Raw genomic sequence first — 60948 nt, 5'->3', positions numbered from 1 at the left:
ATAACTGTAATAATGCTAGCAATTCTTTTAACCTTTACTTTAAAATCTCTGGAACCGTCAAAATGGACAGATTGGAAGGCTAACTTTGAGACTAGGAAAGTCCTCCCCTGAACAAAGGGCAACGAGAGATACCGTAATGTGTTTGAACAGAGATAATGGCTTCTTGATTAGGGGATAAGGGTAATTCTCAAAGCTCAGCATAAATGAAAACACTAATCAAGTGACTACTTGAATATAAATGCCTGGTTTTTCTTTTCCAGTTTGATTTCTGAAACCCATGAATGCATTTGCTCCTCATTTAAGTAACTCAAATTCCAGCAAACATGGTATTGCATGTGATCATCCCTGGGAAAAAAAAAAGCCGCCATTTTTAAGTAATCATAATTGTACTTCTTGTGAGTCACACACCAATTCTGGGTTATCAGAACACATAACAATTACACCTTCTGCGCACCTTCTACAAGAAGGAGCCAATACACAGTAATTGTATAAAAGCACAAACAAGGAAAAAGAGCAAACATCCACTCAATCCTAAACCTTGCTTTTCAAGGTGAGGCATGTACGTACCGCAAGATAATAAACTTGGGCTGTTACATGGTTGGCGATACCAAGGAGTGAAGGTTACTCGGGTAATTTTTCAACCTGAATTTACATGCTTTCAAAGGCTTCCTTTCAGAAAGTTATACGGTTACATTACAAGGTGTCGTCTTCATGCAATCCTAGCTCTAGCATAAAAAAACGCCCAAAGGAAAGTGGTTTTGAATCCAAAATGTCTACCTGCAGTACAGAAGTGTTGTAACATCTGCGATAAGCAGTACAGCCCACCCTAACCCCAGAGAGCTACTGAACCTTATCTCAGGGGGCACTGAGAAGACCCCTTGGCCACAAAGTCAATAGCCAGTGATCCCACCCCACAATAAGCCGTGAAATCAGTGAGTTATTAAGCTTTTTTTTCCCTCCTCCTTTTTCATAAGTGCTTTTCCTCACAGTTAAGAGCACATGAGTTACTCGACTCTGTTTCCAGAAGCAGGCTGCGCCCACCTTAGGTGCTGAAGCCTTCCCCGGCGGTGAAGCTCAGCCTGGGAGGCCGGCGAGGCCCCGGGGTCCCGGCCCCGGCAGGAGGGTGGCTGGGCCACGACGAGGTATTTTGTCGTTTTAAAGAGCGCAAAGGCCACGGGACCCCGCGAACGGCCGCCAGAGTCGCAGGCCGCGGCCGTGAGGGACGACCGACCGGCTCGGCCTTTGGCAAACGGGGAGAAGCGGCGGCAGATAATTAGCTCCGCTAAACCAATTAGCGGCCCTTGCCCAGGCTCGCCCCGCTAATCGCCTCCCGCCCGCCCGCTCCCCCTCACGCCAGCGGCCGTTGGGGCAGGGAGGGAGGGAGGGAGGGAGGCGGCGCGCGCCTTTCCCCGCGCGCCCCGGTTCCCGCGCCGCGAACCCGCCAAACCCCGGCCCGGCTCGAGACCCGACCGCCCCCCTCCGGCGGCGGCGGCGGCGGCGGCGGGAGGAGGGAGCGGCCCGGCAACGCTGCGCTCCCATTGGCTGCGCGGGGCGGAGGGCTGCGAGGTGATTGGTTGGGTCGAGTGCCCCCCCCTCCCTCGGCGGCTCAGCGGGTTGAATTCAAATCGGCACCGGGAGCGGCCGCGCGGCGGGACCGGACAGGACCGGGCGGCGGCGCCGGCACCACCACCACTCCTGGTGGGTGCCGGCTCTCAGGCGTGGTGGGGCGGGCAGCCGGCGGACGACGGAGCAGGAGCAGAGAGAAGCAGCTCTCTGGGCACAGTGGTGGCGCCAAATGTTTAAACCGGATCCCGGAAGGGCCCCGCCCGCCGGCGGCGGCCAATCGGCGGCGGCCAATCGGCGGCGCTGCACCGCCTGCGGCCGGGGGCGGGGCGGGGCGGGGCGGGGCCGGGCCGGGCCGTTGGGCGGCGGGCGCGGGCCGCCGGGCGCGCGCGGGCCGGTCCGAGAGGCGGGAGGCGAGGAGCCCTTCCCCGGCGGCGGCGAGGGCGGCGGGAACCGGGCGAGGTGGGCGCCGCCGCCGCCTGCCCGCCCGCTGGCCCCTCACGGGCGTCCCCGCCGGTTTCCCTCCTAACGCTTCCCTCCTCCCGCCCCGCAGAAGCGGCGGGACCCTGCGATGCGGAGCGCCGCGGCGGCACCGGTCAGCGTCGCCCCCTGAGGCTGCGCGGCGGCGGGAGAATGCAGCAGGCGGGCGGGGAGATGGGGACCGGCGACAAGGTAATTCCTCGGTTCCGCCCCGCTTTCCTCCGTGCCCGCTCCGGTGGGCAGGCGCCGAAGCGGGCGGCCCCGCCGGGGGCTGCTGTCCCCCGCGGGGGCGGTGGGGCCGGGGCGGCGGGGCCCGGCGCGGTGACAGCCCGGCCGGGGTGCCCGTCCTCCGCAGCACCTCTGGGCGCGAAACCCCTTCGGTCGGGACGAAGGCGTGCGAAAAACGTTGGGTGGCGGCAATCGAGCGCCTTTTACGTTCACTTTAATTTCTATCCGTAGCAGAAGAACCTGAGGCTTTACCTGACCCCCTTTATCCACCAGTTTTGTACCGAGCAGTACTGCTTCCTGCAGTACTCCCCCTTTTTTCCCTTAATAAAAGGGGTTTCAGTCGTTCTTCATAGCTTTCTGCTGCGGATTACCGTTCACTCTGACTGTATTTTCCCCCGAGGGAAAGAAAAGGAGAATTAGGCCAAGAATATCACGGGCCCTGTGTCTTAAGCTAAAGGCACAGTCACAGAAATGGTTTCAGGGAAGGGGTTTGTTGGTTCAGAGTCCAACTGCAACCTTTGACTCTGAGCTACCCAAAAAATGCAGCTGATCTCTATCCCACTTCGACTGTTACCAACAAACGGATTATAGTGCTTCTGCTTTTTAACATCAGTTTTTCTTTTCCTTGGTGCGTAGGAAAATCATTCTCCTGAGCCATACAGAAGCGTCTTGAAAACCCCCTTGAAACAAGCAGCTACCTCACAATCGGTATTGATAGAGCTACAGCCTGACTGTCAGCCTCTGACCACACCCCCAAAACCTAAAGAAATCCTTCCAGCAGATCCATGGACGCCTACTTCCAACCTTAAAATGCTGATTAGTGCAGCTAGTCCCGAGATTAGGAGCAGAGAACAGAGAAGGGAACTGTCGAACAACACAAGTGAGGTCCTACAGGCAAAACACTGTTTGCAGGTATGTTGTAAAGGTGTCTTCTTTATTTACTTTTTTTGTAAAGTTAGCTGAAGGCTGTTTATTCAGTATAAAAAGGTATACATTAACATACTACAATGTTTTTAAAAGTTTTGATTTTGGAGTATTTACCCAATGTAAGTAAGGATATTGCCTAGTTAGTTACATACAACTGGTAATGTTTTGCTGGTTTTACTTCACAACTGTTGAGGAGAAAGGGAGAACGCCGGGCCTTTGACAGCACTCACAATGAAGCTGCTAAATATCCCCCTTTACATATTTATTGTAAAAAATTTCAAATTCTCTTTTTCTTGTTTCCGTGTAGGAGCACTTATCGGGAGATGAATATGAAAAATCTCAACCAAGTCGCAAAGAGAAAAGTCTAGGATTACTGTGTCATAAATTCTTAGCTCGATATCCTGATTACCCCAGCACTGCAGAGAATAATTACATTTGCCTTGATGAAGTAGCTGAAGAGCTTAGTAAGTTGCTGTATACGCTATTATATATTTCTTCATACAAATATGCCAATAACCAATGCACTTGCGTTAGTGCATTTTTGCTCCGTAAAATTTTGAACGCTTACTGTGTACTCTCAAGCTTATTTAAACTCAGCTTTAAACTCTTCATTCTTAGAGCAATTCTTTTAAAAAGCTAAAGTTTCTTTGGTGACCTGAATTGAGAAACTGAGTTATGTTTAATATTAAACGCCTGAATTATTGCCAATCCCACAAATAGCCAGTTGCAGTTTTTTGGCTCTGGAGATGATGGCTAAGATTAGTGGTTGGATTTTTGCGGCAGGAACTAGCGTTTCTCAAGCTGAACCCACAACTTCCTGTCCAATCGTGACATCAAAGCAAGAAGCTACTTTCTGCTCTCTACGATAATTTAAATTTCTCATTTTATATCACTATTTTTATATCAAACCAATGATCTACCGAGAGTCTAAGTTGCTAACATTAAGCTGAAGCTCCTTTTTATCAAGGAGCTATGAAATTACAGTATTCTACAGATTATAACACTGATCATAGTTATAAATCATACTGCTAGAAATTTTTTGGTGTCATTGTATCTTCAGAATACGTTGGGGGACACAGAAGAGGGATGAATTGCAAATTAAACAAAATGTCTATTCTATTTATAGTTTGTACAAAATAACATCTCTTTTAAAAAACGCCTGGTCAACACCAAGAATTTGACAGACAAAAGAGAAAGGGACAGTGTGTTAATAGAATAACATGTAAAACCAAGTTACAAAACAGTTGTCTACCATGAGTTTCCAAGGATATTTAATGAGACGATCTAAAATCGATGCAATGAATAATTAAAAATGCTTTGTTTTTTTTTTAAAGCTGTATTGAAACCCATCTAATGGCTCTTCTGGCAACAGTAAGTTTTATTTCTTAAGGAATGCTGTAAACCAAGTATAACTGTCGAAAAGCAAGTCCTTCCATATCTAAAGCAAGAATTGTTTTCTTTTCCTTGCTGGCAAGATCTATGAAGGCTATTTTCAGAAACCTTTGTAATGAGGAATTGGCAAAAGTGCCTTAGAAGTATATTATAAGGAGGGGGAAGTATAGGAAACTGATCCCTTCTCCGTGCAAACCACGTTTCAGGTAAATGTATGACAAAACATATGTAGTAGAGATGTCATCTTCATCTTTCTTTTCTTTTTTTCAGATGTTGAACGTAGACGGATATACGACATTGTGAACGTGCTAGAGAGCCTACACATGGTGAGCCGCCTTGCCAAAAACAGATATGCTTGGCACGGGCGACATAATCTCTCCAAAACCCTGCAGGCTTTGAAAAAAGTTGGAGAAGAGAACAAATATACGCAACAAATTCAGATGATCAAGAAAAGAGAGTATGAGCATGAATTTGATTTTGATGGTGAAAGAAACGAAGAAATGGCAAGATCTTTCGGCTCAAATGAGCATTCAGAAATGTCTTTTGTTGAGCTCCCAGGAATGGAATTTCGTGCTGGTAATAATTCTCTATAATGCCAAGAATAATATGTGCTTGTAATGATCGATATCTATGAACTTGGAAAAAAACATCTGTTGGACTTTTTTTTTCTGAAATGCTACTGCCTGAAAGGTGCCACAACTGTTTGTGGTGAGAAAATGCTCTGCGCTCCTTCAGTTCTCTGGTTCATTCAATTCTTGCACATGTATTTTGTTTTTACAGTGCAAGAACAAGGGGGAATCAGGTGAAACTATCAGACGATCCCAACATATAATCCAATTTGCAGGATTTGTTACCGTTGAACATTATAGAAGCCGAAAGTATAAATTACTCAATTTATTTTTTAATTTAGGTTTGATTCGTGGAGGAAATGTTAATTCAGGATTGTTAAATACATTGTATAACCTGCAGTTAAGCATCTGTAAGAGTACAAGTTCTCAGACAATAGGAAATGCATACAGGGGCATTTCCCTCTTTGGGGAATTGCACTCTCTCTTTGTAGTTAGACTTGGTATCCACCTAATTACCTGATTCTTGTCATGTAGAGGCACGATTCTGGAGTCCACATCAGCCCTGCCTAGTTGCTGCGTTGTTTGTTCTGAAAATAATTGTTACTGACACATTTCCTCAGTTTTTTAAAAATGTTTGTAGCTGGCGTGTCACTTAATACTTCAATCCTTTCTCCTGTCTGCTGCAGCATCAGTAAATAGCAGGAAAGACAAGTCCTTACGAGTGATGAGTCAGAAATTTGTGATGCTGTTTCTTGTATCGACTCCTCAAATAGTAAGCCTTGAAGTTGCTGCTAAAATCTTGATTGGAGAAGACCAGTTAGAAGACTTAGATAAAAGCAAGTTTAAAAGTAAGTAAAATATCAAGTGTAAGCTAAATGAACTATTCTAGTACTAGTTCATACAGTGTAAAATACCATCCTCTTTTTCCTGCCATAAATACATTTGAGCCTCCAAAAACTCACTAAACACCAAGCGCAGTTTTTCACAGGGACCCGCTTGTGCATAGTCATTGATACGTAATGACGTAATGACCACAAAAGAGGAAAAGTCCATTAAATCCTCTCTCCTGAAGTAACGTCACAAGGCAGCTTATTGGTAACAATTTCTCTTTCCTCAAGCAGTCTGTCAAAGATTTCAGCGTCATTTCATGAAAGATGCCCCAGAATCATGCAAATCTGTGTTCTGGTCATGTAACTTACTTGTTGGAAATCTAAAGAAATTCTGTAAAAGTCCTGTTAATAACTTAAACGGGAGGGGAAGTGAAACCCAGTGCTGTAACTGCCAATTATTTCTTCATTCTTTTACCCTGCTCTCAGTTCCCCGCACGCTTCCTCCTCTTCCTCTCCATTCAAATGAAAAGGTACTTCTAGGTCTAGGCCTGTGTATCTGTAATAATCAAAAATGAGCCTGCTCTTGAGAGATCAAGAATTAATTGTGGGTTTCATTGAAAATTACACCCTTCCTTGATTCTCAGACAGACTCCATTGCTTTATTTGTGGAATTGTATCTATGCGAAAACTCATCCTCGCTGGTTTCAGTTCATAATTTCCTTTCCACTGCATCACGCCAACATCGAGAGGGTGGGTGGGTAGGCAATAGGAAGGTTTTGTTCGTTTTCATTCTTTCTTCTTCCTCCCTAAGGCCTGTCTCACAATAAAAGCATTTTCAGGGCATTCCATCCATGTGTCTGTATTTCAGGTATCACAAGTTTTACCATCTTCTTGGTTAAGAAGCATCGCCCCAAGTTCCATGACTTGCTAGACTTTGTTTTCGGTAGCAGAAGCTTTGGCCTAAGCACATTCACTTTGCAGTCCAGAAGTCACTTGTAATTTGCCTGCTGCCTAAAACTTTTCCCTCATAGCTCAACCTGCAGGATGGTTATCCTGTTGGATTTTAGCGTGTCTCTTCCCCCTAGTTCCCATATTCACCGTTGCAGGTGCGTACCTGCCTTTTAACCTACTTACTTTCACTCCAGAATTGGTACAGGTTTGGCCATTGCACAGAACCTAACTTGTTTTGAAAATGTTTTTTTTCTGTATTTAGCATGATATACTTAGCAGTATTTTCTTATCTAGATCTGTATCTATGTCCTTCTATTCAACATATAAACTTTATATTGTGATATGTTATTTCACAGTATAAATACCTGTTCCACAAAATTCTTCTTATAAAAAAAATTATAAAGATTTTTCCTTCTAGCTGCTAAAAGGACATTACAACATTTTAAATCAGATATATGTTAACTTGTGAATCGGAATTGCTATACTTTACATTTGTTTATTTTATTTCAGCCAAAATTAGGAGACTTTATGACATAGCAAACGTTCTCAGTAGCCTTGAGCTCATCAAGAAAGTTCATGTTACAGAGGAGAGAGGTAGAAAACCAGCATTCAAGTGGACAGGACCTGAGGTCTTGCCCAGTATTCAGGGTAGGTGTATGTGTCATTTCCTTTTGTTCTGCTGATGATTTTGACTGTTTCTCTGTTTTCTCTGCTAGAAATTTTTTGACCAAAAGACAGGTAAACTAAGCAGAAAGTCTTTGCTAGCTACGTCACTGTCCCCGGTCCCCGGCAGCAGGGCACACCAGTGGGCATTTCCACATAGTAGATGTACCCATACTGAGACTCTTCCATTTCCATTTTTGCTGCTGCTAGTACTTGAATAACTGTAAGCCAGGCTCAAATAACTGCTTTTAATTACTGAATCTGCATATGACATGTATTTACTCTTTGGATTTTTTTCTGCTTTTTAGATACAAAACTTGAAACAACTTCTACGACCTGTCCCCCACCTGTTTCAGACTCCATCTCTTCCAAAGAGCAGTGTTCAAAAAACCTTTTTCCTTCAAGAGCAAAGCAAAACTTCACTCGGCATCCATCTCTAATAAAGTTAGTTAAAAGCATAGAAAACGACAGAAGAAAGATCCAATCTGCTCCAACCAGTCCAGTTAAAATAAGTGCAAGTACGTATCTTCGTCGAAGTTTGTTTTTAACTCAGAGGTAGTCTTGCATTAAATATTCAGGCTTGCCATCTTCTCATGGGAGAAGCAGATGTGTGGGTACGCCTGCTTACAACAAACATGTCTTAAGAACTGTCAAAAGTAGACATGATGGGGAAAATACACGTTGCCTGTAAATCCGAGGCTTTACAAGATTGATAGTGCAAACAAAGCTAAAATGATCCGTCTTCAGGGCGTAAGCTCTGCAATTAGTAGAAGCTCTTTCCAGTTTGGGGGACCAAATCCACTCACAGCTTGCGCAGTTGCAACAAAGTAAATATGTTTATTGAGATCCGGAACAAATTCAGCAGGCTGTAGGGAACTCTAGCCTCCTCTTTCACACCAAATACACAAGGCGTGGCATATTACTATTTTGGGTTTAAGAATAATATTAAATCCCTTTTTACATATCACTATCTTGACTTCGCGTGACGTCCTACTGGCTACAAACTTCTGTTTGTGTAGTACAGCTGATTCTCTGGATATTGTACCTTTCTCTATGAACTGCTCTAACCCTGGTTTGGTATGGAAACTGGGCTGTAGATCTTACTATGTAAGCAGTTCTGTATTCCATACGATTGCCAGAAAATTACCTATCAGCGTTCATGTTCTTGTTAGGTATCCTCTTTGGAGGGGAAAAAAAATGGAGCTGAGGCTTTAAGATTCGTTTGACATAAGCTACTATCCAATTGATCAAGTCTGGGCTGCAGTTTGAGGATAACACGGAGTCTTAGCGTCTTCTCATTAAATGTGTACGCCACGTTAAATAACGCAGTCTCCTCAAGACAAAATTTAACTTCTAAGTTTGATGTACTAACAGTTTTCTTTTGTTTTCCCTCTTCCAACCAGTCACTGATCAAAATTTATCAGCTTTCCCAAGTAAAATGGCTCAGGTTCCAACAATCACTAAACATCAGCTGGAAGGACAATCAAAGTAAGTTTGCACAAGTATTAAGGTGAGAAGCTTTATTTTGTCACTGGCCATTAAGTTAACGCTATGCTCAGTCTGAGTTGGGCAATAGTCTGCAAAAACAGGTAACTCCTGATCCTGCAGGCTATTTTTTTCACTTATTATTTTCTGTTCAGTGGATTGAGAAGGACAAGTTCACGTTAAGTCTTTGTATTGCAGAAACTAATTTGTCAGGGTATTCACTTCTGTATGAAGGTATTAAAATACATTGGGCTTTTTTGTTTGTTTTGTTTTTGTTTTAAGGAAAGCAAAAGAGATGAAAATGAAATTGTCAAGATCTGCTTTGGAACGTAACCTGCTCTCACCTGAGGTAGTCCGCAAGCCCGAACCTCCTTGCACCGCAGCACCCTCTCAGCTGTCAGCTCTCACGCAGCCACGCGCCGTCTGTCCTCCAAGCCACAGTTCAGTCCCACCAGCAATACTACCTCATACTCATTCTGGTGTGTCATATGCAATATATCTGCACCCTTCCCAAGCCCACACTGTGACAACATACAGCCCAAGTTTCATGTTGCAGCCTCTACCGTGTGCTAATGTAACTGGAATTAAGAGTATTAATTCAAAAGCATTAAATAAAATAACCACTGAGGAAGGGGACAGTCAGATAGCTACAGATGATCCAACAAAGTCCTTGACAGCTAAAGAAAGACCGACTATCAAATCAAAAACTTCATCACAGCGGTGCCTTAAAAGATCACAAGCATTACAAGAGAATAACTTAATTAAAAGGTATAGAAGTGATGAGGAAAGCCTTGATACTTCTCTGGTAAGTTAAATTATTTTCAAAATGCCATTTTACAGCTTAACGATGTTGCCACCTACTCATTTTCAAAGTGATTTAGGAGCCTACTGGTGTGTGTAGGCGTTTTAAATAACATTACACTTGAAGGGATGACGTTCATTTGTTGTGCTTGCTGATGTTTGGGGGGCTGTTTTTTGTTTGTTTAAACATATATATCTCTATATCAATATCACATTATTTTGCTGGTATTTGCAAAGCATCAGGCAGAATATATAGTATGCAATGTAACACACGTCTTCGAAAGGCAAACGTAGGATCAGGCTGTATTTTTCTCCTTGTTCCCCTCTTCCCCCTCCAAATATTTATTTCCAAGAAGACCTGTCAAAGCGTACAGATGTTAGTCAAAATAAAACAACTCCAAAAACATTATGTCAAGACTTACCTATTTATAGATACAATGATTCTGGAGTAGTTTGGGTTGCTCATCTTGCTGGCATTCATTCTTAGCTTCAGAGGGTTTAGGAGGGAAAGTGGACACAAAAGTCGCTGGATGGGGTATGTCCCAAAATCCTGATACCTTCTAAATATTTCTATCCAGTGTCGTACACTATTAATGTTGGATTGCTGTAAGCATGATAATACAGCACATGAAAAGAATAAGAGGTTCGGGTACTGCTGCTGAATATTTTAGTGTCTCTGTAAATTATGAGGCTGCTTTAAGTTGTGCTTGCCAAAACAGTCGTGAAATGTTATCGGCGTGTTGTGACGATGTGTGGTGTCAGACATCCACTGGCTGAGAAGGAGCAAGAGGGGATAACATGGAACTGGTTGTCCTATTGACTAAGAAATTTTTAAAGCCCAAGCTTGGGAGTCAGGAGAAAAGAGAAAGTTTGCTGTCCTGATTGTTAAGAATTTTTATAAATAACATTGTAGACCTGTAATTGAGAATGTTAAGTCTTACAGTGTCTGCCTTTGGTTTTGTATGTACTTTTTTTAAAGGGAGAATCCATTAAAACTGAAAGACCGCCTTCCAGTAGCTCGCAAACAAATCCCGAAATAGACAATTTCCAGGAAGAGAGACAGAACAAAACCGAAACATTGGATCAAAACACAGCAAGTTGCTATGACCAATGTAAAAGAGAAGATATTCCAGAAGATGAGGACAAAATCAAAACTAAACAAGACATACCTGTAGCATTTGCTATTCCTGCTCATGAGGTAAGCTTTGTCAGACACCACAGCACATCTTGCCATTCCCTGGGAAAAGACCACTTGGAGTCTTCGCAAAAGAAACAAAACTATAGTAAACACCACACACATAGATTGTCTTTGGTTAAATTCTTCTTAGTGTGCTTTTAAAACCTTATTTTGTAGGAATGTAGGACTTCTATTTCAGTATTAAGTAAACAAATAGGAGGACATGAAGTGACTTTGAGGCTTCAGCGGGGATGAAGGTCACAACTAAGACTAAGTAGAGGAAGGCAACGTTGAGATCCCTTACATCCCCCATCCTTTGTTTGTGTATATTTAGCCTCAAATACCTTGATTTACAACAGAATCACACGAAACTCTCTTCATCAGTAAAGTTTGATATTCTGTAGTTAAGACTTACTACTGTAGAGACCCTGAATAAAGAACAGTTCTGTTGACAAAAACAGAACTTGTAAATGCAAAAGGATTGTCTGCCGATAGTCGTCTTATGAAAAACACGATCCAAGAGTGAGGTGACGTGATGATTGCTGGGTCCAGATGTTTCTTCTGGGGAAAAAAAAAGTATTCATTTTCAGGATTTCTCTTTTGTCTAGTCTAACTGTACAGTGTTAATCCCAAATGGATTTCCAGTTCCTCACCGAGGATATCGGCTGGAAATGGAGCCAGCTGACTTCTTGCACAGCAGGGCAGTCTTACTTTAAGGAGCGTGTCCTTGAGTCACTTCTGTCTCATTTCAGACAGAAAGTCATACAGGCATGGAACGCAGGACCCTGGGGATATGGAGGATAAAGAATAAACATGGCAAGGGGGATGCAACTTTGGAGAAAAACTTCATTTTTTTGTTCATGACGTGTTTGGGGTAAAGGTGCATTGTCTTTTTCTTTTTCAGACTTTTTTCCCATCTGGCTATCTTATTCCTCTTACTCAGTGCACCCATGGCAACAAGGCAGGCTTTTCTGATAAAGAGAAAGCTGGGATATGTTCATTACAGCACACTACCTACAGCTCACCCATTGCTGGCAAGTATTAAATAGGCACGCAGTTGTCTGGCTTAAAGGACTGTGGGCCAGATTCGTCCTACCGAGGTGACGAAATCACAACACAATGGCTTGAGTCTCAAGTTTTAATCCCCTTCAACACTTGATTTTTCTGTTTCAGGTGTCATTCCAGTGACAGCATCTGAACTGAAAGCAGTTAACATTCCTGCTTTTCATATAACACCCTTGAATATAATGCTGTCACCAACTTCTATAGCTGCTGCGCCTGTACTGAGCACCTCCTGCCTCAATTCGAGCAATACCAGTTCTGCCCAAAATCCAAGTTCTTCAGTTCTGAACTTTACACTGCAACACGTAGGACTAATACCGGCGGGTGTGCAAGTTCCTGCAAATCCTGTTCTTCAGCACGTGCCAGTCTCTTCACAACCGGAAAATGTTAGCCATAGCTCAGAAAACCTGAACTTGCAAGAGGAGAAGGTAAATAAAAATATATTGCAATTTCTTGACTGTGGTGGGTTGAGTGGGAAGTATAGCACAGCAATTCCTTTACAGCAAGTAAAATATTTAAATAAACTTTTTTTTTTTTTTTTATCTTTATAAATCAGCACTGCCCAAAAAGACCTGGCAGTGAAGGCCAGTATAAGTACAATATAACTGAGAGGTTAGAAAGGAAGAACAAGTATCTTATTTGTTGTGGAAGTGGAGCCAGCTGGAAGATGACAAGATGTGAAGAGACAACTTTTAGAAGGAGGATTTTGCATAGATCTGAGATGACACTTATTAACAAATTGTCCATTTGTTGCTTTCCTTCTCGTTACCCTCCTAATCTACTCTCAAGTTCTCGTGTTTAATGTTAGCTTTTTTTAATAGGATGGGATTGTACAGGATTTTAAAAAAATATTTTTTTCCATGGGAAATTTGTCTGTGTATTTTGTGTAACACTGTATTGCCTAAGATATGTTTGTATTAAAAAAAAGGAGATAGTAAGGAATTAGAGAAACCAGATTTTTATTTAATTTATTTTATATATGTATATTTATAGATATGTCAAGGAATACAGGTATATTACTCTCCGTAAAGAGTTGTGAAGTTTTTAATTTTCAGGGAAAAAAATTAGTTTTAGAAACCTAAAACTAGAATTTACTTTTTTTTTTTTTTTCCTTCCCCTTAAGTGAAAGTAATTTTCTCTCTTCTCTTTAGCCTTGTGTGCCAAAGGAACCCCAAGAGCCCCAGACAGTTACAGAACATTTTTTCCGCACACCAGGAGGGCCGAACACAGTACCTTCACTCTCTGCAAATTCAGATGGTACCAACAGAATCTCTCCAGGAACTCTGTATATTCCTCAACGAAAACTTGAAGTGTCAGAAGACTAATTTTGGGATATCAGATTGCTGAATGTGTTAGCAGGCACGATTCCTGGCAATACACTGCACGCATCTTGGATTGTATGATGGACAATGTGTGTTTTGGACATGTATTGGCAAGACCTCAGTACTGGAATAGCCTTAATTAATGCCTTAGAATTAAAACTGGCTCTTAATGAGAAAGTTAATGTCTAATAATTTTTCCAAAAGGCTTACCTGAAGTATTATAGCAACAAAGTTATGTATCTAGTGGTTTTTGTGTTGCTTTTCTGCTATGCAAAGTAAGCTGAAATTGTCTTTGTACAGAAAGGTACAGTCTATCAGTCAGTACATATTTTGCACAAAGAAAAGTACTGTGAGTGTGTACATATTTTATGTCTTAACAAAAAGTCCATAGTTAAAATGTCTTGCTCCTATGTTCAATAATGCTCTTTTGTAAAGTTAGTAATAAAAAAAAAAACAACAAAAAATGAATTCTTAATCAAGTTTTATATAAGTTAAGAATTATTTATACTGTATTTTTAAATCAATTTGTTCAGATTAAACTTGCATCAAACTCAAATTTTGACTTTTTTTTGTTTGATCAAATTAAATTGCCCGAGTTAAGTAATACACTGCATATTCCCTGGCATCTTTTCATTCTTTTTTTGTCAGACAGGGGCATCTGTCTTCTGAAGGAAGGGAAAATGGTATTTCATCAGAAAGGGACTGAAGTAACTCAATCTGACGTCTGACCTCTATCACTAGAGATTACATCTCCTAATAACCATTAGAGGAAAATATAGTTATGAAGTTTGGAATTCAGAGTATCCTTATCACCCTGGAATATTCTGGAAAGTGCTGTCCAAATGTCACAGAACGGAGAAGTCACACAGCTTGGGCTTCAAGCTAAGCAGACGATAGGATGTGAAGGTGTACACTCACGCCTCTGCCTCTTCTGTACCGAGGCTGTGCTGTTGGGTTCTGCTTTCCAGCCAAGATCAACGTCAGCTTCCAGCTGGTGTTTCTCCCCTCCTCCCATTTCGTACCAAACAGGTTAAGTTAAACCATCTGAATTTAAATACGTACAGCAGAGTCTCCTCTATGCTGAAGGAAGAAAGATGAAGCCTCCTCGCACAGCTCACACCCATCCTAGATGCCAAGGAATAACTCACAAATTAAAGGAAAATACAGCGTATCTATCTGCCTTCCCAGGTGAAACCTGCCTGGCTGTCCGCATGAGGACAGGAAAAACGCCAGCAATGCCCAACAGTCAGGCTTGGACTGGGTGAAAAAAAAAACAGTTAACACAGGTAACATAGTAAAACTAACTGGCTTGCTTCTTTTTAATAATGCAAAATCATTTTATAATACAAAATACACCGGACAGAATAGGATAACTATTGAAATACTCCTACCTGAGGGGGAGAGAAGAATAAAAGCTGGAAAATGGAGGAATTCTGACTGCAGCAGCCAGTAGATTGTTTTACTTCTCCAAAGTGGTAATGGGTTGATCTTCCTTAAACCTGCTAGCAATTTCATTCTAGAAGTATAAAGGCAAAGGTTTACAGAAACTTGCATTACTCAAAGCAAACAAACGCCAAACCTTTGGTTTTTGGACACCACCGTTGACAGAATAAGAAACTACAGTAATTAGGCTTGGAGAAACGGTTTCCTCACAAATGGTGCTCTATTCTGAAAAGCTGAATGTTATTCTGACTTGCTGCCTAGTGTCCCTTGGCTCCTGTCAAAATACAGTTGCTTGCTTCTTCACGCCAGCGTTGTAACACCTACCACTTGACTTTCATGTTCATTTTGCAGGCTGAAAAGCCACCGCTTCTCCGCTCCAAGCATGCTGCTCCCCAGAAGACCTGCATTTCGCTCCGACTAGCTGAGCTCGCTGCTCTCTCCACCTGCCTCACCTACCCTTGAACGCGACCCGAGTACCCGCTGTGCTCTCTTGCCACGCTCTAGGAAAGTCCCTCTGATCCTCGGGCTCGTTTCGCTTTTGATATGCTGCGTTCCAGTTCTCCGAGCAGTGGTTTTTAATCCCTACCTTTGATTTATAGAAAACACTACATTCTAGCTCCACCAGGAATAGAAAAATTCATGCATGTATACGTTCCAGTTGCATATTTCAAGCCTGTTCTTTCAGTCTCGGGTCCTGATAACCCGAGCGGACCAGGGCTTATATGAAATGCCAACTAGCCCATACGGGTCCGGCTGTGCCGCTGAGCTGCAAAGAGCCTCTCAACAAAACTCGTGCCCTCACAGGGACACAGAAGCACAGAAATGAAGCAACACCCAATACCAGAAAACTAAAGGTTGTTCCCTGCCTTTGCCCCTTAATTTCTCTGACAAACTCAAAGAGAAAACGCTGACATTTTGGGGCAAAATCTTTCTCCACAGATCTCCCTGCAGTTGGTTACGGTGCAAATCCATCCAAGTACACGATCTACACGATGTGAGTGAAGATTAACGAAGATTCAGTTCCCTCAAATGCCAAGGGTCCTCACTTACCAAACACCAAGGGTGCAAACACAAAGTGGCTACAAGCTTCTCGGCGCTTTCCCTGTGCTCCAACAGCAAGCTCGGTCCTGCCCCTACCCCTCCTTGCTCCCGTCTTACAAGAAACGTTCATACCGCGCACATGGCACCGTCACCTCTGCGTTCAGCCTTATTTGACGTAGGCAGAAGAGCTGCATTAACTATCCGGGGAGAATGACCAAGAAGGGATGGAGTCCAGTTCTCCGGCTCAGGAAAAAAATAGTTCTCCAACTTTACATCAAGGACCTGTCTCTGCATGATAAAATCTTTGCTGGACTCAACAGTCAATGGTTCTATAGGCTCCTAAGAGTTTTCAAAGTAGCCTCAGCAAACAGACCCCTAAAATCCTAAAGTCTGACATGGATTTGGCATCTAATTTCCTTATGCTCCCATGAAAGTCCCAGAGTGGAGACTCCCAGCTTCAGAGTCCCGGTGTTTAACCCCTGGGCTTGGGTTAAACAAGGGCTTGGCCCTCTCACACACAGCAAAGTCCATGATGCTGCACAAAGCTTCTAAATTCAGACACCCCTTTAGAAAATGAGAATTAGCTTCTAAATCTTCAAAGCACTTAAAATAAAACCCTGTAAAAAGTAAACTTTAAGTGCCTCATACGTTAGTCTCCGCATCTTCAGTACGTCTGCAGCATCATCCGTTTCCAACGAGCTCAGGGAGGCACGGCAAATATAACTGCAATGATTAGACGTGGTTAATATTATCCATATTAATTAGTCATCGTAATGCTTAAACACAATAAAAATTTGAAGATTAGAGTGAAAAGCATAATTCTCTGTATCCTAAAAGACAAACCAGTTGCATCTATCAAATCATGAACTGCTGAATGAAATTCTATTTGGTTTAAAATTGTTGAGTTCCAGAGGTTCCTACAAAAGGGTTTTTTTTAAAAAATAATTATTTTGGTAAATAGCTTTCGGCAATGTGACCATTTATAATTAAATCCTCATTTCAGGAACTGTTATTTTATGATTCACATTTAAGCAACGCGGTAGCAACTATCAAACCCGAATCTTTATTTCTGATCTATTAGACGGCCGTTAGGAATGCCCTCTAGGTGTAATCTGAGGGGCTGCATTGTTGTCCACCTACTCACAAGTGGACTTAAGGGAACAAAATGCCAAGCTTTTGTCAGAGGTTATTTTCAGCTTGGTGATAGCAATGGCATTGCTCAGATCCCTGAAACTGTCTCCCATTCCCCTCCCCTCCCAGCTTATAGGGCCAACAGCAGCGGCCACTGCATTTAAAGAGTGCAGGAATCCTTCGCCTTCAAACCCTTCGAGGCCTAAGAAACCAGGGAGAACCATCGAGAGACTCCGGTAAGCATAGCGTATCGCGTTCTGCCAAGCCTGTCGGATATACGCGTTTGGGGATTTTATTCTTTTCCTAACAGATAGCAGAAACAGCTTCTTGCTTGACAAAGAAAAACGTGTAGGTCTAGCGCAGAAATGCGAGTCCTACAGAGCTGACGGCAGTATTTTAGGTTTGGAGGAGCCAACGGATAAGAGAGATTCTTCTGGGCTCCTCAGCCTGTTCAGTAGCTGCTCGTGTTACGGGAGCGGGGCTGGGGGATCCTCCTTGGCGAGATACGCGTTTTCACTGCGTGCAGGACTGAGTAACAGACGTTTCAGAAGCTTTAAAAAGTTTTTTTACAGAGCAACAGAATTATCTTTTCCACAGATAGCCTGTCTTTGTACATACACTTTTTAAAGCATACAAATTGACGTGCTTTCATAATTTCTCAGATAAAAATATTCTAGAAGTAAAAAAAAAAAAGAAGATGAAAAATCCTCAAAATATTTAATGTTACTGACCAATTGGTTTTATATCAAATGAGAAGAAAACTTCTATGCAGACTTGACAGAAAATGGCCAGATAAGAACGTAGGATGAGAGAATTCACACGTCCATCCCTCAACCATTAAAAGAGAGCTCAGTTGGTCAAGTCTTCAGAAAAGCCCCAGTAGTTTAAAAGAACAAAAAAAGTTATTTACTTTGAAAAGTTTTCCGCCTAAAGGTAAAATTATTTTAAAGAATAAAGCCTTGTATGTAGATAAAATAATTCGGCGTCTGATCTCAGTCATCACGGCAATGTTTCACAGTCCGTAACAGGTTTGCTTGGCACTTAAATGACTTAGTGCACGGCTACAGATTTAGGGAAGGAGCTTCTGGAAAGAAAATTGAAAGTCGATAGCCCAGGATTAGGTCTGGGAAAAGGAACAGGTCATTTGTACGGCAGGGTGCAGCCTCCCACAGCCACATGAATCAAACTGAACTCCGGGCATCTACGTGCGAGTATATTTGAGGGGGTGGTTGTTTTTTTAAGTCAGAATTAAGTGTCTTGTTCTAGTGTCAGGGTATCTTATTTTTTGGAGGTGCAATCTCCAATTTCTGCAATGGTGTGCATCAAGGAAGCTTTAAAAGAAATGTGGCATTACTATGTCAGAAAATAACAGATAATTGGAGGGACACAGAGATGAAAGCAAAGGACTTGGACACAGGACTCTGTGTTTTTCTATCAATCAGCTTTGCACATCACGTGCTTCATATCAAGTCACTTAAAATCTTTTGTTTCAAAAGGGTTTGTGTAACTTAGAGTGACCAGTGTGAAGGAAAAAATACTAACTTTCCTGTGTCAGTGTGGAAATTCCCATGCCTTGATCTCCATGTGTTGGTTTACTGCAGAAATACAGGAAAAATGCTAGTCATCATGAAACCGTGGTGGAAGCTAAACGTATGACACTAACTAATACACTTAAAATTTACCTGTATCCATAGTCCATTGAATGCATCGGAGTGCAATATGATTATAAATACATAATGATATTGCACCTTTCATTAAATGAGCTCACTCTTCAAATACAAACATTTTCTCTGTTGTGAATCCATTCTGCTGAGAGAGAACGCTTTCTGCAACGGATTGGATTTTGACAAGAACACCTTCAGCCTTTTTGAGATGCAATGGCAGGAACTGTGCTTTACGCTGCAGACACACCAAGATCTAACACAGTGAGTGTTACTTGCAGAGAAGGAAAGTTATTGCTACTTGTATAAAGGAAGGTGTATGTTGTTCCCCCCATGGCGCTGGCGGGGCGAGTAACACTACGGGCAGTCGCATGAGTCACTGGTGGTCACAGGACCGGTCAGCAGCGGAGCTGTGATTAGATACCGGAACGAGGTCCTGGCTGCACTGGCATTTCCCACAGACTTCAGCTGGGAAGACTCTCAACTGTAGCCTTGATACTTGTATTTCACTGTAGACAGTGATTTAATTTGATGTTATTGCTGTTTATTTATTAGGTAAGGAATCAGTATTTTTACACGTTTAACTAAGTCTAGACTAAACAGCTAGCTGGGACTAAAATAAAGAGAGATGCAAGGCACATCCTCTCCATCGGTCCTGGTTCAGCATTTCTACCACCATTTCTACCAGTGGTCATGAGGACGGACATTTCCCATTTTGTTTATCCACTTCAAGGCCATCCTGTAGCACATGTGGCACCCTGCGACAATCCTCCCAGCCACACAATAAGTGACTTCTGCCGTCCATTCAGATAGGACTTGACCTCTAGACTATCAGATGTGTAAGCATTTAGAAGGGAAAGCCTCGTGTTTAGCAAGGAAACACCAGAATGACTTTCGACATCTTTTTCACCTGCACTGCGCCGCCCAGCACCAGCGCTGCCTTTTACTCCTCTACACAACTTCATCAGGCCAATACTGCATCCACGTCCCATTGAGATCAATGGATCTAAATATATATTTGGATTATATTCTTATCAATAGCACTCTGATTAGAGTGAGACGCACTCTGTGACAGTTATGTGACATCCAGATTTGTACGGTATGACTAACAGCCCAACAGAAGACGGCTCACATTTTTCCATGCCTGTGCAGAGCACAGAAACACTTCAAAGGCTTCCTTGCTCGGAGGCTCGCCTAGACGGTAGTGTTACAAGCTCTAAATAACGAGAAGCACGTACCCTTGGCTGCACATCTGATGGGTATAAATTCTACTCCATGTAGTAGCTGCATCTTGAAACAGAACGACATGAGCTGCTGAATACTATTAGAGCAAGACCAAGAACACTCCTCCAGCTTAACAGTACCATGAGTGCCTGCCAACATGCCGCAATATTAATACTCAAATGTTTCTCTGTCACATGTTTCATACATTTAGATTGGGCCCACTCTACTTCCCACTAGATCACCAAAATATAACACATACCATGAGGTTAGCAGTCACTGCGAGTTAACCAGATTTAGACACCAAAGTTCAGGGAATTTCAAGGGGATTTAGATACTGACACCCAAGGAAATTAAGTGAAATTAAGGCTTTGGGTATAATTTTTTCCTACAACGAATAAGAGGCTAAGTTCTATTTGCACATTGTAAGGATGGAGATTTAATCCACCATTATAATTTAGATGAGTAGAAAACTATGAATGCCGTAAGCCCTGTGGAATTTACTTGCTCACGGTAACAGTGCCGCACAGGCAGCATCCGCAGGGATGCGGTTCAGCGTTGGGAGGGATGAAGAAAGCGAGGACGCGAAGAGCAGGGACTTGCCCCGGTACCTCACCGGGCCGTTACGCCAGCCAGCGCGGCACGCGCTGCCGCTCTTACGCCGCTATCCTTACGGGAACGCTTTTGCTGTGACTTCTTTCTCCTGCAGCTTCCCATCAGGCGATGGCAAAAAAGCATGGAAAATGTGTATGCATGCCCAGTCATGTTACTATAATTAGCCTCAGGAGCAATGGTTCTTTCAAGAGCTCTAACCACAGCCCGTAACAGCGCAAGGTTCGTTATCAAGCATTATCAGGCTTTTTCAGAGATTATTTTTTCCCCTCAGCTAATTACATAATTAGAGCTGCTTTCCAAGCAGTATCCCCTCGCCACAGACTGAGGCGCTTGGTGGGCCTTTGAGGGGAACTAAACCAGCAGCAGCAGTTTTACAGAGACTGGAGGCGCAAACCGCTCTCCTCCCAGGCAGCTACCGGGGCTGCTCCAGCTGGGAAGGGATTCGACTGGAAACTTGATTTGAAAGGGAACAGTGCGAACACAAAAATCTCGTTTTCATTTTCAAGAAAGCGTCACAAAACTGATTTTTATCTCCCGTCGCCCTTCCTTCTCTTAAAATGTTTGAAGCATTACTTGAACTACTTTTATAAGAGAAAAAAGTGGCACCGATACAAAAGTAATTTAAAAATAGGAGAAAATACTGAATGACAGAATGAGACAGTAAGATTTTACCTACGTGAAAGATTTCTCTCTGTTCCTTTATCTCCCCTTTAAAAGAAACAGAAAAAAGATTTTAGCAGTGCCATTCAGCAAAGCCTTCACCGAGTAAGAAGGGACCAAATTCACAGTCTGTTCCTCGCGTCCAGTTATTTTTGTTTCTTATTTCAGCTACCTCAGATTTTTGCTTCCTACTCGTTACATTGCAGATAAAGAGAGTTAGAGGCAAGCTGAGTTTTCTTTTCCTTCTTGCATCGTTACTGTTTTCTAACTGTCAGAGCAGGTCGGCTCGTGAACAGCCTCCCAAGAGAACTGATAGGGTCTGAAGGAGATGACCGATGCCGTTGCTGTATGCTGGCAGCGGAGGAGGCTGATGGAGCTGGGGAGGTTGTTCAGCTGAGCAAAAACCAGCCTCACAAAGAGAAGGAGAGATTGGATCTTGCATGAGGATGACAGGCATGCTGTCTACCACAGGTAGCAGTCACAACAGTAACTATGTAATTATACAGGGCTAAGGATATATTAATAAGCGCAGTACTACAGCGGAGATGTTTGGATATGCTGGCATCTGCCTTGTTATCAAACACTGATTGTTAAAACGTGCCCACGTTGCTTCAGTGCTATTGCTTCAGCACATGCACGCACTCCTATGCTATCTTCCTTTTGCTGGACAGACATGTCTTTTATACCATGGCATGGTTTTTAGTGTTAGTAGCCAGAAAGAATTCCCTTCAGGTTCAGCTTGCAGAGCTGGCATGTAGAAATTGTTCATTTCATTCTGAAATTCAGAAGATACAGTACAGAAGTCACTAAAATGGTGAGAAACAGGGGACGTGTCCAATGTACAGACCTAGCAAAATGTCAGTCTAAAACGCAAGCCATTTAAAACGCCAGCTATGTTACAGCACTGCTGTGATAAATTCCCTTCTCTCTCTCGCTTGACTTCAGAAGAAAATTCTCAGGCAGCAGGTCTGATTCAGCGTTCAAAATCCCTTTCTTAGTTAAGAATATCTCATGGTGAATTTAGTTGAATACAAATAGCACGAGCAGGCTTTGAAAGAACTATAATAAGAAGGTGACTGGTTTTCCAAGAAGGAGAAGGAAGGTTTGAGCCAGGAGCTTGGAACAATCCGATAATACAGTGTGCAGATGACAAGATGACGTCCCAGTCTTTCCAGTAACGATGACTCAAACAAGAAAACAGAAGGGCAAACCGTAGGTTGGGGTTGTTTCAGACGCACGATAGCACAATCATCAGGAAGGGCACTTACCGAGCCCGCCGTCAGGCGACCAGAGCTGGGCTCCTGGCTCCGACACCGCCCTCCTGTGTGACCTTGGGCAAGTCACTTCAACAGTAACTGGAACAGTAAGAGCTGGAACAGTAAGCACTACTCTTCTTTTTTTTCTCAGATGTTTAGATTTCTAAAACAATTGACAAAGAAAAACGCACCTTAAGCACCTTATGAACCTACTACGAACCTACCCGTTATTACTTTATAACGGCTGTGCAGCACAGTGCGCTTGCAGCCGTTTTATGAGGAATTCAGAAAAGCAACAAACCACTTGTTTCTATTAAAGCATCCTCTGAAATGACATCGTGTATTTGGTAAACTTCAAGGTGGAACTATCCAGGTGTGAATTGCATAAAATGATATCATACTGACACAGAAAATTGCCTTTATACATGTCGCCGAGGAAGCTCACGTGGCACTGGATGAACTAGCCCTTGCTTTGGAAAGGTGTAAATAGTGCTCCGTGCCGTCTCCTAACAGAGAGTCTAGGTGGAATACTGTTCTGTAGAAAATACAATGCCAAATACTCTCCACATTTTTGCTTAAACTCCAGGAAAGCCTCAAAGCGTTTGTTAACCTCCACTAAAATTTGTCTTGCAAAACCAGATCAACACACAAAGCAAAAACAGGAGAAAAGGCCACACTGGGATACAGGGAACGGCAGGATTGAAAGAAAATGACTATTTGTTGGAAAATAAATCCTAGATCCACTTCTCCAGAAGAGGTTTGAGTGATTCTGGCAGCTTTTTACTGAAAGGCCTCACAACCGTTTCACATATTTACCATCGTAACATACTGAGCCAAGGAATATCCTTATTTACAAAAGAGAGTCGCAGAGGACAGAGGATTTAGGCTGCCCCTGTCCCCCAAAGCACCAGGCTAGCACCCTCACCATGGATATATATGCAATATATGCTATATACTATATGGATGTATATGCTGGCTATACCTATATGTCGTCTATGCTGCCAACCAGCATCCCTCAAAAACCCGGCACAGCAGCCACAGCTCCCAACAGCAAGGAGGGTCTCCCGGGTCTCCCCTCCCCAGTAGGGCTACAGAAGCTGGGGGGACTCTCAGCTGCCATCTCACCTCTCTGCTGCCAGATAATCTGCAAGTACTGCGGTGTAATTCACACGAGCAAATAGCGGCTTGGGGCCACCCTGCAATAGCAGTTGACTGTAGAGGCAGGGAAAAAAAAAAAAAATTCAAGCTCGTGTGTTTAAAATAATTCACTCTTGCTGTTGTATTTATTTATGTAATTTGATTTTCTAGGCTGCCCTTCAGATACAAGGATGCCGAACTGGGGAGGTGGAGCCAAATGTGGCGCCTGTGAGAAGACGGTGTACCACGCGGAGGAAATCCAGTGCAACGGGAGGAGTTTTCACAAGACGTGCTTCCTCTGCAGTAAGCTGGGCCACGCTGCTTTAACCTCACCGTATTCCCATTGCTCTGTACAAATCTGCCATTAAAGCTAGTAAATTTGCATTACTTAGCGTGCAGTAAGAAAGCCTCATAGTTTCCCCAATTCAACGTTTGCTCGCGGGACACCAACAGCAGGCTTTTAAACACCCTAAGCAATGTACAGGATGGGGAAGTTCAAAGTAGAGGGCGGTTCATCATCCTACCTAAGGTACAGCACAATGAGACTGATTCGGGCCCAGCACTCTCTAGAAACCTAAAGCTGAAACCTGTTTCCCATCCTTTTAGTAACAGAAGGATGGAAAATGACCGTATCTGTTCTCAAGGCAGGAGCCGCTTTTCTGAAACACCAGTTTGCCACTCCACAGCAGCTCTTAATAATCAAGCTGATTTTTCTAGCCCTTTTCCCCCGCGCAATCTGCCTCTCAGGCTCCTGGCTTTTCCTGTTCCGAACATGCATCGGGTGGTTATTGCTAGGGTCACTGGAGTGCTGCACAATCACGCTATCTCGGTCCGTCTCCAAGCAACCCCACCTTCTGTCCCGCAACATAGCATATTACGGGTTTGTTTCAAGTTAAAAAGTCTAGTAGAACTAAACAAACAGCACTCATAAGACAGAAGTATGTCTTATTAGGATATTATAGGAGATGATTAATGGTGAATCCCAACATTAATTCATTTCACCCAGGAAAGCCGAAAGGCATTACCCCAATGTCATCAAAACCTCCCCCCCCAACAGCCTACAAGCGCCTCAGTCTCCCCCTTCCCCGTGTCTCATGCAGCCCCATTTCACTTACTCTTTTACTCCACGCACCTCCGACGTCTGGCAGAGAGCTTCCAGGAATTTTGCTTTCTCTGCAGAGGAGCTAGCACTTGAAAAATCAGAGAGAAGGTATCAGTTCAGCTCTGTATGCCCTTTGTGGAGAGAGTAAACAATTTGATAACAACTAAGAGATAGCTAAATAGTTTATTTTGCAGACAATGCTTGAGATTTAGTCCCTTTGCAGTACGAATTCCAGCATGACAGCGTAGAAGCCATTGAATCCAATTTTTCACCCTCCTTTCCTAGATGGACAGAGAATTCTCGTTTAGTTAATGTTATTTTTCTCCCACCTAATACTGGAACAAGTTTAAGCTTCATTCTTAGCATAACTGATTTTTTTAGCGATTCATGATAAACAACATAAATCCATTAGCTCTGCCAGCTGTTTGTTTCGTTTGTTCTGGGATTTTTCTGCTTGGTTTTGGTTGGTTGGGGGTTTGTTTTGTTTTGTTTTGATTTTATTTGCCCCTTGTAGTCATAAGTCTGAATTAAATTATGAATAGGTTAGATCCTAACAGAAGTATTCCCAGCAGAAGTATGTTTAGGGTAAAAACCTAAAGCCGCATCTAAGCCCCCTTGGCATACGAGAGGTATGTGAATTGGCTTTACATTTCCCATGATTCACACACGCTGATCAGCAGCTCTGGACGACTCTGCATCAGGTATCCTCTTCATGGGCTTTTCAGTGAACCGATTATAGGATTTCATTTCTCAACAGAAGAAAAACAATCCTGCCCGACCTAATCTCAGGTACGGAAACAGTTAACCTATTTAGCTGAGCTTTTATATATTTTTGTATTAAATATATTTAAAATATATTTTATATTTTACGTTACATTTGACCAGACACACAACACACACCAGTATTTTTCAACCAAAACGTTCAATTTGGGCAAAATTATAAACAATTCAAACCAACCTGTTAACACAGTAAGAATCAGACAAGCTAAACTATAAATCACACACTCTCCACTCCGTCGTTTTTCCCTACAAACGTTAGGGGAGAGAAACTTCTTCCCAGCAAACCCCCCTTCCCCTGCAGATTGCCCTTTACCTACCTTGCTTCCCCATCAGCTTTCACTTAAACCGCAGCTGTGACGGACATTTGGCAGGATCTCGCGCCATCAACCTGAAACTTCGTCGTGCCGGCTCGCGAACAGGAGCTGTCGGCAGATGACAGGTCTCCGAGTTATTTCAACAATAGCACTTCAAGGGCTTTTGCTCCATCTGTTGTGGCGAATTGATACCCTATCCCTAAGGTGCCAGAAATAGAAACACTTTATCTGCTGCTCGAGTTTCCAGCATCCTTTAACTCCCTTAGCAAACATAATTATCATCTCAAAGCAGAAGAGACTGTAGCACGACGAGATCAGGTTCACACATTTACAGAAGCCCCTGGTTTTATTTCTATTAACTATAAAGGTCCTTGCAAATTATTTTCCCGTCTACGCAGCACGGTGACAGGATTAAAGCTGCAGAGGTTCCAATATCAGCTGAAATTCTCTGATGTGGATGAATTTTCGACTCGCAGCAGGACAGTTAAAATAAACACGGACGGAAAACGGACTAATCACTCAGCTAGCTCTTCTAGAGTTTGAACTTCCAACCACTTTCAATACCTGTGTATTTCACAGGTTTCTGTTGCTTGCATGAGCTAAGCAACTTTATTTTCCAAGCTATCAACAGCCCACGCCGGACTGGCATGCCCTCGGTGGGGCATGTACTTGTTCAAGGGAAGTTGTGGAGAAACTTTTTCCCTACTTTTTTCCCCTCTACCAACCACTGTTGACACAGTGAACAATTTGTAAGAAGGGTTGAAATTTTAGTTTTTAAGCATACTATAAAACCCTAATTTTTTTCTACAGCCACTCCAAACTGAAAGCTTCGTCCTCTCTGGAGGGGTGGGGGCTGTCCCATGCCGAGGTCCCAAAACACTGCAGCGTACGCACCCACCAAGCAAACGAGGAGCATAGCTGCTGGTTTTTTTCCATTCGTTATTGTCCAGTTTCCATGCATAAGCAGTAAAGAGATCCACTGGACCGGTAACAGAATTTAGCCTCTAAATGCTGACCAGGGTTCTGAGCAAAGAACTGGGAGAGAGTAATCTAGATTCCACGGCCACTCGATGAGAACAACCGCGTGCAAGACTGGCCTCAGCAACGCTCGTCAGCTCTAGGTGTGGCTTGTGTTTCCCAAAACATGGCTACTTGCTTACTGAGATCCCCAAATAAGCAGCTGTAAGCGCTCATTAACTTTTGGTCCTCCCAAGTTGAGGCTTGGTTTAAAGTAGTGCCGTAGAGGATATAACTTCTATTCCATCATGAACATTGGGCTTTCCCATGGCCCCTTCTGTCCAAATGGCGCATACATTATGATCAGAGGGCTGGAACACCTCTGCTATGAGGACAGGCTGAAAGAGCTGGGGTTGTTCAGCCTGGAGAAGAGAAGGCTCCGGGGCGACCTTATTGCGGCCTTTTAATACCTAAAGGGGGCTTATAAGATGGGGACAGACTTTTTAGCAGGGCCAATAGCGGTAAGACAAGGGGTAAAGGTTTTAAACTAAAAGAGGGTAGATTAAGACTAGATATAGATGAGGGTGGTGAAACACTGGCACAGGTTGCCCAGAGAGGTGGTAGATGCCCCATCCCTGGAAACATTCAAGGCCAGGCTGGATGGGGCTCTGAGCAACCTGATCTGGTTGTAGATGTCCCTGCCAATTGCAGGGGGGATGGGTGGATGGCCGTTAGAGGTCCCTTCCATCCCAAAGCATTCTGTGATTCTATGATTATGGCCTCTTTTAGGAACAGGCCACATTAAAATAGCATGGGCCAGGATAAGAAAGCCACCGCAGACTCATTTTGAAAGGTGCAGATGCATGGTAGAATCAATACCCCTGCAACCTGGGTTTTTTTTTCTTCGTTTGGGTTTTTGTTTTGTTTTGCTTTTGTTTTTGTGTTGGTTTTTTTTGGGTTTTGGTTTGTTTTTTTTTTTTTTTTAAGGTTTGGGAGTTTAGAATGATGATCTCAAATCCGTCTTAAGCTTCACAGATCTAGACAAATTGTCTTGACAAGCTCATGATTTTCCTAGGGGTATAAATTTAGAGTGGCAAAAGAGCATGTCGTGTGCATGCACAACTACTTTAGCAACAGCCCAGTGAATTTTTATACTGACTACAGGCTAACACCCTCCTTTTCCTATATTTTTAAAGATAAACAAAAATAAACAGCAATTGTAATTATTCTGAACGACATAAACTCAAATTTTAAAATGTAGATGTTTATACGTGCTTCTCTCCTCCTCTTTTCAGTGGGTTGCAGAAAAGCTCTGGACAGTACCACAGTAGCAGCTCACGAGTCTGAAATCTACTGCAAAACTTGTTACGGGAGAAAATACGGTCCCAAAGGTATTGGCTTCGGACAAGGGGCAGGATGTCTCAGCACTGATACTGGTGACCATCTAGGCTTGAATCTGCAACAGTGAGTTAAATCCCACTGACAGCACCGTTTTCTGGTATTACCTGTCACTTACTGGCATATCTTACATATTTTATTCTGTTTCCATAACAACATCTAGCGTAAGTAGCAGAGCAGACTTTCCTACAACCTTTCCTTCAGTGGACACAGTAATTTACCAGGTTTTAATGATGTTCAGTCTCTTTAAGCCTTCTTTATAAATTACCTCCTCCTTCAGCAGGCAATTATTCTGCAGAAGCAGCCTTTATATGCCACCACAGATGTAAATATTCACTGCAATCGTAATTTGCCATTAGTAGCACAGTGGTAAAGTCACATTCACCACAGAACATGAGAATTATTTTTTTTTTTCCTATCAGAGGGTAAAATACAGTTAGGTTTTACTGTTAGAGAAATAATCACACTACCACATACTGTTAACTCGCCTCTCAATGGGGGAAATGATGTCTCTAAATCCTCCCTGTGGCTCGAGTAACGCTCACAAACACACCGAGACTATGTTTGAACAAAGGGCTTCTAAGGGGATAACATCTTCCAAAAGCCTCAGCTGCACGTAATTATCTCTGACAGTACACTTCTAGAGTATTTTTCTATGATTCTCAAAGTTGCAGATTTCCAAATCAACGATGCTTTCTTCTGGTATTACTATAAGGAAACCAATTAACCAATATGCTGGGCAGGAAATAAAAGCTTAAATAATGTATTTAACTGTAGCTCCTTGTAAGATATGGATCCATTGCAGGCAGAGTTCTGTATCAGAAACTGCCACGTCCTGTAGATTTAACGACCTGTTGCAGTCCAACAACCCGGTAATTCAAAAGTCATTCGTCAAAGGCTTTAAGCTAGCACAAAGACATAAAGCACAAAGTCCAGAAATACAAAATAAAGCTACTTTTCTGACGTGCTTTTGACCCTAGGCCAGCTACGAACCCCAGTTCCCCGTCCAAACGCTACAGTGACTTATGAAACAACTGCATGCAAAATCTAAGGGTTTTTCCTCTCACTACTGAGTACCAGCAGATAGCCAGTCACAAAGGACAGAGGTCTTCTGCTTGTATTTTCCCTCCTGCCTCTCCACAAAACAAAATTCTTTTTTACTTTCACTTTTCATTAAATCTGATCTTCAGCTCCACGTACTCAGCCCAGAACAGCAGTGGTTACACTATCAGCTTCTCAACCACACAACACAGAATTCAACAGAATACTTCCATTTTCTCTCTTCCCCCCCCCCCCTTTTGTATGTCTAAGACCAGTAATTTAGCATTTTTTAATCTCTTACCAAAAAATCATGACATTCTATTTCTAGACTGAAGATAACATTTTAAGCAGTATTTTAAAAAACTGAAAACTTCTGTTTTAGGGGGTCACCGAAGTCTGCTCGCCCTTCTACACCGACCAATCCTTCCAAGTTTGCCAAAAAGATGGTAGATGTGGACAAATGTCCCCGCTGTGGCAAATCAGTGTATGCTGCCGAGAAGATCATGGGAGGAGGAAAAGTAAGTGGTCACTATGGCACTAGAAACAAAACACGCTTTTATAATGGTGATAAACTATAGCTAGTAGGTCCTTGATCTTTTAGGTTTTTACTCATAGTCTCGATGAAGAAAACATGATGAATTAGCAAATTGCTAGAGAGTCCGATGGACTGACTTTCAGCTTTAAAACCATGTGCTTTTCATAAGCCTTTTTCAACTTTCTGCATCTTGTTGACATCTGAGGAACAACTCCTGGCTACGGTACAGGCTGGCTCTTCTACCACTGCCATCCTACTAATATCTCTGGGGATATTTATAATTTAAACATTTATTTGTAGTAGCAATTGCAGATGAATTGGAGAGATTCTGTGGCTAGAAAAACAAAAGCCTGCCTCACGTGACGTGCTAACTCTCTGCTCTAGGAATTCTCACTAGAATATTATCTCTGCACACCAAAGAAATGGCCAAACCAAGAGTAATATCTAGAGCGCTCCGCTTTTGACTAGACCTCCACTAATAACAAAGTCACTAGGTAAGATCTTGACATGGGATAATGAAGTAATTGGAAAAAAGACTAATCTAGAACTACTAAAAATGGAAGCCGTAAGACCAACAAGACAATTTTAACCTTTTCGCACCATAAAAAGCAACAGTTTTTTGCTTCTTGTACCTGCTAGCCGTGCACTTTCTGCGATATACAATGAATTGTCTTGATTTCCTCAGCCTTGGCATAAGACGTGCTTCCGCTGTGCTATCTGTGGAAAAAGTTTAGAATCTACGAATGTTACAGACAAAGATGGAGAGCTTTACTGTAAAGGTAAGAATTGCAATGAGCTGAACTGGGTTATTGAGACCATCTAAAATGAATCTTTTTAGACCTCGTATTGCCATCGTGATTTACTTTGTTGCATGCTTAACAACTTCATGAAGTTTCATTTTATCTTTTTTAATAACTTTCTGAAAGCAAAGAGCTATGGTAACATCGCAGTTGCATCTTCTACGAGTCACATTTAAATTTTAAAGTTGTAATTTTTCTACAAATACGACGTCCTCTCCGATCTGTCCTCAGACCTTCTAACAGAAACACTGGCCATATCTGCTGGGCAGATTCTTGTTCCTGCACAAGGAACTCACTCAAAAAAACCCAAACCAACTCAAAAAAACCCAAACCAACCAACCAAATAAAAAAACCCAAACCACGAAGATACAGATCTTCAAAGGTCATCTGCTTAAGGTCATGGTCCTAATTGGACTTCTTCCCAGTAAGATACTTCCACTACATCGGTAGTACAGAAGATAACGCATTTGTGCCAAATTATACATCCAGATGTTCTTCTCAGATCAAGACAATTCACAAACTTCACTGGACTGTTAGAAATAGCTTAAAGGGAAAAATACACAAAGTTTTTATATCCTAGGCTAAACTTAACAGAGAATCCTAAAGAAGAATACTTAGATTCTGTGACTTTGGGTGCAGTCTGAGAACTACAAGGGATCAAGTTAACATATTTTGAGAAATATGCTGACCATTACTACTTCCTTAGCAGAGCTGTGCTAAATAACTAAGCACACACTTAGCAAAACAGAGTTTAAATGGAATGGTTTAAACTACCATCAATAGTTTCTGGACTAAGCCCTAGTTCTTTTAACCTCCTTTGAAAATCTCCGACTTATTACTCAGTCTGTATTACTCATACAGGCCAAGTTTGACTGAGTATTTTCAGACAGGAAAGTAGTTTTAATGAAAATGTTACTTAGGTCCTAAATACATACAGTTTCTTATTTTTTTTGGAGAAGATCGGATGTGACTTTTTTTAAATTCAAATATGTGATTCCAGTTTCACTAGTAGAACCTGTTGACACTTCTGAGAAAGACGCTATTTCAGATTTCCTTCCTTTTATTAACTTAAGTTTGGAAGTAGTTCTAAAACCACAAGTCGTTTACCTCTATATGAAAACATTCAGAATACCATTTACCTCTCTCCTTCTTTTGCAGTTTGCTATGCAAAAAATTTTGGTCCCAAAGGAATTGGATTCGGTGGCCTCACTCAAGTGGAAAAGAAAGAGTGCGAATGAGAAGAAATGGATGCAAAAGATTCAAACTGCTGTTGATGCCACCAAGCGACAGCTGTCAAGTAAAACATTAAACATCACATATTGCTAACAACCTAGGGCATTTAATATTTTCCACCTTGCAAGAAAAACTTGTGAGCGTCTATCTTAAGAAACTCTTAGAATAGCTTAAAAAGGTACAGTGATAAAACTAGATTCATGTTTGGTTTAGAGTAAATAAAGACAAAAAACCTCATGGAACATTATTGCTTCTTAAACTAGTATTTACCACATTTTAGACTGGAATTTTAAAGACGCAGCATACTGTCCCATTAAGACAGAGATACCTTATGGAGCGCAAGGGTCAGAGTGTTCCAACTTAGGCCATATTTTCCTTCGTTCAGAATGTTATGCCGTCTGTATTTCTACCAATCTCCTAATGGAGTTTTGAACGTTTTGACATTTTGTGTTATGGCAAAGTAGATGTTATTCACTTTGAGACAATTAAAAAAATATTTGAAATTCTTTCTCTCAAAGGGAGATATTTCTGAAAAAAACCAACATTTTCGTAGAATACGGTGTTGTAAGTTTTGTTATTGTATGTTTTCAAGCTACAATAAAGTACCGATATTGCTTCACATTATTTTTCTTGAATTTGCTTGTGCTTTATGTTCCATAATGTCACAGATAAATGCATTTCACTGAGATGAATGAAACCCCCCATTTCTTAACTACAAGAATGCTGTTTCATTACATTACTCTTATCTTGTCAGTTCTAGATGGTATTTAACTTTAATTTTCTGATCTCGACTCTTTCTTAGCAGGTTTTCATTATTACCTACTGTGACTTATATTCAAAACCACACTGCCCAGCTGGCCACTCCAGATTGATGTTGTAGCCTTTTCTTGGGAACATGGCTGACATCTAGCTATTCTAGAGCTACGCAGGCAGCTGGGAATAATACCCTCTTTTTATACACATTGTTATTTTCCATCATCAGCTTACCCATTTTCATACACTAACAGGGCATATATACATGCCAAAAACAAGGCAAAGAGCCAGGCTTTTTTCATATGGTTTTGTGCTTACCTGTTCTTAAATACCTCACTGGTCACATATACCTTGAATCTATTTCAGTCTGTAAAAGTACACTTAGAAGCATGAAAGCTCTATTTTATTATATGTAAACCCTCCAAATACAAAGACTTAATACAGGTTTTCACAACATAAGCAATAAAATTACAGGGTGATTGTAATATTAAATTTTTAAGTATGAACGTTCTCCTTAATTTTCAATTGTAATTTTTTTCTATTATCTACAAAACAAAGCAAAGGGTACCAACACGGTTTTGAAATTCTGCCCTAAAAACCTACCTTTAAAAAAATATATTCTTAGTGTCATCTCATCACATAAAATTTCAAATAGTTTCAGCTCAAACTATATATACACACATATAGTGATTGTTCCATATACAAACCTGCTGTAGCTTATGCAAGATAGGTTTAATATTTGAAACAATAATAAAAATAAAAACAAGCAGCTTCAGAAGAATTTGTAAAAATTAACAAAATAACCAATTTTATTTTGTTTTCAGCTCAACGGTTTTAGAAATTAAGCAAAACTTCATACAGAATGAACATTTTTCTCCTTTGCCCGATGAAAGAGGTTATATTGCTTGGTCCAGTCAACTACATTGGGTTTGAGCATACCAAAGCAACTGCACTGAAAAAAGTCTGCAAGATTCTGGAAGCATCCAAGACTGCAAATGAGAGAAATATCCATTAATAAACCTAACAAAAGAAGATTGCAGGCATCAAAAATACACGTTCACCATGAGACAGTACTTAAGATATAAAGCTGTCAATGAAGACAGCTCTGGGAGAAGAAACGTAAGAACAGTTCTCTATTAAGCATTATTCCTTTGTTGAACTTTTACAACCTATATGACATTTAAGAGTGAGAGCAGATTAAGTTCAACTCAAATATTTAAAAGTTAGTAAGATCTCATCTGCTAACACACTTGAGGAAACATGGACTCCTAGTGCAACAGGGAAACCTTGGTACTAATTTCTCTATTGAGCTAAATCCTGCAAGAGAAGTCAGAAAGGGTCCAGTTCATACCTGAACTCTCTTTCTGAACCTACAGAACAGACACAGAGATTGATGAACAAATTAAAGGACAACACTCCCTGACCCCCAAAATAGCATCTACTGATTAGAGCTACGGACTCATTTTGGCACATCTTTTTCCTACATACACAGCCATGCAGAAAGAACCCCAGTAGCTCTTATGCTGGCTGTTGATTTCCTGGGGCAAAGGTAGTTCTCAGCAAGGAAAATGAGGTCCATTCCCTCCTCCTCGCACAACTCTTAACAGACGTGACTAGCACATCCATAGACGACCTTTTTTTGGCATTTATGAAGTACTGAAGCAAATCCGTACTGAACAGATATGTGCTTAAAACACGCTATTCATTAATACTCACTTGTATGGAGTTCTCCTGAGTGAAACGGGATGCTTCGAAGATTTTCTCTGTATCAGGAGGTTCATTCTCTCATGTGAGGTCAATCCCAAGAATGCAATCTTACAGGAAGGAAAAGGTAAGCATAGGTTAAAACATGAAGATCACAAAATTCTGGTGATAACAACAGATACTATTGAGAAGGGAGGGAGAGGAAGGACGTTGGTCATATCTAATAAATAAGTAACTACTGCCATAATTAATGACCGAAAAGTATGTTTTTAAATGTCACTTGGACTAAAACAGAACCCAGCAAGCTGTAACATTAACGCTTCCACTGAGAAGGCAAGCTTAATTGGGGTGACTGTGAAGACTTTTACAGATGTCTGCAGAAGCGTAAGATCTATCACAGTTAAGCACCTGTCTCCTCAGATTTTGTCTATATTCTCCCACACAAATTGGTAGAAAAAGATCCCCCAAAAGACAAAATAGCTTAGCAAAAAAAATGAACCAGATGTCAGAGACTCAACAATAACTTTTTCATTTTCTTGATTTGATGTCTTCTTTCACCGAGTTTCACAATGAGATTTAGGTTTTTTGGGGGTTTTTTTGCATTTTTGCTTACCTATTCCTTTTCTCATTTTCCTAATTTTTTTAATGAACATAAATCTTATGAGCCTTTATAAATGGCTGCAAGGTTGCTTCGCTGAATGACACGCTAAACATCATAAAGCATTTACAAATGACTACGTACACAGTATTTAACTGTAAATATCCTACCTAGATCTCTGTTTTCCCATGATGATATCTCAGTATCTTGGATATCACAGGAATCTAGTAGTACGCATTTAAAATTGTGGATTTTTACTTTTTTTTTTTTTTAAACACAATGTAAAACAAATCTTCAGCTCAGTATGCATAACACATATTCAAATGACACATCTTTCCTAAAAGCTGCTAAACAAGCTGTTTCCTAGATGTTTTAAGACAGCTCTTCTCAATCTTGCTGCATAGACAAGCTCTCAGAGAAAAACATAAACAAGAAATTTGACAGTCCTCATCAGGATAAAATCCAGGGCGTATATTTTTCTTGTAGCAATGGGATTTCATACAGTCTAATGACGCACTGCTGAGCTCTGCGGCAGAACTTTCAATTCAGGACTAATTGTGCTATGGAGCTTTTGCGCCATTTTTGGGGTAGTAATACCAGTTCTATTAGTCAAATAAGTTTCTTGCCTTTAAACACATCTTTTTATAGGTTTGGAATTTTTGATGAGTAGGAAACCCAGAACTCAGTTACAGGAATGATTTGCAGACTGTGATCCTACTTTTATAACATGGGAATGCTGAGTGCACAAGTACCCATGAAACTTAAAGGACTGCCCTGAAATTTAAGGAAAGCACCTAGACGTGACATTAATTAGTTAAGGAAAGCAGGCACAAAGTTTTTATGGGAGCAATTCATTTAGGGAAAAGTTTTAATACGATGACTTTTTAAGAGAGGAGCATAAACTGAAGCAAAATAATACCTGATAAAGCTGAACAGTTAGCCACAACGAAGCCCACACAGTATGAACACAGGCTACTGCGAAGATGTAGGAAACCCACGGAGAACAGTGTATTATCTGTGTGAAGTATGTCCATGCTCCAACTTCATAATAACTTGTTGCACAATGCTTTGACCAATCTGACAAGATGCATAATCGGTTAATTATATTTTTAGGCCACTTAAGAACTGAACAAAGATTATTTGCATGGGATGAATATTACATAGCAATATGCTCTACAAATACCATGTTTAATATACCACATTCCACTTAAAAGCACCCACATAGATATGTGACTGGTTGCTATTCTGGCTGCGCAATCTTTACGTTATGCGTTCATAATCCACAGAAGGAACATTCGAGGCACTGGCTACCTACTTTTTGTATGATATTGAAATAAGTCATCATCTCTCATTGTCAAGACTTCTGAAGTTTTGCTTCATGTTTATTTGTAATTTTAGGATGAGAATTTATCATTTGTCTTAAACACCATCAAACAGAAGAAGACATGATGGTGACAACGCCAAGAAAACAGTATTTTACCACTATTAAATAGATTTAAACTGGCATGTCCAACTTCTGTAAATTTCTTAAGAGATGCTTAAAGCCTACCACATATGTGCTTAACCTATTAAAAAAAACAACAACAAAAAAACCAAACTAAAAGCAGAGCAACTTTTATTTGCCTCTGTGTCAGTAGAACAATAAAGAGGTTTTTGTCCCATGTTCCTTCACACACAGGAAATGGAGAAAATAATATGCTTTTTGCATGGGTAAGACCACCACTGAAACTCAGGAAAGCAACTCATGTTCCCACCCTGTGTCCTCCACTCTCACAGCTGGTTCACTTCACGCTACGTTCCATATTGACTCATTTCAATATAATGTGAAGTAATATAAAATAAAACAAACTCCCTCTAGTTTTTATTTAAAAGGTTAGTGCTATGCTAATTCATCCTCAGGAACTACATTATAGGGGCTCTCCTCTCTCCTCCAAGAAATTTAATTTTCCAAAGTAACAATTTGGATTTATTAATGAGATAACTTTGGAAAGAAGAGAAGTGTTTACCACTACATTAAAAGCAAAAAGAAACTTTTACAACTGTTCAATACAGATATTTCCAAATAACAAAATGAAGAAAGCCTTTGCAATAATGTATTTACAAATTCATTTTCTATTACGGTAAAGGGTATCCAGACTAGAACCTGTAACCTGACCTTCCTCCACATGGCCTCCCTATTTTATCTCTAACAAAAATGCTTTCTGATATTGTATTTTCCCACGGACATCCCACTGGAGCTGTATCTTAGTTCTTATTCAACACAAACGTAATCAGATATCTGACCAAAGACTCAGATATGATGTATTTTCATTTAAAGACAGAATTACAAGATACCGTATTTCAGCAGTGATGTTATCCTTTGTGCAAGTATAATTACACTTGCTGGAAACAAAATGCTAAAAAATAAAGACCATACACACACAGTCTTGAAAGCTAAATTAAAATAAATTCATGGATACATACACAGAAGAGTTCCATAAAGCAGCCAGACACCGGTCATAGTTAGGAAAGACAGGAACAACAGGTAGTAACGATGGTTCCCGATGCCTGAATTTGAGGCAAGGAAAAAAAAAGTTTGACATTTTAAAATTCAGCAGGATCTGCATTTCCCCTTAAGTTAATAAGAATAAAAAGAATCAAAACCACTTCTTATTATTACCTCTGCTATCCTCAAGAGAGCTGGACAGGGCTGATCTGTTTCCCAGCTCTCTCCTGTAAGCTATCCCAATTTATACAATAGAATTAGTTCTGATAAAGTCAGCCAGGATTTGTCTCTTTTTCAGAGCATGCCTTCAGCTGTTTCAGCTAGATGAGGACTAATTATACAACCACAACTCACTCCATGCGCAGTACAATTGTCTCATATGACTGAAAAATCTAAGCTATTCAATTTAATTGTTTGACCTTTGTGTGCTTCAGAATTGCAAACATACGCATAAAAACCCCAGACTTCTGTCAGAAAAACTGTTACATAAAGATATATAATTATTTTTCTTTAAATTATAATCAGTAGTGCTCAAAGCTTTGAAACAATGCATCAGAAGGATGTCTCACCACCTTGTAAACAGCAAACACTAAAAACATTTCCAAGTATTTAACATTACAAAAAGGCTATTGGCAAAAAGGATATGCTAAAAATACATTGCTACAGATGTAAAGCTCTAACCTTTCTATCTTGAGCACCATCAGTAACGAGACAGAAAGGAAGAAAGGAGGAGTTTCTTAAAGAACACAAGAACATAAAACACACCCTATGGGGTTATCTCAGTGGTCCAGCTGCTCCACTTCGCCGTTTCTAACAGCGACAACAGGCAACGTTCGTTCAGGAGGACAGATGAGCCTGGCCACTTTCTAGAGTTCATTCTCCTCATCCACAGCTACTGCATTAAAATGTCAGAGTGTGCATACTTGTCTAGTTCTTTTAGTATCTACTTTTGGACATATTGTCCGAAAATTTGCCTAATCACTGTCTGAACTTCCGGCTACTGCCTCTATCTGCAAACTGTTCCAGCAGCAAGCTCCAAAATTTCACTACCTGCCACATAAAGACATTTTTTCTTCACCAATTTTAAATCCAATTGTTATTCTCACTGAGCCTCCCCTAGTTCTAGTATGATGTGCTTGGCAAATAACAGTTCTGCATTCACTTTAGCCACCATCTTCATTGCTTTTTTTTTTTTTTAAATAAATAAAAAGTCTCTAAGTTCCTCCTTCTCTCAAAAGAAAGTCCCAGACTTTCTGGTCTCTACTCTTAGGGTGACCACTCCATCCCTTTCCATCCCTTTACTAATTTTAGTTTCCTTTCTCTCTGCCTTGTAACTAATCTCCCTCTGGCACCTCCCAGCAAACCCTTCAGTATCAACTGTGTATTCTTATATCAGGTGTGCTCTCTCTCTAAGGAGATAAAATGTTATTTCTGCAACTTTAAAAACATGTGGTATTTTCAAATTTGATAAAACAAACACTCTCACCTATGCACTGTCCAATCCACAGAGAGTGCTGATCGTATCTGGCTACACATGAATTACAAGCAAGGCAATGCATAGACCTCAAAGGCTTCCTTACCTAGTTGAGGATGAAGGAAAAGAACACAGTCATAGCAAAAGCACCTATTTTGCTCCAAGTTTAGAGCATCATCTCATGGGCATCATCACATTTTGTGCAATTACTGTATAGCAGACCTCACAATACAGAACATAGATAAGAACTATACATCTTAATTTTACAAAAAAGAGATGGAAATAATTATTAAGAAAGAAGTCCAAGGATCTCAAAGCATCTCTTTTGTCACCGTAGAAGAAAAAAAGAAATCCAAGTAATACATAACAAACAATGCATGTAACACTTGCTTGACAAGCAATGAAGAAAAAGGTTTTTATAGTAGGATTGGGTAAATGCCAGATTCAAAAAGAAAACAAACACCAAAACTTCACTTACAAGACAGGAAGTGCAAAATGTTCTGAAGTCCAAGCAACCTGCTTCTGCAAGAGCTACAATGTTCTGAAAGACAAAGTAGTTTGCGTTTGCATTTGGATCACATTTTCAGGGGGCTCGATGAAGATTTTTACATTAGGCCTTTTGCAGTTCATAAGCATTTTGAGTGCCAAGCACCGATAAGTACCTGCTATTTAAAAAGGTCCATGAGTAAGACAAACCAGCAAAGACTAATGCAACTTCACCCATGCAGGATTATTTAGAAAAGTACCTCTATGTTGCCAAAATTAATAAATAATGTGAATGAAATATTCTTTAAAATGAGACAGTATTAAGATACAAGGTACCTCTCATATAATCAGCCAGACTTCAGAGAGATGAGGAAAGCTGCTATAGTTACTGTTCCCTTATGAGTACTAGATAGACAACGTTCGCTAGTCCTGTGGCAACAAGTTAAAATTGCAGTTTATTCTCCCTGGCAATCTGAAGAAATACAACCTCATGGAGAGCAAAGAGATTACAAACAAAATGCTTTCCTTAATCTACGGGTTGGGGAGACCAAAATGCTAAATTCTCTACTGATTGGTTGGCCATGATTTCTTTTTGCCATTTTAAAGTAGAGCTAGGAAATAGCACGTGATTTACATGATGCTTAAGCACAAAAATCAAACCATTGTAGGCATCTTCAAAGTATCTGACAAAATTCAAGCCATTTCCAGCCTTACGAGCATGGAGAATTGCAATAAAGCACTGTGATTATCTCTTTCTAACCTTAGACAACTGGAGTGGAAACCATACAAATTTCTATGTATTAAGTGAAGTTCTATGTGAGTTTATATCAGAGATAACATCAGTGGTGTGGATCCGTACAATGTGTGGCCAAAGCTCACCTTTCAATGAGAAGATGGAGGCAAGAAAATTATGGCAAGATGATGAAGATAAGGAAACAAGCAGTAGTAGGAAAAATTACCTACAATCTATACTGTTCAATAACAGAGCTAAAAAACTCTTAAAAGAAGAGAGTATTTCACTGCTTTCGAGTTTAACAAAGCTGCACGTGATGTCAAACGAATCAACCAGAAGTACATATGTGTTGCATCAGGTTAGCCCTTCCATTTGTTTTTACGAAACCACCTACCTCTTTTCTTTCTTCTTCTGAAGTCTTAATATACCCAGGATCAGTTCTCCAAGTTTTATAGAAATAATAAAGAAAACCCACCACGCTGAACATGGCAGTGATTTCAAGAATTGTATCTGTTACATGTAATATTCAGGTTAAGGAATATATTCTTATACCACGTATCACCGCTACTTGTCAAACAAATAAAATATTCTAAAATTAGTTTGTATTATTTTACAAGCAACAGACAAAAAGGAAAAGAACGACTTTCACTTTTATAGTAGGATCTTCTCTGTCCTTCAGAGGCCATCATATCACAGAAGTTGAATATTCTGTCCAGTTTGAGTGCTGGAGGAGACTTTGACAACTGTATAAACCTGCATCACAATACAGGTCCCTGTCATCCTCCCTAGCAGAGGGCAGACTTTTGCCTTTGAACATTTAACAGGTATAAAATGAACGCAGTTTCTTTTTTCCCTCTGAAGTTTTTCTATTTTATTTAAAAAACACTAATCAGACATGTGTAGTTATTAAGCTTCCAGCAGCTGTGAGATTTGTTTGACTGCTGCACACTCCCCTGAGGCACCAAACAGGCTCTTACTCAGACTGCTGTCCAAGTCTTGCCCTCTCTCGTTTGTTTCAGCTAAAACAACTGAATAAATTCAGACAGAAAAATGCAACTGCAAGTCATCCTGGAACTATCTTTGTCACTCAAAAAAAACAAGCACACGCCGCTGCACGCTTCTGAAGGTAATGGGACAGCTACTGGGAACCCCTCTTCCCTCACAAATATACTAGAAAATCCATGATGATGAAGTAACAAATTTCTGGTCTAACTGGACATCTTCCTTCTTGCATACCATTTGCTTTTACCCAGTGGCTGACTGTTTTAATTACAGTACATGGAGGGAATTAATCTCTCATGAACTCCAGAGAAGTAGACTTAAATTCAGTACTTTTTACATACGGTTATTTGCTGCAACTTCTCTAGCAGACAAATTATTATACATGAGGGAGGATATACGGTCATTAGGAACACAATTTTTACACTATGGACTAAAAACATCCGTACGTCTGGCAAAAGGGGGAGAAAACCATGTCAAGATTAACTGTAAAACTCTCTATACCGCAACAGACGACTGTGGAGTGGGACAGGTTTCTTACTAATTAAATTCAAGCATCGAACTCAAGAGCTCAGGCTGCTAAAGAACAGCCCACGATGCCACCAAGGACCAGCCAGAAAGCCCAAGCCTGGATTCTCTCTCAGCCACTATATAAACCGCACAGTGTGAATAACTCTTAAAAATCAAGTCCTGCAACCTCAAGGTTGTTTTGTCTTATGAACTAACAACACTGCAAACAGCTCCAATTAAAATCAAGATGATAAATTATGAAATATTGGCACTGTATGTTACCAGACTTATAGCTGCGTTTGTTACAATGCAATTGCAGGGTGCACTTATAGAAGTCAAAATGATGGTACATTTCCTGTGCATATTGCTGGTCTATTTGCATTTCTGTTGGGTTTTTTTTGGAGCTGAAAGAAGTCCTTAATTAGAATGGCTGGATTTTCATTCAGTCTAGAGGAACAGTTTGACAGACATAACTACAGGTAACTAAAACACTGAACATTTTTATAACACTCACAACTGTGACAAGTTCCAGAAGGAAAACACATTCACGGGAAAAAGGGTTGGAGAGTGAAATGGAAAACCACCCACTTGCCCATCTCACCAAGCTATGGTTAGACCTTCAAGAATATCGCCATGCTCAGTATCTTCAGCAAAGTGTCTGACTCAAACCCCTATCATTTGAATTTTTTTTTCTTTTAATTTAGATGACACCAAGAAAACCTTAAAACACTGACTAACATGATTTTCATTTAGACAAGCATATGCGTGTATCCCCAGCAGGAATATACTCGATCAGTTCATCGAAGTTAATCCTGATAATTCTATTAAGGACATCTTAATTGGGAACAGTACAAAAGAAAATGCCACTTAAAGGATAAAGCAATTAAAAATTAATTAAAATTGTGTAGCAATATAGTATAGCTGATTTAGTACAAAATTATTTACAGTTCTAAGTATCTCCCTAAAGGCCTTTTCACAAAACTTAATCAATAAATAAACAGATGCCCCTGTGTAACAAAAGAGCAGGGCACTGAAAAGTAAGCGTAAACTACTAAAACGTTTTTGTACTCATCAGTGCAAAGCCTCTTCAAAGAAAGTAAATGAAAGGTAAAAATTAATCCACTGTACACTAAGGATGCAGCATAACCTGTGAATAAAGATAGACAGGAGACTGGAAGACCTATTTTGGAGGGACAAGAAGAAATTTGTTCCTTGGGTTTTTTTTGGGGGGGAGGGTGTTGTTTTTAAAAGCAGAAGCACGAATACCACTAACTGTCAAATCCTTGTCCTTTTAGAAAGAAGAGGTGCTTTGAAAATTATTATTAATGCATGTGTATCCAGTTATACCACCTGCCAAAATAGATTACTGTATGAGAGTCTCAATGAGGAAAATTAGAGAGACACACAGAGATGCTAACAGAGACAATTAGGTTTATAACAAAGGTGTCTTCATTTTGATATTCCAGTAACATAAGAAGTAGTTCAGAATTGTACAAAAATATCTGCTAAAGAAGGTACAGATTTTTAGCCCATATATAACTTGAATTTAAACTCAAAGTTATTTCACGCCTGCCCAATGGAAGTAAACCAATCTTACCAGACGTTAACAGTCACGTGGAATTATCTGGGACTGCTCGTTACTATTTGCAGGACCGGGCTTAGATTAATTAGGAACTGTAAGGAGAGTTCTATTGCATTTCTTGAGTATAAAGGATATCAGGCAGGAACCAGAAAAACCAGGTTGTGGACATCCAAAAAACTGAACTTAGCAGAAATGCTGTGGGAAGATACCTTAGATTCTTGAGCCCCACAAATTGCCTGAAAGAATATGAAAAGAAAAGATTATTTTTTAAAAATATATTTAAAACGTATTCCATAGAGTATAAATCACCTGGTTTGTTATTTTAAAAACTTCACACACACAGTGTACTTCCAGTCTCTCAAAGCAATCAAGAATTGTCACTCAAAAGCATTCTTTAGCCAGACGCGTAGGGGGTTAACAATGCAAAAATAAAAAAAGAATGCTCTGTTCCAGCCTAATACTATATATCGGAAGTGCTGTAGCACTGGCTGAAAAGTGTGATCTCTGTCTATTTGCACACTGATAGCATTGCCATTTCAATGAACACCGACTGTTGCAGGAACTGTTGAAGAAAGCACGAATCCTGTGAAACAGTTTAGGATAACACTGGGAGGTCTGGGGAGCAGAAGGGGAGGGAATGGTTTATTAAAACTCATTCTGCGTCACAACTACAGAAGGAAAAGTTGAGATAAAGCACATTTCTAAGCATTGTGAATGGTTATCTCAGTGTTTACCACACGCAGACTTCCAATAACACTCTCTTTATCATTAAAATTAGCTAACAGACTGCTTAAACCCTTTAGGGGTTTGGGTTTTTTTTCCTCAAATCTTTCAGTGATGAGAAACTATTATTTCACACACCTAAGGACATTCAATTTCTATGGTCATTCTAAAAAGTACATACATTTAAATCCTTCACACACTCTGCAACCATTTCTCAGGAGGTATTTTTTATGCTAAGTGAAACTAAACTCTGAAAGAACACTGCATTAGATACCTTATACGGTGTCTATAACAATTAAATACATATACAGAGATAAAAAGCCACAAACCTCACAAACAGAGCCATCCCAAACAGCAGGAAGAGAAGCAGACCTCCTTTCAAAAGCCAAGAGTCAGAACTTAAGTTCATTACGTATCCTATGGCCCACATGAACGTCAAGGAAGATGCCAACAGCAGGAAGAGCTATTAAAATGATTATTGTTGAAATATGACAAAGTATTCAAGCAGGACTTACTTCAAAAGTATTCAGTTAATGTAATAACAAATGCTGAAGGACTGAAGGTAGATAAGACAAGTGACACATCAATACATGGGGTGGGGGGAGAGGGGAAACGACACAAAAAAACCCACCCAAACCACTGCCACGGGCTTTTAAAGAATTTTATTTTTATGCATTTCAGAAACCTTAGAAGATCTTCTTGTCAGAAAAGAGTTCAGTTGCATATTATTCAAAACACGGAATGCTGTAGCTTTATTGCCATTAGTTATTACTTGGGAAATTACCTCATATTTCTCTACTATTTTCAGCAACCTGTTATTTCTTCTGCTTCTCATTCTTTCTTCCTCTTTTACCATATAAACCATGAAGCGATTCAGACTTTGATAAGCAAGGTCAAGCGGTGTCTCTCCCTTTAACCAACAGAAACGTTTAGTTATTTATGCACTTAATACATAAATGCTTTCCTTTTTAACAGAAGCAAGAAATATAGCTAAAGCAAGAATAACTGGGCAATTACTTCCCAGCCCCCCCCCCCCTTTTTTTTTTTTTAAGGCAAGGGTAAGCTAAATTCAGAGTTTTAACATGCTTAATCCACTGCTCTGGAGTTCTAAAAACTGATACTTGCAACCAGATTGCATCCATTTGAGTTATCTGTTGGACTGTCTTCATTAACCTGAAATGCTAAACTGTCTGCTAGAACATTACATGCTTACTGAAAGGGAAGGTTTCTTGTTTGTGTTAGCTTTTAAAAACCAAATAGCAATATCCTAAGTCACACATACGAATAAAAAAAAAAAAAAGCATCAGATGGAAAAGCTGCACAGCTTAATACACAAACCCTGAATCTACACTGTACTAACATATCTCTATAATCATAGGAATTGATACTTTCAACATTTATACTTCTTACTATCAGTTTTTACAAATATTAGGACAAAGACTTCCATATGTGACTAGCTCTTTTGAACATACAAACAGGCATTGTCAAACACTGGTTTTCACAGGATGACACACACATCTTTTTAAAGTCTTTAAGAGTCTCACTGGACACCGAGACACCGTTATTTTTAAAAATCTGGCCAAAGTCATTAGTCCTCATGACAACATTTTGAAGTCGAAAACAGCCAACTTAAAAAAAAAAAAAAAAAAGTGTGTGTGGGAGAACCTGCAAAGGACACAATTACGTTCAGAGTGACCAAAAGGCTTGGCTGTTCATTAAATGAACGTTGCAAAGATTCTCTGCATTCATACTTTGAGCCACACCACAAGAAAGATGCTAATTCCTTTTGGGAAAGATAAAGAAAACCTGCTCTTGGTCAACCCCCATTGCAAAGGATATCCAAAACAGAGAGGACTCAGCTTTTTCTTGACATTCATTTTACACATTCATGCCACATGGAATGAAATATCATGAAAGAAATTGTACCTTGACATTTTTGATGTCCAGGCTAGCACCAGCTTCCAGCAACAGATCCACTGCACTAGTATTTCCTGATGTTATTGCCCAGTGCAGTGCAGTATTCTTTTGAACATTGTCTACAGCATTGAGAGAGGGGTTAAACTTTAAGAGAAACCTCGTGGGTTCTGGTCTAGATGAAAATAAAGTATAAAAGTTAACAAACAGAAGATAATCTATACTGGAGACGAAACTTTTGAACATCTTATAAAACCCAGTAATCCCATCTGTGAAATAACAGCAGATACGCAATGCCTGGTCTCAGAACAAGCTCATTAATGGTAGATCCAAGTTTATAATTCAGGACCTGCCCTGAGGGTTTTTCTCCAGACTATCTTACCTTACCATTTTTAACAAATAGGAGGTATAGACACAGATTATATCTTTCTACAACACTGTGTATAAGCTTACATCTCCACATTTTATTCAGTTCAAATGCATTTTACTGCGTTCACCTCCATTTATTCTCACTTTTGGCAAAGCACAATAACGCTGCAGAGAGTTTAGCCACAAACCTAAACTTCTGTTAGAAATTCTTTTGACTTTCTTTGCTATATCCAATTAGCTACTTCATAACTCCTGATCTCCAAAATACTGCATATTTTAGGGCAAGTAAAAGGGGAAGGAATGTCAGTTTAACAAAAAATTTAATTAAAAAAAAAAATTCACCTCACCGCTTCTTGGGTACAATAAAATATATTCTTCTGAAGTTGTTCACTACTTACCCAATCGCTTTTTGTGCTGCTAACATTAAAGGTGTTTGTCCATTGAAGTCTGTTGTGTCTATGTTCTAAGTATAAGAAAAAGATAACAAGCAAGTGATTTCCAGTGATTTCAGGGAACAGAGGTAGATGGTCAGATTTGGAGCTACACAACTGGCTTAGCTTCACTGCAGTAGCAGAAAGAAACCAAATTATACCAGCCAAGAAGCCAACACTCATTTAAACATTTTTTTTTCCTGCCCTCTGTGAGTCTTGCATGTCATCCCTTTCAGAATATGCTGAGTCTCCACTAAAGATATTTTTAAGGGAACCACGTTAACCGTATTTCTTGTTCTCTTTTGCACAAAAATACTATAAATAAAATGTACCTTGTAAAGCAATGTTAACCATCTTCCTTGTGTAAACAGAGGTACATAACAGAATGTCCAAGTACGTAAAACTGGTTTATTAAAACAACAAAAAAGGATTGATTGATCATGTATCTCAAGACATAATTATTTAAACATCTATTTGCATTACCTAATTTTCTTCCTCCTTCTTAACAATGAAGGTTTCCTTCTTCCCTGCCTCCACCCATCATTACGTTAGAGCAGACTTACTTAAAAGAAATGTTTAATCACTTGAATTTTTTAGTAGAAGCTAAAAACTTTCTTAAGTTTCTGATATATACCATCTACATCTACATTTCAGAAGTCAGTTACTCTACTAAAGAGAGGTCTATGAGAAAGAAAATAAGCTTACCAAATCTTTAAATCCTAATACTCAGAGTTTCAAACAAACAGTCTAGATCATATAAGAACTCTCCTCTCACTTTTATTAGCAAATTGTTACACTTGTCATTAATTCTGCTTATTTCAGATGTAAGCTAAGCAGACATCAACAAGGTGGACACAATATAAAATTACAGAAAATCTAGAAATTTCTAATAAAAAATTCAGACCTAGTCTGATCATCTATTCTGCACGCTTCAATTGATAGGCGATTGCACAAATTATTAGTTACAAAATTGTAATAAACCAGTAAATACTTCATGATGTATATACTTAATATACTGCTTTTTGTTCTCAGGTTTAAAAGACCGTTGTTATTAATACAGCACCACAAATCTGCATAGCCTTAACAATTCTCCTTAAACACACCAAATTGTATGTGAATGTGTATGTGCAGGGATGACAAGAACAGGGGAGAGTATTAAAAAAAAAGAAACCAAATATACACACACACACATATATATATAAAAAAAAAAAAAATCTAAGTTTCTCTGAACTTATGGCACAGGGAAATAGTTGTCAAATACCTGCTTTTTGTCTAGAAAATAAAACCGTTAATTCTGAAATGTATCGTACACACAGGCAGCTGCTCCTAAGTAGAAAAGAATACTTGGGACATCAACCACATACCTGGCCTTTTGATATGAGGTAAGCTACAATGGGTATGTGTTGAAACAGCACTGCTAAATGAATGCTACTGAATCCTTCCCCATCAATAAGACTGGGATCCGCTCCACACTTCAGCAATAACATGACCATAGGTAGGTGTCCTTGTCTGTAATGATATATGAAATGAAACTACAGAGATACCAAAGAAGATGGAAATTTTAATGAAAGCATTGCCTTAATAATTCTCATAGATACCCCACAAAAAAAAATTCCTTTCCTGAATAAAAACACAAGAATTTGAAATTACTTTTTTTTTTAAATTAAAAGTTTGTATCAGAAAATTTTATTAAATATATACCTTAATAAGTCATCCTAAGGCAAACTGTTAATTTAGAATACAATGGTTACCATAAACCAGGACAATTCTACAGTAATTGCTCCTGTGAGCAGTCTTTCTCAGAAGTATCTAACTTTGTTTGGCAGAAGACTAAGATAGCCCAGAAGAAAACACTGATCTTCCAATGTGACAATTTGCACACCGAGAAATTATCCCAGAATAATCATTTAAGGTTATGTTTTTTCCAGACGAGCAGTGCTTTGTTCTTTTGGTCATTTTACTCAAGTCCTGTCCTAGAAGCCAAAGTTGTATGATTTTAGACTGTATCAGGTTGAACAGGTGTAGTCTAGAGATGTAGAAAGAGCGGATCCAAAGAGGTATTAAATATACACAAGCACCAATAGATACTGTTGCCCAGGACGAGACGCTGCATGGTTGTGGTGGCAGCTACGAGGAGCCCAAGAGGAAAGGCTAATGCCACTGGGAGAAGGTGGTCAAGGGCTTCTCTACGTGCCTCTGAGCAACAAGATGTCTTACACTGGTCCCACTGCTACATGTTTGTGCTTTCAAGTCCAGGACTGGCAGCACTGAGTCTTAACGAGAGCACACCAAGGGAATCTAGTGCAGAAGCTAGAACAACTGAAAGCATACTAGCTAGACAGGCTGAAGTCCAAGGGAACTGTGACCACAACTTTTTCAGGCTTAAACTGTGCCCTAATAAGCATCAAAAGCTAACTTCAGTGACCCAACACAGCCAGGTCTTTGCCCAGTAAGGCAGGACTTACGAGGCAAAGTCTGAACACTACTGTTTCATCCCTAGGTAAAGTTCAAAATGTGAGCCCAAGTGACTAAAACACAGATGGACACATAACACAACGCTGTGGCCTGCAAAGTTGCCAGGAATCAGAAACCAGATTTCAGTATTACTATGGACGTGCAGTGAAATTCCTTATACCTTAAAAAAATAAACATACCACAGAATTTGATCTAAGATGACCACTGCTGTGCTACACAAAATATAACTGTTAATACTACTACATTTACAATTAGTAGTTGCAAGCAGCATACCTAATGGCCCAGTGAAGGGGTGTTGAATTCAAATCTCCACCTAGCTGATCCACTACTGCGCCTTTGGAAATATAGTATCTGCATAACAGCAACACAATATGATTAAGAATAGACATAATAAAACACTAAAACATTGTACTAAGGATAAGATAGTTCTAGAAGTAAATAGCTCATAATAAAAAAAAAAAATCACTAGAGAGGCAAATGGACAAGAGCATTTTTGCAGTAAAGGATGCCGTTTTGAGAAAACATTTAAGGAAAAATATAATAACTAGCAAGGCACCTATAAAATCAGCTTTAATCTTTCTTAAAGAAAACAAACCAAACCCAGGAAAATCTAATGATTGCATGTACTACATGATTTCACATATAAAGAAACCATGGTAACTTTACATTTCAGTGACATTTTCACAAAGGTAATTGGGTTAAAATTTGAATTTTACGCTTTTCCTCTCAAGCAGCATGTTCCCTTTGCTTTGAAGTATAATAGCAACAAAGTGATTATAAGTAACAGTGGCAGAATACTTGTGTTACTTTCACAAGGACTCTAGAGCTTACTTAACCAGCTCCTGTCTGTTGTTTATCGCCGCCCAGTGAAGAAGAGTCACATTTTCTTTGTCTGGTTGTCGAACATCATATCCTGCTTCTACCAGTTCTTTGCATCGCTCTACTATTCCATACCTTAAATGAGAAAAAAACCACATCGATTTACTTATCATTCATTTGTTAACTATCCTCCAGTTTAGGGCCAGCCACATACTGAAGAAAAAGTAAATCTCAGCAAGCATCATCCAGCAGGTCCTACTTGAACAGATTCCACATTGCATTCAATGGAAGTCTTGCAAAAAGAACTGGGTTGAGCCTTGATGAGAAGAATATTCTGCCTAACAAAACAAACCTGGTTGAGATACCGTTGTTTATGATAAAAATATTTACAATACTACCTGTACGTGATTTTTCTTCTTTCATTACGGGGAGAAAACAGAACTGGAAAAATCTTCCTTTCTAAAAATATCCAGCCTGGCTCACATTTGAGGACACTCCCATCTATTTCTACATTTTGCACACACAGAACATGTACTTACTGTGTAGCCTTGACGATATCACAGGTGCTAGGGTCTTCAACGATCGGATATGGTCCCGGTAGCACTGGCAGACCTTTATCCCCATGGGCGCTATGACAGTTGTGCATATGAGGTCGATGAGGCCCATGGCAATGGTTTTTACACTGTTGGTTAAAAAAATATGTATCAACAAACATTATTTATATACACCACACCTCCCTCTTTACCAGACACACATGCTACACGCATCAAGTTGCATTATCATAGAATCATAGAATCGTTAAGGTTGGAAAGACAACTTTAAAATTGAGTCCAACCATTAACCCAGCACTGCCAAGTTCACCACTAAACCATGTCCCTAAGCACCACGTCTACCCGTCTTTTAAATACCTCCAGGGATGGGGACTCAACCACTGCCCTGGGCAGCCTGTGCCAGGGCCTGACCACCCTGTCAGTGAAGAAGTGTTTCCTAATAAATATCCAACCTAAACTTCCGCTGGCGCAGCTTGAGGCTGTTCCCTTTCGTCCTATCGCTTGTTACTTGGGAGAAGAGTCCGACCCCCACAAATTAATACAAACAAGGAAGCTGAAGTACAGTTAAAAACACCTGACAAGAAACTAATCCCTTTATTCGGCACATGGAGATGGGAGGACAGAAGGGATACGGTTAAGGTCCCCCAGGCCAAACGACCAAGACGTTAACACCTTGCAGAGCTAGCACCTTACAGTGCTGCTGCGCGAGAAGTGACACCCCACCTCCCTGCGTGCGGTTGGAAACGCAAGGGCGCTGGGGAGCCCCAGGGCCGGCCCCGCACGCCTGGAAACCAGACGGGAGGCACGGGGAAGGGAACGGGCCCGACGGGAGGCAGGCCTCCTTTCGCTGTCAAACGCGGGAGCCGGAGCCGGCCGCCGCGGCGGGGGCTCCCCAGGCTCCCGCCGAGGCGCCCCGAGGGGAGCGGGCCGGCAGCCAGGCCACTCCCCGGCTCGAACCGCCTCCCCAGCCGCCGCCAGCCTGCGCCGGCAGCCCCAGGCCGCCGCACGGGGCCCCGCGGCCTCCCCCGCCGGCCCTAACCCTCAGGCAGCGCCGTGCCGGGCGCCTCCCCGAGGGCAGGGCCGCCCCCTCAGCGGCCCCTCAACGCCCTCCCTCCCCGGCGGCCGCCCCCGGGCCTCCCCTCACCGCCGGGCCGCTGCCGCCGCTGGCCATCCCGCCTGCCCGAAGCTCGCCGCCCGCCGCCGCTTCCTGCTCCCGCTTCCTGGTTACCGGCTCCGGGGAGCGGCAGCGCCGCCGCGGAGGCGGGGCCGGGGCCGGGCCGGCAGGGCCCGGGCCGCCGCTGCGCAGCCCCGCGGGGAGCGGCCGGCGGGCCCCGGGGTGCAGCGGCGGCGGGGGCCGGCAGCTCTGCCGCGCAGGAGCGGCAGGGAGAGCCGCCCCCAGCCTCCCCCGCTGCCGCGGAGCCCCTTCAGCCTGCAGAAGCGCACCAGCAGCTTCTGGTGTCCTTCAGTCCGGTCTCGCACTGCTGCTTCCCCTCCTCATAGCGTGGGAGAGCTCGTTCAGTCGCTTCGCGTTTCACGCAGGGCCCCCCCAGAGTCGAGGGCAAGGACCGACTTCTCTTCTGCTGGCGTGACCTTTGGGGGGCTCTGCCTCGGCTGGCAGCAAACGGAGTGAGCTGAGCGCGGTCTTGGGCCCTCGAGCCGTGCCTACAAAGTGTTCACCGGGGTTATCGTCTGTCCCACCCGCACGCCTTGTACAGCAGAAGCCAAGGGGACACCTGGAGCCAGCCCGGAGTTCAAAGGCTGATAAGTTGATAGTAAAATATAAGGAGTTTCCAGTCCTCGTAAAGCTTGTAAACGTTTTGAGACGTGGTAATGTTATAAGCAAACATTACGGTGTGAAAGGCTACCGAAGAATAATCCTGACGCTGAGCACGTGTGAAAAAAGCAGCAATGCCCATGCACTGGTGACGGCAGGGTGGGAGAGCAGGAGCGAGCGGGCTGGGTCGTACAGCGGGGCAGAATAAGAGTTATCAGGGCAGTCATAAATCTGTCCTCTAACGCTCAAGGGGTTGATGTCACAACCTCAGTAACATTCATTTGGCATGTCTTTGTATGTAGTTTCCTGCAAATATTTTTAAGGGGGGGGGGGGGGGGGGAAGTGTTTTCTCTTTCGCATAGTCATAGCAAGACTCTCATCATTAGAGCAGTATCTACCATTTCAGTCAAAAAAACCCAAAACAAACCAGTACGCAGCAAATGGCCAAAATAAGCTGTTACCAGCGATCCTGAGAGAACTGAAAATGCTTGCTGGTTAACACTGGTGGGCTGGCGTCAGCTGGCAGATGCCGTTGTGCCTTCCTCCCTCCTCCATCCGTGGAAAACCTCCTGCTCCGTGCGGCGTCAGCCGATGGAGATCTGAATAGGTTTGGGGGGCTGCGCGCAGGGATTTCCGATCTGGTAAGACAAAGCCTGGCCTGGCATATCGCGTCTATCTTCAGCTTTGTGTTGCTGCCTCGGAGAAGGGATGGTTCTTCAACAAGTTCGTTAAGAAGTTCCTAGCCCGTTAGCAAGTTGGCCAGCTACCAGAGTTTCTCTGAGGCGTGCAAGTCTCAATGAGAAGATGGAAAATTTCACCAAAAAATTCAAATGCCTTTTTTTTTTTTGGTTGGTTGGTTGCAAGAAATAAAACTCTTCGCCATCCTACGGCCCTTAGGCTTGTCAGATCTCACGCTGAAAACAGTAACAGTAGCAGGGATTCACAAAAGCCACCAGAGTACTGTGAAGCGAAGAGTGCTGGTACCTTACAGATAGAGGGGCTATCAAAAGGCTTTACAGTCATGAAAGCTGCTTTTTACGACTGCTGATAGCACCTTGTAGTTTATATAAACTTCAGCTGAGATTTTCAATCATTTTAAATATGTTGGTAAGCTGTTTATGAAGTAGGTAAACATTGCTCAGAGCACTCCTCTTTCTTATGTCCTTGGTTTTTATTTGCTTTTCCTGATATTTTTACTATCTGATCTTCCTGTCTCTCAGGCTTCATCCTTCTACCCTCCTTTTTTTTTTTCAGTTCCAATTCCCGTCTCATCTTCATTTATTGTCTGGAAGGAAACGGACAGCTATGTTGGGAGCCACAATAACCCCTGAAAAGAAGGCTCAGAAAACCATGTTGCAGGAATCCTGATGTTCATGAGCACGCTAAATCCATATGGTAAGCTATTCCCCGTCAAGCTCTTTTTATCAAGCATTGCAAGGTTATTTCTTGGCCTGTGCTGTGCTCCCTCTTGTGGGTCACTCACCCCTGCCTGCACTGCCCCAAGTCTCCTTCTGCAGCCCTGCAAAGGTGTGAGCCGAGCACCTCCTGTTCGTGCTGTGCGTTTAGGGCTGGAATATCCTGAATTGCATAGTTTAGGCCCCCAAGTTGACTGAAGAAACAAAAATAAGCGTTTTTTCCACTGTCAGAGAAAAGTTGGCTAGGTGATTTTTAAGTCTTTTTGTTTCTAAATTCTTGCTAATTTTAGGGTGTTACAAAAAAAAAAAAAAAAAAAGGATTTAAAAAATTATCAGCCATGGAATGTGTTCAAATCACCAAATAACTGTTATTTGTTGTTGTTTAAATCAGCTGAAACTGTATGTATGAAAATGTTATGAATTTTTCAGTTAAAGCTAGTACCTTACAGAAGCAGTTGCAAATACTGTGGGCATCTGCTGTCCTCCATGGTTACCCAAAAGTGGGTGAATAATAGAAACCTGATGCAAAGAAATATAAATTATTTCCTTCACAAGAATATTTGGAATGACTCCAGAAAAAAAATAATTCTGAACGTGGCTGCTGGAGGCTGCTCACAGTACATTAGGAAAAATTGTTTTATTCCAAATAAACTACCCCTTGCTTTCCCAGCATTATTGTGGAAGAACAAATGTGGTTACTGATAGTCTGCAAGTTTGGCCAGCAATCAACACGCCGCAGAATGAATGCAAAATCAAATTCCAGTTGACAGGTTAATACAGATTTTCCTTCCATATGCAGAACTGCTACATAGATATTAAAGCAGCTCTAGTTGATAAAAATATTGAGAGCTTTAGTTTGGTTCAATATCACAAAGTGTTTTATATGATTTGAATACAGAAATCACGTTGGGGAAGCTTAGGAAGAAACACTCTTGTGTTAACGCTAAGATCAGCCAAAAAGATTTGGTAGGCATTTTGCTGTTTGGGTATGTAATGGATCCCCAAAACTGCAGAAATGCAAAAATAAAACTGAAGAAGAAAGAGAGTTAGCGTTTCCCAGTTTGAGAGTTTGGCATCTGAGAAGTTAGGATTTGTTAAAATAGAAGTTAGTTTGATAGAGATTTTCTGCATTACCTGAGACTACTCACAAACCTTAAATCACTTGCTTCTATGATATTGTACGACAGCATGACAGTTGGTAGCGGTTAATTACAGTAGTATGCAGGCAATTTTCAACTTGGTCTCTTTTAATCTTTGTTACCTGTGGATCTCACCTCTAGCATCTTTTTTTATATTAAAAAAACCCCAACCTTTCCAGAAGTAAGAAAAATTAAGGCTTTCCTCCTACTGCCTCTACAGCTGGCTTTACAAAAGAAGCCATATTTGATATTGCTGAAATCTAGGGCAAAGCTCCTAGCAGAAGGCAACATTTGGTCCTCAAAGAACAGATGGGCAAATTCCCATTTTGAACTACATGCTATCTTTATTGTATTTGTGGGTTTTGGGACATATAGTGGTTACTGATTTAATTTTTTTTTTTTTTTAATAATCAGCCACTATTATCTCACAGTATATAGTGACTAAGCTTAGACAAAGGCTTTGCTGAATTATTTGTGGACAATAAATTGAGGCAGAACTGAACAGTTTTATAAGTTTTCTCTGCACTTTGCTCTGCTATTAATGCTGCCCTGTTAACACTTCTCATTTATTTATACTTTTTGAGTAAACTTGCTCGAAGTACTTAAGTATTTGCAAGAACAACTTTTACTTCACAATCCTTAAGAGACTTAAAGGCTTGGATTAAGTGCATTGTCTTCAGAAGTCCTAAAACAATCATTCTCTCTCCCAAACAGCCTTTTCCAAGTGACTATGCCTGTGATTAGTGTCATTTTGATTAGATAACGGGAAAGAGATACTTGGGTGTTTAGCAGCTTTCAAATAGCATTTTGGATTCACTTCACTGGATAAATGACAGAGAAGCAAGTATAAAATAATGCCATTAAATCAGATCAAATTACATGAAAATTGCAATTTAAATAGTATAATGCTTTTTTATTATGGCAAAACATCATATTATGCATTTCACATTTTCTCTTATTGCTTTTGATGCTGTTTTACGAAGCACTATAAGTAATAATAAGATTTTGCACATTTGTGTATCTTTTCTGAAGAAAAAATTAGAGGGCACAGCTAGCTCTCAGTTTACTTCTAGAAGTGATTCCGTTATTGCATCTCTCCTAAAAAAGGAAAAAAAAAAAAAAATCTTTCTCCAGTTCTGCTGTACAAGGAGGTTTTTATGGAGCCACAGGAATAACACCACAGCCCTGCCAAAAGAAGGATGATTGTAATTCTACCTCCATTTACAGCCATAAAATAAAGCCATCAACTGCGGGTGTGAAATGTGAATAAAATGGATCGTACGTATCCTCACAATGACTCGAATTCCTTTTCTATGTTATTTGTGCATAGCCACTCACAGCCAGAGGTGGTACAGAGGCACTGAGGTATGAGGCAACAACTGATGTACTCCAGTTTGCAAGGTCTCGGAGGAAAAAGAAGTCCGTGAACGTGGGCCAAGGGGTCTGCATTGCCACTCATCAAACTGAACTACCAGCTACGTGGGAATGTACAGATTGCCTGTGCCTATGATTCAGAGCCAGATTTATTTTCAGGGAAGATTTCTAAACTTAGACAAAAACCAGAATGCCATACCCCCAAGGAAAGTACAGTTTGGAGATGCTTATGCATGAAGTTGAAATACTGTTATTTTATTCTCAACGTGTTTAGTATGTAACTCTCTCTTCATCTAATGTAAACAAGCGCACCAAACAAAAATACTAATTTTGATTAAGCTGTTGTCTATAAGGCAGTTAAACAGGACACACTCAGTTGCTCTCAACAAGTGAGGAAAAGGCACACAAATAGTAAAAGCACTAAAGAAAACTAGATGTGTTGTCTCTGGCTCTTGTGTACCGCTCTCCCAGTGTTTCATAAACAAAGCTAAGCACATATCATAGTGCTGTGTGAGTTTTAACTAATAAAACCACCATTTAGGAGAACTGATATTTTTATGGTTAGGAAAGTCCTGATCGGATGAGTGGTTTCAGCTAGAAAGCAAGAGAACTCAGTGGGACAAAGCAATTTCTTTCCTATGCTCCCCTCAGATAACAAGTAGAGGCAGCGTTGCCTAAAGAGACTCAGATCATCCCAGAACCATGACGCTGATGTCCACACGATGCCAAACGGCACACCTGGAACAGATGCTGGAATACGCTTCTTTCTTCCTCTTCGTTTTTAGATTCTCAAGATTGTAGTTGCTTTAGAAACATGATCCTTTAGGTACTTGATTTTTTTAAAAATTTTCAAACACATAACTGCTGGCATGAGGACAGAACAGTTATCTGAGAATGCAGAAGTTTTACTTCAGAGCAGCCTCACTTCCTTGTAGCTGACCATACTGGATCTTAAAAATATAAGAGAAACGTTTCGGATGTTGTGCATTGTCTGCATTTCTTATAGCTGTGGCTTATGTTGGAATGGTAGGACTTTATCACGTCACCACAGTGAACCACTTCATTTACCTCACTGGCTACAAAAAGCGCAATACCAGTACAGGAGCAGTCAGTCAATTCAGCCTTGTGAAGGTCCACTGAAATTACGCAACAGACAATTTTGAACAATAGAAGACACGTATTTCGTTGTTGTTGGTCAGAGAAACTTTGCTAATCCAAAATAAGGAACTGCATAGCATAACTGAGGACAGAATTTATTCTGTCACATCAGTTTAACTTTAGGGGACAGAAATACATATATGTTTTGAAATGCCAGACTCTTAGGCTATGCAGCTCTGCCGGAAGCGCTGACACAGCTAAACAACTAAAGAGAGAGCTATGCTGAAAAGAAGCAACTCTGTCTAGGAGGGGAAAAAAAATTATTTATTGGACTTATCTTAAAACGCAAGGGAAATCAGTGCAATAAACAGCAAGCCAAGTACCATCTTCATGGCCTGTATGATACAACCTGGAAGGCAGAGTTTTAACCAGAATTGCAGAACATCGATGTACTGCTCCTGGTAATTTGTATCAAATGCTGCATTTCAGCTGCAATATTTTGAATGTTAACATCCTCAAAATTAATTTATCCCACACTCATGCTTGATTTTGATGAATTGCCACGAGCTGTCTTCTTTTTAGGTGCATTCCACATAATCATTTTGTTGCTTTCTGCTCTTCCAGAGGAGGTAGCAGCAAGCGTGTGTTACACATTCAAAAGCTGACACTTGTTTTGGCTAGAGGAAAAAAGGGCAAAGAAAGAACATCCCTCTTCACTGACAGGAGCTGAGATTTTCACTCGTTAGTTTGTGGTAGCATGAACCTTTCAGGTACAACTGTGCACAAGTTACTCAAGTTTGCCTTCTCTGTTTTCGTGTCGTCCTATCCCTGACGTGTCTTTTTTGTCAGCTGGGATTTTATACGCTAAAGCCTACAAAACCTTCAGGCTAATACATGCAGAGAAATGCTTAGAAAACTCTTTCATAAGCAAATGTGAGTATACTGCAGGAAATCACAAGAGGAGGCATCACTCCAATAACATAATTTTATAAAGAAAACATTAGGAAATTAAATATGTCAGAAGGAAGCGACATTTCAACATCTGATAATTGTCCTCAATGCTAAGGCATCCATTTCCTTTCTCTTTCTCTTCCACCACAGTTGCGAACCACTTCCCCTTAGTCAGCACAGCTGCCTCCCACACCTGGGCTCAGGACTGCCTGGTACACTCAGTGACCGCGTCAAAGCCTTGCTGATATTTGACTTGCAGAGAAAAGGGCTCCTCGATATGTGACCTGCAGCGTTACAGAGAAAACCCATCGCTAAGCGATCCTCAATAGTAACTACAACATGCCAGCTGGAAAGCCAAACGTTACAATAAACATACTCTCCAGACACTGAGATGGTTACTTATTACCACCTTAAGGAAAAAGAACGGACACATTTCCAGATATTTTAGGAGTTTGTGATAGCCATTTGGTTGATATATTCATTTTTCAGCACAACTGAAATTCTGGCAAGGATATCCCATTTTTCCTCGTAAGTGATCAGTCTTGTAGCACTACCCCCTGTAGACAGTGAACAGTTAAATGTGTTCCCCTCCACCAGTACATTTTTTCCTGTCAGCAGAGAGGTTTCTCTCTCAAGAAAGTGGTTAATTTTACACACACGATAAAGTGATAAACTCTGACTTGAATTAACAAACTGCTTAATATGTACTTGGGTCACCTGTCTTCAAGGGCCTGATTCTAAGTACATTGAAATGGGTAGTGAGCTTTCATTTTCAATGAAGAGACATGAACATGGACACATGGTTATAGACACTACTGAATTGGGGCAAGTACTACTACAGCGTATCACACCAAGAAAATCATAACCATGTCATATGAATTAGTTATTCTCTATTCCAGTACTTACGTAGCGTGCCAAAATATTTCGTTGTCCTCTTGGATTGTTTCTGTCCTGCTTCCTGGCATGCTAAGTTTGCCTGTAGGTCAAAGAAGGACAGACTCAAGCTTAATAAATGTACTTATTATCCACGTTCATTCACATAACTGGGCTGTAAATATTTTGGACTTATAGTCCTTAAAAAAAATCACCTTCCAAAGGGAGATTATTAACAAAAAAATTAGATTAGCTAAGTACAAAGCTTAAGACGAGTCATGGAAGAATAAATGACTTTGATTTGATTCTTTCAATATTTCAGTATTGAAACTGAAGCCCTTTTCATGCTAGGGAAATTTGTGTTAATAATGTTAACCGTATGGCATAGGATTAAATTCAACAGTCATAAGTTTTAGTTTGTATCAACGTCAAAACTATATCCTAGAGTTTTCCATTCATTGTAATCACAGTCGCATGAATTCGTTTCATGTAGTCAGTCTCTTTGAATTTATGGTTGATGGCTGATAATGCAAAAAGCAAGTTCAAGAGTGCTAGTGTGAGGAAAGCTCTCAGCTGGCTGTCCCAAAAGCAGTTATCTCGCTCTACTGTAACAGAAGCGGAAAAACCAGAACCACTCTTTTCTCCCTAGCCACTGCGCCTGCCTTAAATGTTTCCTCAAGCACTCCTGACTCCCAATAAAAAAGGACACTAAACATTTTTATAGTCACAATTGACAAGCTTTGTTCAGCTGCTAGCTTAAGCCTTTCGTATTTCAAGAGACATATATCTGTAAGGCATTAAAAAGAAAGGCAGGGCAGAGATTAAAATGACTGTTCGGTTTTCCATTAATACATACAAGATCTACAATTGTAGCTTGACTTATGTTTTCCACAACGTTGTATTTTTTTTTTAATCTAGGAATTACCAAACTGAATCAAATCAGAGATCTACTTAGTTCAGTATCCTGCTTAAACAAAAAAAGCTTCAGAAGTTGACTCCTGTAGTAGCCAGCTATGAATTAATCAACTCTTCCATAACTCTTTTGAACCGACAAAAAAAATTTGTTTAAACGCTTTGTCAAAACCTTTATCTTGACTAAGCTTAGTAACCCTTCCAACTCTTTTGTTATTGGTTCCTAACCTGGATTATAAACCATATTTATCTGGATTGTCCAGATAAATACTTACAATTAAAAAATAAAATTCTTAATTTCCAGTAGCTACAAGTTCCACGCTATAATCACACAAAAGATATTTGTTCGTTTCAATTTTTGCAAAAGTGTGGTGGATTTTTTCCCTTCAATATTTTTCCCTCCTGAACTAATCTCTTTCCAGTTTTCACTTCCTCTCCTCAGAAGAGCTTTCCTGTGGTTTATTCTTGTAATCATTCTCTGATCCTTCTACAATACTTTCTAGAGACACGGCTGTTGCAACACATACTTATTAATTTTTTTTTTTATTTATACTATGTTAAGATGATGAAATATATATTTAAAATTACCTCAAATTGCAAATTTGTTACATAATTAGGGGAAAAAAAAAAGGTTTGAATAGCATAATTAAAAAAATAGTAGTTTCATTACCTTTCCAGTTGCCATAAAGTAGATCCATATCTGTAATCTAAAAATAAAAGAAGAGCTTTTTTTCCCTTTTGATTTGACACACACATTTAGGCTTTTTTTTTCCTGTATGAATTGAAGCAGAAAAATACGCTATTACAGTTTTACTTTCAACTGCACATCACTTTTAACCTTCAGTGAAGGTAGTGCATTATTTAAAATAACCAAATAACACAGCGCGGCTCTAGGTTAAGGTTAGCACATGATGAGGACTCAGACTGATAATTTAGAGCAGAAAATATTTTGCGGCTGCCACCATGAGGCAACAGCAGGTACTTCTGTTGTCAGTCATACTGTCTGGATAAAACTGGAGTGGAGCAATCAC

At 40.7% G+C, this 60948-nt stretch overlaps 3 protein-coding genes and 2 long non-coding RNA genes across 6 annotated transcripts; 3 read left to right on the top strand and 2 right to left on the bottom strand.

Moving 5' to 3' along the window:
- Positions 1 to 1976: 1976 nt before the first annotated feature.
- Positions 1977 to 17027, top strand: E2F8 (E2F transcription factor 8). Of its 2 annotated transcripts, XM_087742909.1 has the most exons (14): positions 1977 to 2235; positions 2908 to 3183; positions 3506 to 3662; positions 4861 to 5166; positions 5846 to 6007; positions 7451 to 7588; positions 7912 to 8121; positions 9007 to 9091; positions 9371 to 9893; positions 10869 to 11087; positions 11971 to 12100; positions 12240 to 12556; positions 13280 to 14736; positions 15245 to 17027. In XM_087742909.1, exons 1-13 carry the CDS (start codon positions 2197 to 2199, stop codon positions 13451 to 13453), a joined length of 2736 nt encoding a protein of 911 aa, XP_087599035.1. In that variant the 5' UTR covers positions 1977 to 2196; the 3' UTR covers positions 13454 to 14736; positions 15245 to 17027. The 2 variants fall into 2 exon arrangements, with proteins under 2 accessions (XP_087599035.1, XP_087599041.1); XM_087742915.1 differs by lacking the exons at positions 1977 to 2235; positions 2908 to 3183; positions 3506 to 3662 and adding an exon at positions 3703 to 4569.
- Positions 17028 to 17161: 134 nt separating this feature from the next.
- On the top strand, positions 17162 to 32399 carry CSRP3 (cysteine and glycine rich protein 3). Its single transcript, XM_087742945.1, has 6 exons — positions 17162 to 17301; positions 23787 to 23918; positions 28064 to 28232; positions 29590 to 29725; positions 30428 to 30521; positions 31701 to 32399. The coding sequence occupies exons 2-6, from the start codon at positions 23807 to 23809 to the stop codon at positions 31778 to 31780; spliced, it is 591 nt and encodes a 196-aa protein (XP_087599071.1). The 5' UTR covers positions 17162 to 17301; positions 23787 to 23806; the 3' UTR covers positions 31781 to 32399.
- LOC148057042 (uncharacterized) lies at positions 17309 to 30483 on the bottom strand. Its single transcript, XR_015701191.1, has 3 exons — positions 30375 to 30483; positions 24731 to 25919; positions 17309 to 22641 (listed from the first exon to the last, which is right to left on the bottom strand). It is a non-coding gene; the product is annotated as an uncharacterized LOC148057042 (long non-coding RNA).
- Positions 32400 to 33309: 910 nt separating the features above from the next.
- Positions 33310 to 51689, bottom strand: ZDHHC13 (zDHHC palmitoyltransferase 13). The gene is made up of 17 exons (XM_087742929.1): positions 51526 to 51689; positions 50370 to 50512; positions 49843 to 49965; positions 49285 to 49362; positions 47901 to 48045; positions 46504 to 46568; positions 45749 to 45911; positions 44607 to 44732; positions 44152 to 44285; positions 43235 to 43335; positions 40403 to 40527; positions 39268 to 39330; positions 38802 to 38895; positions 37294 to 37377; positions 35750 to 35907; positions 34245 to 34342; positions 33310 to 33517 (listed from the first exon to the last, which is right to left on the bottom strand). Exons 1-17 carry the CDS (start codon positions 51550 to 51552, stop codon positions 33382 to 33384), a joined length of 1863 nt encoding a protein of 620 aa, XP_087599055.1. The 5' UTR covers positions 51553 to 51689; the 3' UTR covers positions 33310 to 33381.
- Positions 51690 to 52176: 487 nt separating this feature from the next.
- LOC148057041 (uncharacterized) lies at positions 52177 to 56983 on the top strand. Its single transcript, XR_015701190.1, has 3 exons — positions 52177 to 52314; positions 53410 to 53550; positions 56040 to 56983. It is a non-coding gene; the product is annotated as an uncharacterized LOC148057041 (long non-coding RNA).
- The last annotated feature ends 3965 nt before the right edge of the window (positions 56984 to 60948 follow it).

The sequence above is a fragment of the Nipponia nippon genome, unplaced genomic scaffold, assembly GCF_047370975.1.
Source record: "Nipponia nippon isolate SJK-2023a ecotype South Korea unplaced genomic scaffold, ASM4737097v1 scaffold_10, whole genome shotgun sequence".
Lineage (NCBI taxonomy): Eukaryota > Metazoa > Chordata > Aves > Pelecaniformes > Threskiornithidae > Nipponia > Nipponia nippon.
This window is presented reverse-complemented; position numbering and strand designations above follow the sequence as displayed.

What these genes read in the sequence shown, in the direction of transcription:
- E2F8 (XM_087742909.1), top strand. Translation starts at nt 2,197, where the DNA reads ATGCAGCAGGCGGGCGGGGAGATGGGGACCGGCGACAAG. An exon ending in AGATGGGGACCGGCGACAAG is followed by an intron (nt 2,236 to 2,907) that starts GTAATTCCTCGG and finishes CTTGGTGCGTAG; the next exon opens with GAAAATCATTCTCCTGAGCC. An exon ending in AAAGCCTTGATACTTCTCTG is followed by an intron (nt 9,894 to 10,868) that starts GTAAGTTAAATT and finishes CTTTTTTTAAAG; the next exon opens with GGAGAATCCATTAAAACTGA.
- CSRP3 (XM_087742945.1), top strand. Translation starts at nt 23,807, where the DNA reads ATGCCGAACTGGGGAGGTGGAGCCAAATGTGGCGCCTGTGAGAAGACG. An exon ending in CAAGACGTGCTTCCTCTGCA is followed by an intron (nt 23,919 to 28,063) that starts GTAAGCTGGGCC and finishes TCCTCTTTTCAG; the next exon opens with TGGGTTGCAGAAAAGCTCTG. An exon ending in CTAGGCTTGAATCTGCAACA is followed by an intron (nt 28,233 to 29,589) that starts GTGAGTTAAATC and finishes CTTCTGTTTTAG; the next exon opens with GGGGTCACCGAAGTCTGCTC.
- ZDHHC13 (XM_087742929.1), bottom strand. Translation starts at nt 51,552, where the DNA reads ATGGCCAGCGGCGGCAGCGGCCCGGCG. An exon ending in CCCCTTCACTGGGCCATTAG is followed by an intron (nt 48,046 to 49,284) that starts GTATGCTGCTTG and finishes ATATCATTACAG; the next exon opens with ACAAGGACACCTACCTATGG. An exon ending in TGGACATCAAAAATGTCAAG is followed by an intron (nt 44,733 to 45,748) that starts GTACAATTTCTT and finishes TGTTGGTTAAAG; the next exon opens with GGAGAGACACCGCTTGACCT.